The 60,948-nt window shown below is 41.0% G+C and overlaps 3 protein-coding genes across 3 annotated transcripts; 1 reads left to right on the forward strand and 2 right to left on the reverse strand.

Moving 5' to 3' along the window:
- Positions 1 to 43,699: 43,699 nt before the first annotated feature.
- LOC100375864 (sulfotransferase 1A3-like) lies at positions 43,700 to 45,545 on the reverse strand. Its single transcript, XM_002733787.3, has one exon. It carries the CDS (start codon positions 45,459 to 45,461, stop codon positions 44,529 to 44,531), a length of 933 nt encoding a protein of 310 aa, XP_002733833.2. The 5' UTR covers positions 45,462 to 45,545; the 3' UTR covers positions 43,700 to 44,528.
- A 42-nt stretch (positions 45,546 to 45,587) lies between these two features.
- LOC102810330 (uncharacterized) lies at positions 45,588 to 47,661 on the forward strand. The gene is made up of 2 exons (XM_006811789.3): positions 45,588 to 45,664; positions 46,190 to 47,661. The coding sequence occupies exons 1-2, from the start codon at positions 45,633 to 45,635 to the stop codon at positions 47,532 to 47,534; spliced, it is 1,377 nt and encodes a 458-aa protein (XP_006811852.2). The 5' UTR covers positions 45,588 to 45,632; the 3' UTR covers positions 47,535 to 47,661.
- Positions 47,662 to 51,693: 4,032 nt separating this feature from the next.
- LOC146738095 (uncharacterized) lies at positions 51,694 to 53,688 on the reverse strand. Its single transcript, XM_085503559.1, has 3 exons — positions 53,584 to 53,688; positions 52,518 to 52,799; positions 51,694 to 51,906 (listed from the first exon to the last, which is right to left on the reverse strand). The coding sequence occupies exons 1-3, from the start codon at positions 53,686 to 53,688 to the stop codon at positions 51,694 to 51,696; spliced, it is 600 nt and encodes a 199-aa protein (XP_085359685.1).
- Between the last annotated feature and the right edge of the window lie 7,260 nt (positions 53,689 to 60,948).

The following is a 60,948-nucleotide window of genomic DNA, read 5'->3' on the forward strand; positions in this document are numbered from 1 at the left end:
TGCAAAGTACGGCAAAGTAATAGCAAAGTACATCAAAGTAGTGGCAAAGTATGGCAAGGTTGTGGCAAAGTTCAGCAAAGTAGTGGCAAAGTACGGGAAAGTACGGGACAGTCGTGGCAAAGTAAGCAAAGTAGTGGCAAAGTACGGGAAAGTACGGGAAAGTCGTGGCAAAGTAAGCAAAGTAGTGGAAAAGTACGGCAAAGTAGAGGCAAAGTACGGCAAAGTAGTGGCAAAGTACGGCAAAGTAGATGCATAGTATGGCAAAGCAGTGGCAAAGTACGGCAAAGTACGGAAAAGTAGTAGCAAATAGTGTAAAGTAGTGGCAAACTCCGGCAAAGTTTTGGTAAAGTACGGCAAAATAGTGGAACAGTTCGGCAAAGTCGTGGCAATGTACTGCAAAGTAGTGGCAAAGTACTGCAAAGTAGTGGCAATGTACGGCAAAGTAGTAGCAAAGTACGGCCAATTAGTGGCAAAGTACTGCAAAGTAGTGGCAAAGTACGGCAAAGTAGTGGCAAAGTATGGTAAAGTGGTGATTAAGTACGGCAAAGTAGTGGCAAAGTACGGCAAAGTGCTGGCAATGTACGGCAATGTAGTGGCAAAGTACGGCAAAGTAGTGGCAAAGTACGCAAAGTAGTAGCAAATACTGTAAAGTAGTGGCAAACTACGGCAAAGTAGTGACAAAGTACGGCAAAGTAGTGGCAAATTAGTGGCAAAGTGCGGCAAAGTAGTAGCAAATACTGTAAAGTAGTGGCAAACTACGGCAAAGTTGTTGCAAAGTACGGCAAAGTAATAGCAAAGTACATCAAAGTAGTGGCAAAGTATGGCAAGGTTGTGGCAAAGTTCAGCAAAGTAGTGGCAAAGTACGGGAAAGTACGGGAAAGTCGTGGCAAAGTAAGCAAAGTAGTGGCAAAGTACGGGAAAGTACGGGAAAGTCGTGGCAAAGTAAGCAAAGTAGTGGCAAAGTACGGCAAAGTAGAGGCAAAGTACGGCAAAGTAGTGGAAAAGTACGGCAAAGTAGATGCATAGTATGGCAAAGCAGTGGCAAAGTACGGCAAAGTACGGAAAAGTAGTAGCAAATAGTGTAAAGTAGTGGCAAACTCCGGCAAAGTTTTGGTAAAGTACGGCAAAATAGTGGAACAGTTCGGCAAAGTCGTGGCAATGTACTGCAAAGTAGTGCCAAAGTACTGCAAAGTAGTGGCAATGTACGGCAAAGTAGTAGCAAAGTACGGCCAATTAGTGGCAAAGTACTGCAAAGTAGTGGCAAAGTACGGCAAAGTAGTGGCAAAGTATGGTAAAGTGGTGATTAAGTACGGCAAAGTAGTGGCAAAGTACGGCAAAGTGCTGGCAATGTACGGCAATGTAGTGGCAAAGTACGGCAAAGTAGTGGCAAAGTACGCAAAGTAGTAGCAAATACTGTAAAGTAGTGGCAAACTACGGCAAAGTAGTGACAAAGTATGGTAAAGTAGTGACAAAGTACGGCAAAGTAGTGGCAAATTAGTGGCAAAGTGCGGCAAAGTAGTAGCAAATACTGTAAAGTAGTGGCAAACTACGGCAAAGTTGTTGCAAAGTACGGCAAAGTAATAGCAAAGTACATCAAAGTAGTGGCAAAGTATGGCAAGGTTGTGGCAAAGTTCAGCAAAGTAGTGGCAAAGTACGGGAAAGTACGGGAAAGTCGTGGCAAAGTAAGCAAAGTAGTGGCAAAGTACGGGAAAGTACGGGAAAGTACGGGAAAGTCGTGGCAAAGTAAGCAAAGTAGTGGCAAAGTACGGCAAAGTAGAGGCAAAGTACGGCAAAGTAGTGGCAAAGTACAGCAAAGTAGATGCATAGTATGGCAAAGCAGTGGCAAAGTACGGCAAAGTACAGAAAAGTAGTAGCAAATAGTGTAAAGTAGTGGCAAACTACGGCAAAGTTGTGGTAAAGTACGGCAAAATAGTGGAAAAGTTCGGCAAAGTCGTGGCAATGTACTGCAAAGTAGTGGCAAAGTACTGCAAAGTAGTGGCAATGTACGGCAAAGTAGTAGCAAAGTACGGCAAATTAGTGGCAAAGTACTGCAAAGTAGTGGCAAAGTACGGCAAAGTAGTGGCAAAGTACGGCAAAGTGCTGGCAATGTACGGCAATGTAGTGGCAAAGTACGGCAAAGTAGTGGCAAAGTACGCAAAGTAGTAGCAAATACTGTAAAGTAGTGGCAAACTGCGGCAAAGTAGTGACAAAGTATGGTAAAGTAGTGACAAAGTACGGCAAAGTAGTGGCAAATTAGTGGCAAAGTGCGGCAAAGTAGTAGCAAATACTGTAAAGTAGTGGCAAACTACGGCAAAGTTGTTGCAAAGTACGGCAAAGTAATAGCAAAGTACATCAAAGTAGTGGCAAAGTATGGCAAGGTTGTGGCAAGTTCAGCAAAGTGGTGGCAAAGTACGGGAAAGTACGGGAAAGTCGTGGCAAAGTAAGCAAAGTAGTGGCAAAGTACGGGAAAGTACGGGAAAGTACGGAAAGTACGGAAAGTCGTGGCAAAGTAAGCAAAGTAGTGGCAAAGTACGGCAAAGTAGAGGCAAAGTACGGCAAAGTAGTGGCAAAGTACGGCAAAGTAGATGCATAGTATGGCCAAAGCAGTGGCAAAGTACGGCAAAGTACGGAAAAGTAGTAGCAAATAGTGTAAAGTAGTGGCAAACTACGGCAAAGTTGTGGTAAAGTACGGCAAAATAGTGGAAAAGTTCGGCAAAGTCGTGGCAATGTACTGCAAAGTAGTGGCAAAGTACTGCAAAGTAGTGGCAATGTACGGCAAAGTAGTAGCAAAGTACGGCAAATTAGTGGCAAAGTACTGCAAAGTAGTGGCAAAGTACAGCAAAGTAGTGGCAAAGTATGGTAAAGTAGTGATTAAGTACGGCAAAGTAGTGGCAAAGTACGGCAAAGTGCTGGCAATGTACGGCAATGTAGTGGCAAAGTACGCAAAGTAGTAGCAAATACTGTAAAGTAGTGGCAAACTACGGCAAAGTAGTGACAAAGTATGGTAAAGTAGTGACAAAGTACGGCAAAGTAGTGGCAAATTAGTGGCAAAGTGCGGCAAAGTAGTAGCAAATACTGTAAAGTAGTGGCAAACTTCGGCAAAGTTGTGGCAAAGTACGGCAAAGTAATAGCAAAGTACATCAAAGTAGTGGCAAAGTATGGCAAGGTTGTGGCAAAGTTCAGCAAAGTAGTGGCAAAGTACGGGAAAGTACGGGAAAGTCGTGGCAAAGTAAGCAAAGTAGTGGCAAAGTACGGCAAAGTAGTGGCAAAGTACAGCAAAGTAGTGGCAAAGTACGGCAAAGCAGTGGCAAAGTACGGAAAAGTAGTAGCAAATACTGTAAAGTAGTGGCAAACTACGGCAAAGTTGTGGTAAAAATAAAGCAAAGTAGTGGCAAAGTATAGCAAAGTTGTGGCAAAGTACGGCAAAGTAGTAGCAAAGTACAGCAAAGTAGTGGCAAAGTACGGCAAAGTAGTGGCTGAGTACGGCAAAGTAGTGGCGAAGTACAGCAAAGTAGTGGCAAAGTATAGCAAAGTTGTGGCAAAGTACGGCAAAGTAGTGGCAAAGTACGGCAAAGTAGTGGCAAAGTACGACAAAGTAGTGGCAAAGTACGGCAAAATAGTGGAAGAGTTCGGCAAAGTCGTGGCAATGTACTGCAAAGTAGTGGCAAAGTACTGCAAAGTAGTGGCAATGTACGGCAAAGTAGTAGCAAAGTACGGCCAATTAGTGGCAAAGTACTGCAAAGTAGTGGCAAAGTACGGCAAAGTAGTGGCAAAGTATGGTAAAGTGGTGATTAAGTATGGCAAAGTAGTGGCAAAGTACGGCAAAGTGCTGGCAATGTACGGCAATGTAGTGGCAAAGTACGGCAAAGTAGTGGCAAAGTACGCAAAGTAGTAGCAAATACTGTAAAGTAGTGGCAAACTACGGCAAAGTAGTGACAAAGTATGGTAAAGTAGTGACAAAGTACGGCAAAGTAGTGGCAAATTAGTGGCAAAGTACGGCAAAGTAATAGCAAAGTACATCAAAGTAGTGGCAAAGTATGGCAAGGTTGTGGCAAAGTTCAGCAAAGTAGTGGCAAAGTACGGGAAAGTACGGGAAAGTCGTGCCAAAGTAAGCAAAGTAGTGGCAAAGTACGGGAAAGTACGGGAAAGTACGGGAAAGTCGTGGCAAAGTAAGCAAAGTAGTGGCAAAGTACGGCAAAGTAGTGGCAAAGTACAGCAAAACAGCAAAGTAGTGGCAAAGAACAGCAAAGTAGAGGCAAAGTACAGCAAAGTAGTGGCAAAGTATAGCAAAGTTGTGGCAAAGTACGGCAAAGAAGTGGCAAAGTACAGCAAAGTAGTGGCAACGTACGGCAAAATAGTGGAAAAGTTTGGTAAAGTCGTGGCAAAGTACTGCAAAGTAGTGGCAAATACTGTAAAGTAGTGGCAAACTACGGCAAAGTAGTGGCAAAGTATGGTAAAGTAGTGACAAAGTCCGGCAAAGTAGTGGCAAATTAGTGGCAAAGTGCGGCCAAGTAGTGGCAAAGTAGAGGCAAAGTAGTGGCAAAGTAGTGGCAAAGTAGTTTCAAAGTAGTGACAAAATAGTGGCAAAGTAGTGGCAAAGTAGTGACAAAATAGTGGCAAAGTACGGCAAAGTAGTAGCAAATTATGCCAAAATAGTAACAAAGTACAGCAAAGAAGTGGCAAAGTACAGCAAAGTAGTGGCAAAGTACGGCAAAGTACGGGAAAGTACGGCAAAGTAGTGGCAAAGTACAGCAAAGTAGTGGCAAAGTAGTAGCAAAGTAGTGGCAAAGAAGTGGCAAAGTATGGCAAAGTGTGGCAAAGTAGTGGCAAAGTAGCGGCAAAGTAGTGGCAAAGTAGTGACAAAATAGTGGCAAAGTACGGCAAAGGGGTGGCAAAAGAGTGGCAAAGTACGGCAAAGTAGTAGCAAAGTATGCCAAAGTAGTGACAAAGTACGGCAAAGTAGTGGCAAAGTACGGCAAAGTAGATGCAAAGTACGGCAAAGCAGTGGCAAAGTACGGCAAAGTACGGAAAAGTAGTAGCAAATACTGTAAAGTAGTGGCAAACTACGGCAAAGTTGTGGTAAAGTACAGCAAAGTAGTGGCAAAGTATAGCAAAGTTGTGGCAAAGTACGGCAAAGTAGTAGCAAAGTACTGCAAAGTAGTGGCAAAGTACGGCAAAGTAGAGGCTGAGTACGGCAAAGTAGTGGCGAAGTACAGCAAAGTAGTGGCAAAGTATAGCAAAGTTGTGGCAAAGTAGTGGCAAAGTAGTGACAAAATAGTGGGAAAGTACGGCAAGGGAGTGGCAAAAGAGTGGCAAAGTACGGCAAAGTAGTAGCAAAGTATGGCAAAGTAGTGACAAAGTGCGGCAAAGTAGTGGAAAAGTACGGTAAAGTAGTAGCAAAGTATGGCAAAGTAGAGGCAAAGTACTTCAAAGCAGTGGCAAAGTACGGCAGAGGACGGCAAATTACGGAAAAGTAGTAGCAAATACTGTAAAGTAGTGGCAAACTATGGCAAACTTGTGGCAAAGTACAGCAAAGTAGTGGCAAAGTACATCAAAGTGGTGGCAACGTATGGCAAAGTAGTGGCAAAGTACTGCAAAGTAGTGGCAAAGTACGGGAAAGTACGGGAAAGTAGTGGCAAAGTACAGCAAATTAGTGGCAAAGTACGGCAAAGTAGTGGCACAGTACAGCAAAGTAGTGGCAAAGTACAGCAAAGTAGTGGCAAAGTAGTGGCAAAGTAGAGGCAAAGTATGGCAAAGTACGGCAAAGTAGTGGCAAAGTACGGCAAAGTAGTCGCAAAGTACAGCAAAGTAGTGGCAAAGTACGGCAAAGTAGTGGCAAAGTACTGCAAAGTAGTGGCAAAGTACTGCAAAGTAGTGGCAATGTACTTCAAAGTAGTAGCAAAGTACGGCAAATTAGTGGCAAAGTACTGCAAAGTAGTGGCAAAGTACGGCAAAGTATTGGCAAAGTATGGTAAAGTAGTGAATAAGTACGGCAAAGTAGTGCCAAAGTACGGCAAAGTGCTGGCAATGTACGGCAATGTAGTGGCAAAGTACGGCAAAGTAATAGCAAAGTACATCAAAGTAGTGGCAAAGTATGGCAAGGTTGTGGCAAAGTTCAGCAAAGTAGTGGCAAAGTACGGGAAAGTACGGGAAAGTCGTGGCAAAGTAAGCAAAGTAGTGGCAAAGTACGGCAAAGTAGTGGTAAAGTACAGCAAAGTAGTGGCAAAGTATAGCAAAGCAGTGGCAAAGTACAGCAAAGTACGGAAAAGTAGTAGCAAATACTGTAAAGTAGTGGCAAACTACGGCAAAGTTGTGGTAAAGTACAGCAAAGTAGTGGCAAAGTATAGCAAAGTTGTGGCAAAGTACGGCCAATTAGTGGCAAAGTACTGCAAAGTAGTGGCAAAGTACGGCAAAGTAGTGGCAAAGTATGGTAAAGTGGTGATTAAGTACGGCAAAGTAGTGGCAAAGTACGGCAAAGTGCTGGCAATGTACGGCAATGTAGTGGCAAAGTACGGCAAAGTAGTGGCAAAGTACGCAAAGTAGTAGCAAATACTGTAAAGTAGTGGCAAACTACGGCAAAGTAGTGACAAAGTATGGTAAAGTAGTGACAAAGTACGGCAAAGTAGTGGCAAATTAGTGGCAAAGTACGGCAAAGTAATAGCAAAGTACATCAAAGTAGTGGCAAAGTATGGCAAGGTTGTGGCAAAGTTCAGCAAAGTAGTGGCAAAGTACGGGAAAGTACGGGAAAGTCGTGCCAAAGTAAGCAAAGTAGTGGCAAAGTACGGGAAAGTACGGGAAAGTACGGGAAAGTCGTGGCAAAGTAAGCAAAGTAGAGGCAAAGTACGGCAAAGTAGTGGCAAAGTACAGCAAAACAGCAAAGTAGTGGCAAAGAACAGCAAAGTAGAGGCAAAGTACAGCAAAGTAGTGGCAAAGTATAGCAAAGTTGTGGCAAAGTACGGCAAAGTAGTGGCAAAGTACAGCAAAGTAGTGGCAAAGTACGCAAAGTAGTAGCAAATACTGTAAAGTAGTGGCAAACTACGGCAAAGTAGTGACAAAGTATGGTAAAGTAGTGACAAAGTATGGCTAAGTAGTGGCAAATTAGTGGCAAAGTGCGGAAAAGTAGTAGCTAATACTGTAAAGTAGTGGCAAACTACGGCAAAGTTGTGGCAAAGTACGGCAAAGTAATAGCAAAGTACATCAAAGTAGTGGCAAAGTATGGCAAGGTTGTGGCAAAGTTCAGCAAAGTAGTGGCAAAGTACGGGAAAGTACGGGAAAGTCGTGGCAAAGTAAGCAAAGTAGTGGCAAAGTAAGGCAAAGTAGTGGTAAAGTACAGAAAAGTAGTGGCAAAGTATAGCAAAGCAGTGGCAAAGTACAGCAAAGTACGGAAAAGTAGTAGCAAATACTGTAAAGTAGTGGCAAACTACGGCAAAGTTGTGGTAAAGTACAGCAAAGTAGTGGCAAAGTATAGCAAATTTGTGGCAAAGTACGGCAAAGTAGTAGCAAAGTACAGCAAAGTAGTGGCAAAGTAGTGGCTGAGTACGGCAAAGTAGTGGCGAAGTACAGCAAAGTAGTGGCAAAGTATAGCAAAGTTGTGGCAAAGTACGGCAAAGTAGTGGCAAAGTACGACAAAGTAGTGGCAAAGTACGGCAAAATAGTGGAAAAGTTCGGCAAAGTCGTGGCAATGTACTGCAAAGTAGTGGCAAAGTACTGCAAAGTAGTGGCAATGTACGGCAAAGTAGTGGCAAAGTACGGCAAATTAGTGGCAAAGTATGGTAAAGTAGTGATTAAGTACGGCAAAGTAGTGGCAAAGTACGGCAAAGTGCTGGCAATGTACGGCAATGTAGTGGCAAAGTACGGCATAGTAGTGGCAAAGTACGCAAAGTAGTAGCAAATACTGTAAAGTAGTGGCAAACTATGGCAAAGTAGTGACAAAGTATGGTAAAGTAGTGACAAAGTACGGCAAAGTAGTGGCAAATTAGTGGCAAAGTGTGGCAAAGTAGTAGCATATACTGTAAAGTAGTGGCAAACTACGGCAAAGTTGTGGCAAAGTACGGCAAAGTAATAGCAAAGTACATCAAAATAGTGGCAAAGTATGGCAAGGTTGTGGCAAAGTTCAGCAAAGTAGTGGCAAAGTACGGGAAAGTACGGGAAAGTCGTGGCAAAGTAAGCAAAGTAGTGGCAAAGTACGGCAAAGTACGGCAAAGTACAGCAAAGTAGTGGCAAAGTACAGCAAAGCAGCAAAGTAGTGGCAAAGTACAGCAAATTAGAGGCAAAGTACAGCAAAGTAGTGGCAAAGTATAGCAAAGTTGTGGCAAAGTACGGCAAAGTAGTGGCAAAGTACAGCAAAGTAGTGGCAACGTACGGCAAAGTCGTGGCAAAGTACTGCAAAGTAGTGGCAAAGTACTGCAAAGTAGTGGCAATGTACGGCAAAGTAGTAGCAAAGTACGGCAAATTAGTGGCAAACTACTGCAAAGTAGTGGCAAAGTACGGCAAAGTAGTGGCAAATACTGTAAAGTAGTGGCAAACTACGGCAAAGTAGTGGCATAGTATGGTAAAGTAGTGACAAAGTCCGGCAAAGTAGTGGCAAATTAGTGGCAAAGTGCGGCCAAGTAGTGGCAAAGTAGAGGCAAAGTAGTGGCAAAGTAGTGGCAAAGTAGTGACAAAATAGTGGCAAAGTACGGCAAAGGAGTGGCAAAAGAGTGGCAAAGTACGGCAAAGTAGTGGCAAAGTATGCCAAAGTAGTGACATAGTGCGGCAAAGTAGTGGAAAAGTACGGCAAAGTAGTGGCAAAGTACGGCAAAGTAGAGGCAAAGTACGGCAGAGCAGTGGCAAAGTACGGCAGAGGACGGCAAGTTACGGAAAAGTAGTAGCAAATACTGTAAAGTAGTGGCAAACTACGGCAAAGTTTTGGCAAAGTACGGCAAAGTAGTGGCAAAGTACATCAAAGTAGTGGCAAAGTATGGCAAAGTAGTGGCAAAGTACTGCAAAGTAGTGGCAAAGTACGGGAAAGTAGTGGCAAAGTACAGCAAAGTAGTGGCAAAGTACGGCAAAGTAGTGGCAAAGTACAGCAAAGTAGTGGCAAAGTACAGCAAATTAGTGGCAAAGTACAGCAAAGTAGAGGCAAAGTACGGCAAAGTAGTGGCAAAGTACGGCAAAGTAGTGGAAAAGTACGGGAAAGTAGTCGCAAAGTACAGCAAAGAAGTGGCAAAGTACAGCAAAGTAGTGGCAAAGTACGGGAAAGTACGGCAAAGTAGTGGCAAAGTACAGCAAAATAGTGGCAAAGTAGTAGCAAAGTAGTGGCAAAGAAGTGGCAAAGTATGGCAAAGTGTGGCAAAGTAGTGGTAAAGTAGCGGCAAAGTAGTGGCAAACTAGTGACAAAATAGTGGCAAAGGACGGCAAAGGAGTGGCAAAAGAGTGGCAAAGTACGGCAAAGTAGTAGCAAAGTATGCCAAAGTAGTGACAAAATACGGCAAAGTAGTGGCAAAGTACGGCAAAGTAGTGGCAAAGTACGGCGAAGTAGATGCAAAGTACGGCAAAGCAGTGGCAAAGTACGGCAAAGTACGGAAAAGCAGTAGCAAATACTGTAAAGTAGTGGCAAACTACGGCAAAGTTGTGGTAAAGTACAGCAAAGTAGTGGCAAAGTATAGCAAAGTTGTGGCAAAGTACGGCAAAGTAGTGGCAAAGTACGGCAAAGTATTGGCTGAGTACGGCAAAGTAGTAGCGAAGTACAGCAAAGTGGTGGTAAAGTATAGCAAAGTTGTGGCAAAGTACGGCAAAGTAGTGGCAAAGTACGGCAAAGTAGTGGCAAAGTACGACAAAGTAGTGGCAAAGTACGGCAAAATAGTGGAAAAGTTCGGCAAAGTCGTGGCAATGTACTGCAAAGTAGTGCCAAAATACGGCAAATTAGTGGCAAAGTACGGGAAAGTACGGGAAAGTACGGGAAAGTCGTGGCAAAGTAAGCAAAGTAGAGGCAAAGTACGGCAAAGTAGTGGCAAAGTACAGCAAAACAGCAAAGTAGTGGCAAAGAACAGCAAAGTAGAGGCAAAGTACAGCAAAGTAGTGGCAAAGTATAGCAAAGTTGTGGCAAAGTACGGCAAAGTAGTGGCAAAGTACAGCAAAGTAGTGGCAAAGTACGCAAAGTAGTAGCAAATACTGTAAAGTAGTGGCAAACTACGGCAAAGTAGTGACAAAGTATGGTAAAGTAGTGACAAAGTATGGCTAAGTAGTGGCAAATTAGTGGCAAAGTGCGGAAAAGTAGTAGCTAATACTGTAAAGTAGTGGCAAACTACGGCAAAGTTGTGGCAAAGTACGGCAAAGTAATAGCAAAGTACATCAAAGTAGTGGCAAAGTATGGCAAGGTTGTGGCAAAGTTCAGCAAAGTAGTGGCAAAGTACGGGAAAGTACGGGAAAGTCGTGGCAAAGTAAGCAAAGTAGTGGCAAAGTAAGGCAAAGTAGTGGTAAAGTACAGAAAAGTAGTGGCAAAGTATAGCAAAGCAGTGGCAAAGTACAGCAAAGTACGGAAAAGTAGTAGCAAATACTGTAAAGTAGTGGCAAACTACGGCAAAGTTGTGGTAAAGTACAGCAAAGTAGTGGCAAAGTATAGCAAATTTGTGGCAAAGTACGGCAAAGTAGTAGCAAAGTACAGCAAAGTAGTGGCAAAGTAGTGGCTGAGTACGGCAAAGTAGTGGCGAAGTACAGCAAAGTAGTGGCAAAGTATAGCAAAGTTGTGGCAAAGTACGGCAAAGTAGTGGCAAAGTACGACAAAGTAGTGGCAAAGTACGGCAAAATAGTGGAAAAGTTCGGCAAAGTCGTGGCAATGTACTGCAAAGTAGTGGCAAAGTACTGCAAAGTAGTGGCAATGTACGGCAAAGTAGTGGCAAAGTACGGCAAATTAGTGGCAAAGTATGGTAAAGTAGTGATTAAGTACGGCAAAGTAGTGGCAAAGTACGGCAAAGTGCTGGCAATGTACGGCAATGTAGTGGCAAAGTACGGCATAGTAGTGGCAAAGTACGCAAAGTAGTAGCAAATACTGTAAAGTAGTGGCAAACTATGGCAAAGTAGTGACAAAGTATGGTAAAGTAGTGACAAAGTACGGCAAAGTAGTGGCAAATTAGTGGCAAAGTGTGGCAAAGTAGTAGCATATACTGTAAAGTAGTGGCAAACTACGGCAAAGTTGTGGCAAAGTACGGCAAAGTAATAGCAAAGTACATCAAAATAGTGGCAAAGTATGGCAAGGTTGTGGCAAAGTTCAGCAAAGTAGTGGCAAAGTACGGGAAAGTACGGGAAAGTCGTGGCAAAGTAAGCAAAGTAGTGGCAAAGTACGGCAAAGTACGGCAAAGTACAGCAAAGTAGTGGCAAAGTACAGCAAAGCAGCAAAGTAGTGGCAAAGTACAGCAAATTAGAGGCAAAGTACAGCAAAGTAGTGGCAAAGTATAGCAAAGTTGTGGCAAAGTACGGCAAAGTAGTGGCAAAGTACAGCAAAGTAGTGGCAACGTACGGCAAAGTCGTGGCAAAGTACTGCAAAGTAGTGGCAAAGTACTGCAAAGTAGTGGCAATGTACGGCAAAGTAGTAGCAAAGTACGGCAAATTAGTGGCAAACTACTGCAAAGTAGTGGCAAAGTACGGCAAAGTAGTGGCAAATACTGTAAAGTAGTGGCAAACTACGGCAAAGTAGTGGCATAGTATGGTAAAGTAGTGACAAAGTCCGGCAAAGTAGTGGCAAATTAGTGGCAAAGTGCGGCCAAGTAGTGGCAAAGTAGAGGCAAAGTAGTGGCAAAGTAGTGGCAAAGTAGTGACAAAATAGTGGCAAAGTACGGCAAAGGAGTGGCAAAAGAGTGGCAAAGTACGGCAAAGTAGTGGCAAAGTATGCCAAAGTAGTGACATAGTGCGGCAAAGTAGTGGAAAAGTACGGCAAAGTAGTGGCAAAGTACGGCAAAGTAGAGGCAAAGTACGGCAGAGCAGTGGCAAAGTACGGCAGAGGACGGCAAGTTACGGAAAAGTAGTAGCAAATACTGTAAAGTAGTGGCAAACTACGGCAAAGTTTTGGCAAAGTACGGCAAAGTAGTGGCAAAGTACATCAAAGTAGTGGCAAAGTATGGCAAAGTAGTGGCAAAGTACTGCAAAGTAGTGGCAAAGTACGGGAAAGTACGGGAAAGTAGTGGCAAAGTACAGCAAAGTAGTGGCAAAGTACGGCAAAGTAGTGGCAAAGTACAGCAAAGTAGTGGCAAAGTACAGCAAATTAGTGGCAAAGTACAGCAAAGTAGAGGCAAAGTACGGCAAAGTAGTGGCAAAGTACGGCAAAGTAGTGGAAAAGTACGGGAAAGTAGTCGCAAAGTACAGCAAAGAAGTGGCAAAGTACAGCAAAGTAGTGGCAAAGTACGGGAAAGTACGGCAAAGTAGTGGCAAAGTACAGCAAAATAGTGGCAAAGTAGTAGCAAAGTAGTGGCAAAGAAGTGGCAAAGTATGGCAAAGTGTGGCAAAGTAGTGGTAAAGTAGCGGCAAAGTAGTGGCAAACTAGTGACAAAATAGTGGCAAAGGACGGCAAAGGAGTGGCAAAAGAGTGGCAAAGTACGGCAAAGTAGTAGCAAAGTATGCCAAAGTAGTGACAAAATACGGCAAAGTAGTGGCAAAGTACGGCAAAGTAGTGGCAAAGTACGGCGAAGTAGATGCAAAGTACGGCAAAGCAGTGGCAAAGTACGGCAAAGTACGGAAAAGCAGTAGCAAATACTGTAAAGTAGTGGCAAACTACGGCAAAGTTGTGGTAAAGTACAGCAAAGTAGTGGCAAAGTATAGCAAAGTTGTGGCAAAGTACGGCAAAGTAGTGGCAAAGTACGGCAAAGTATTGGCTGAGTACGGCAAAGTAGTAGCGAAGTACAGCAAAGTGGTGGTAAAGTATAGCAAAGTTGTGGCAAAGTACGGCAAAGTAGTGGCAAAGTACGGCAAAGTAGTGGCAAAGTACGACAAAGTAGTGGCAAAGTACGGCAAAATAGTGGAAAAGTTCGGCAAAGTCGTGGCAATGTACTGCAAAGTAGTGCCAAAATACGGCAAATTAGTGGCAAAGTACTGTAAAGTATTGGCAAAGTACGGCAATGTTGTGGCAAATTAGTGGCAAAGTGCGGCAAAGTAGTAGCAAATACTGTAAAGTAGTGGCAAACTACGGCAAAGTAGTAGCAAAGTACGGCAAATTAGTGGCAAAGTACTGCAAAGTAGTGGCAATGTATGGCAAAGTAGTGGCAAAGTATGGTAAAGTAGTGATTAAATACGGCAAAGTAATGGCAAAGTACGGCAAAGTGCTGGCAATGTACGGCAATGTAGTGGCAAAGTAGTGGCAAAGTAGTGGCAAAGTACGCAAAGTAGTAGCAAATACTGTAAAGTAGTGGCAACCTACGGCAAAGTTGTGGAAAAGTACAGCAAAGTAGTGGCAAAGTATAGCAAAGTTGTGGCAAAGTACGGCAAAGTAGTGGCAAAGTACAGCAAAGTAGTGGCAAAGTATAGCAAAGTTGTGGCAAAGTACGGCAAAGTAGTGGCAAAGTACAGCAAAGTAGTGGCAAAGTATGGCAAAGTAGTGGCTGAGTATGGCAAAGTAGTGGCAAAGTACGGCAAAGTAGTGGCAAAGTACGACAAAGTAGTGGCAAAGTACGGCAAAATAGTGGAAAAGTTCGGCAAAGTCGTGGCAATGTACTGCAAAGTAGTGGCAAAGTACTGCAAAGTAGTGGCAATGTACAGCAAAGTAGTAGCAAAGTACGGCAAATTAGTGGCAAAGTACTGCAAAGTAGTGGCAATGTACGGCAAAGTAGTAGCAAAGTACGGCAAATTAGTGGCAAAGTACTGCAAAGCATTGGCAAAGTACGGCAAAGTAGTGGCAAAGTATGGTAAAGTAGTGATAAAGTACGGCAAAGTAGTGGCAAAGTACGGCAAAGTGCTGGCAATGTACGGCAATGTAGTGGCAAAGTACGGCAAAGTAGTGGCAAAGTACGCAAACTAGTAGCAAATACTGTAAAGTAGTGGCAAACTACGGCAAAGTAGTGACAAAGTATGGTAAAGTAGTGACAAAGTACGGCAATGTTGTGGCAAATTAGTGGCAAAGTGCGGCAAAGTAGTAGCAAATACTGTAAAGTAGTGGCAAACTACGGCAAAGTTGTGGCAAAGTACGGCAAAGTAATAGCAAAGTACATCAAAGTAGTGGCAAAGTATGGCAAGGTTGTGGCAAAGTTCAGCAAAGTAGTGGCAAAGTACGGGAAAGTACGGGACAGTCGTGGCAAAGTAAGCAAAGTAGTGGCAAAGTATGGCAAAGTAGTGGCAAAGTACAGCAAAGTAGTGGCAAAGTACTGCAAAGCAGCAAAGTAGTGGCAAAGTACAGCAAAGTAGAGGCAAAGTACGGCAAAGTAGTGGCAAAGTACGGCAAAGTAGTGGCAAAGTAGTGGCAAAGTACAGCAAAAAAGTGGCAAAGTACTGCAAAGTAGTGGCAAAGAGTTGACAAAATAGTGGCAAAGTACGGCAAAGGAGTGGCAAAAGAGTGGCAAAGTACGGCAAAGTAGTAGCAAAGTATGCCAAAGTAGTGACATAGTACGGCAAAATAGTGGCAAAGTACGGCAAAGTAGTGGCAAAGTACGGCAAAGTAGATGCAAAGTACGGCAAAGCAGTGGCAAAGTACGGCAGAGTACGGCAAAGTACGAAAAAGTAGTAGCAAATACTGTAAAGTAGTGGCAAACTACGGCAAAGTTGTGGTAAAGTACAGCAAAGTAGTGGCAAAGTATAGCAAAGTTGTGGCAAAGTACGGCAAAGTATTGGCAAAGTACAGCAAAGTAGTGGCAATGTACGGCAAAGTAGTGGCTGAGTACGGCAAAGTGGTGGCGAAGTACAGCAAATTACTGGCAAAGTACGGCAAAGTAGTGGCAAAGTACGACAAAGTAGTGGCAAAGTACGGCAAAATAGTGGAAAAGTTCGGCAAAGTAGTGGCAAAGTACTGCAAAGTAGTGGCAAAGTACTGCAAAGTAGTGGCAATGTACGGCATAGTAGTAGCAAAGTACGGCAAATTAGTGGCAAAGTACTGCAAAGTAGAGGCAAAGTACGGCAAAGTAGTGGCAAAGTACGGCGAAGTAGTGGCAAAGTACGGCAAAGTAGTCACAAAGTACAGCAAAGTAGGGGCAAAGTACAGCAAAGTATTGGCAAAGTTCGGCAAAATAGTGGCAAAAGAGTGGCAAAGTACGGCAAAGCAGTGGCAAAGTAGTGACAAAGTAGTGGCAAAGTAGTGACAAAATAGTGGCAAAGTATGGCAAAGTAGTAGCAAATTATGCCAAAGTAGTAACAAAGTACAGCAAAGAAGTGGAAAAGTACTGCAAAGTAGTGGTAATGTACAGCAAAGTAGTAGCAAAGTACGGCAAATTAGTGGCAAAGTACTGAAAAGTAGTGGCAATGTACGGCAAAGTAGTAGCAAAGTACGGCAAATTAGTGGCAAAGTACTGCAAAGTATTGGCAAAGTACGGCAAAGTAGTGGCAAAGTATGGTAAAGTAGTGATAAAGTACGGCAAAGTAGTGGCAAAGTACGGCAAAGTGCTGGCAATGCACGGCAATGTAGTGGCAAAGTACGGCAAAGTAGTGGCAAAGTAGGCAAACTAGTAGCAAATACTGTAAAGTAGTGGCTAACTACTGCAAAGTAGTGACAAAGTATGGTAAAGTAGTGACAAAGTACGGCAATGTTGTGGCAAATTAGTGGCAAAGTGCGGCAAAGTAGTAGCAAATACTGTAAAGTAGTGGCAAACTACGGCAAAGTTGTGGCAAAGTACGGCAAAGTAATAGCAAAGTACATCAAAGTAGTGGCAAAGTATGGCAAGGTTGTGGCAAAGTTCAGCAAAGTAGTGGCAAAGTACGGGAAAGTACGGGACAGTCGTGGCAAAGTAAGCAAAGTAGTGGCAAAGTACGGCAAAGTAGTGGCAAAGTACAGCAAAGTAGTGGCAAAGTACTGCAAAGCAGCAAAGTAGTGGCAAAGTACAGCAAAGTAGAGGCAAAGTACGGCAAAGTAGTGGCAAAGTACGGCAAAGTAGTGGCAAAGTAGTGGCAAAGTACAGCAAAAAAGTGGCAAAGTACTGCAAAGTAGTGGCAAAGAGTTGACAAAATAGTGGCAAAGTACGGCAAAGGAGTGCTAAAAGAGTGGCAAAGTACGGCAAAGTAGTAGCAAAGTATGCCAAAGTAGTGACATAGTACGGCAAAATAGTGGCAAAGTACGGCAAAGTAGTGGCAAAGTACGGCAAAGTAGATGCAAAGTACGGCAAAGCAGTGGCAAAGTACGGCAGAGTACGGCAAAGTACGAAAAAGTAGTAGCAAATACTGTAAAGTAGTGGCAAACTACGGCAAAGTTGTGGTAAAGTACAGCAAAGTAGTGGCAAAGTATAGCAAAGTTGTGGCAAAGTACGGCAAAGTATTGGCAAAGTACAGCAAAGTAGTGGCAATGTACGGCAAAGTAGTGGCTGAGTACGGCAAAGTGGTGGCGAAGTACAGCAAATTACTGGCAAAGTACGGCAAAGTAGTGGCAAAGTACGACAAAGTAGTGGCAAAGTACGGCAAAATAGTGGAAAAGTTCGGCAAAGTAGTGGCAAAGTACTGCAAAGTAGTGGCAAAGTACTGCAAAGTAGTGGCAATGTACGGCAAAGTAGTAGCAAAGTACGGCAAATTAGTGGCAAAGTACTGCAAAGTAGAGGCAAAGTACGGCAAAGTAGTGGCAAAGTACGGCGAAGTAGTGGCAAAGTACGGCAAAGTAGTCACAAAGTACAGCAAAGTAGGGGCAAAGTACAGCAAAGTATTGGCAAAGTTCGGCAAAATAGTGGCAAAAGAGTGGCAAAGTACGGCAAAGCAGTGGCAAAGTAGTGACAAAGTAGTGGCAAAGTAGTGACAAAATAGTGGCAAAGTATGGCAAAGTAGTAGCAAATTATGCCAAAGTAGTAACAAAGTACAGCAAAGAAGTGGAAAAGTACTGCAAAGTAGTGGTAATGTACAGCAAAGTAGTAGCAAAGTACGGCAAATTAGTGGCAAAGTACTGAAAAGTAGTGGCAATGTACGGCAAAGTAGTAGCAAAGTACGGCAAATTAGTGGCAAAGTACTGCAAAGTATTGGCAAAGTATGGCAAAGTAGTGGCAAAGTATGGTAAAGTAGTGATAAAGTACGGCAAAGTAGTGGCAAAGTACGGCAAAGTGCTGGCAATGCACGGCAATGTAGTGGCAAAGTACGGCAAAGTAGTGGCAAAGTAGGCAAACTAGTAGCAAATACTGTAAAGTAGTGGCTAACTACTGCAAAGTAGTGACAAAGTATGGTAAAGTAGTGACAAAGTACGGCAATGTTGTGGCAAATTAGTGGCAAAGTGCGGCAAAGTAGTAGCAAATACTGTAAAGTAGTGGCAAACTACGGCAAAGTTGTGGCAAAGTACGGCAAAGTAATAGCAAAGTACATCAAAGTAGTGGCAAAGTATGGCAAGGTTGTGGCAAAGTTCAGCAAAGTAGTGGCAAAGTACGGGAAAGTACGGGACAGTCGTGGCAAAGTAAGCAAAGTAGTGGCAAAGTACGGCAAAGTAGTGGCAAAGTACAGCAAAGTAGTGGCAAAGTACTGCAAAGCAGCAAAGTAGTGGCAAAGTACAGCAAAGTAGAGGCAAAGTACGGCAAAGTAGTGGCAAAGTACGGCAAAGTAGTGGCAAAGTAGTGGCAAAGTACAGCAAAAAAGTGGCAAAGTACTGCAAAGTAGTGGCAAAGAGTTGACAAAATAGTGGCAAAGTACGGCAAAGGAGTGGCAAAAGAGTGGCAAAGTACGGCAAAGTAGTAGCAAAGTATGCCAAAGTAGTGACATAGTACGGCAAAATAGTGGCAAAGTACGGCAAAGTAGTGGCAAAGTACGGCAAAGTAGATGCAAAGTACGGCAAAGCAGTGGCAAAGTACGGCAGAGTACGGCAAAGTACGAAAAAGTAGTAGCAAATACTGTAAAGTAGTGGCAAACTACGGCAAAGTTGTGGTAAAGTACAGCAAAGTAGTGGCAAAGTATAGCAAAGTTGTGGCAAAGTACGGCAAAGTATTGGCAAAGTACAGCAAAGTAGTGGCAATGTACGGCAAAGTAGTGGCTGAGTACGGCAAAGTGGTGGCGAAGTACAGCAAATTACTGGCAAAGTACGGCAAAGTAGTGGCAAAGTACGACAAAGTAGTGGCAAAGTACGGCAAAATAGTGGAAAAGTTCGGCAAAGTAGTGGCAAAGTACTGCAAAGTAGTGGCAAAGTACTGCAAAGTAGTGGCAATGTACGGCAAAGTAGTAGCAAAGTACGGCAAATTAGTGGCAAAGTACTGCAAAGTAGAGGCAAAGTACGGCAAAGTAGTGGCAAAGTACGGCGAAGTAGTGGCAAAGTACGGCAAAGTAGTCACAAAGTACAGCAAAGTAGGGGCAAAGTACAGCAAAGTAGGGGCAAAGTTCGGCAAAATAGTGGCAAAAGAGTGGCAAAGTACGGCAAAGCAGTGGCAAAGTAGTGACAAAGTAGTGGCAAAGTAGTGACAAAATAGTGGCAAAGTATGGCAAAGTAGTAGCAAATTATGCCAAAGTAGTAACAAAGTACAGCAAAGAAGTGGAAAAGTACTGCAAAGTAGTGGTAATGTACAGCAAAGTAGTAGCAAAGTACGGCAAATTAGTGGCAAAGTACTGCAAAGTAGTGGCAATGTACGGCAAAGTAGTAGCAAAGTACGGCAAATTAGTGGCAAAGTACTGCAAAGTATTGGCAAAGTACGGCAAAGTAGTGGCAAAGTATGGTAAAGTAGTGATAAAGTACGGCAAAGTAGTGGCAAAGTACGGCAAAGTGCTGGCAATGCACGGCAATGTAGTGGCAAAGTACGGCAAAGTAGTGGCAAAGTAGGCAAACTAGTAGCAAATACTGTAAAGTAGTGGCTAACTACTGCAAAGTAGTGACAAAGTATGGTAAAGTAGTGACAAAGTACGGCAATGTTGTGGCAAATTAGTGGCAAAGTGCGGCAAAGTAGTAGCAAATACTGTAAAGTAGTGGCAAACTACGGCAAAGTTGTGGCAAAGTACGGCAAAGTAATAGCAAAGTACATCAAAGTAGTGGCAAAGTATGGCAAGGTTGTGGCAAAGTTCAGCAAAGTAGTGGCAAAGTACGGGAAAGTACGGGACAGTCGTGGCAAAGTAAGCAAAGTAGTGGCAAAGTACGGCAAAGTAGTGGCAAAGTACAGCAAAGTAGTGGCAAAGTACTGCAAAGCAGCAAAGTAGTGGCAAAGTACAGCAAAGTAGAGGCAAAGTACGGCAAAGTAGTGGGAAAGTACGGCAAAGTAGTGGCAAAGTAGTGGCAAAGTACAGCAAAAAAGTGGCAAAGTACTGCAAAGTAGTGGCAAAGAGTTGACAAAATAGTGGCAAAGTACGGTAAAGGAGTGGCAAAAGAGTGGCAAAGTACGGCAAAGTAGTAGCAAAGTATGCCAAAGTAGTGACAAAGTGCGGCAAAGTAGTGGAAAAGTACGGTAAAGTAGTAGCAAAGTATGGCAAAGTAGAGGCAAAGTACTTCAAAGCAGTGGCAAAGTACGGCAGAGGACGGCAAATTACGGAAAAGTAGTAGCAAATACTGTAAAGTAGTGGCAAACTATGGCAAACTTGTGGCAAAGTACAGCAAAGTAGTGGCAAAGTACATCAAAGTGGTGGCAACGTATGGCAAAGTAGTGGCAAAGTACTGCAAAGTAGTGGCAAAGTACGGGAAAGTACGGGAAAGTAGTGGCAAAGTACAGCAAATTAGTGGCAAAGTACGGCAAAGTAGTGGCACAGTACAGCAAAGTAGTGGCAAAGTACAGCAAAGTAGTGGCAAAGTAGTGGCAAAGTAGAGGCAAAGTATGGCAAAGTACGGCAAAGTAGTGGCAAAGTACGGCAAAGTAGTCGCAAAGTACAGCAAAGTAGTGGCAAAGTACGGCAAAGTAGTGGCAAAGTACTGCAAAGTAGTGGCAAAGTACTGCAAAGTAGTGGCAATGTACTTCAAAGTAGTAGCAAAGTACGGCAAATTAGTGGCAAAGTACTGCAAAGTAGTGGCAAAGTACGGCAAAGTATTGGCAAAGTATGGTAAAGTAGTGAATAAGTACGGCAAAGTAGTGCCAAAGTACGGCAAAGTGCTGGCAATGTACGGCAATGTAGTGGCAAAGTACGGCAAAGTAGTGGCAAAGTACGCAAAGTAGTAGCAAATACTGTAAAGTAGTGGCAAACTACGGCAAAGTAGTGACAAAGTATGGTAAAGTAGTGACAAAGTATGGCTAAGTAGTGGCAAATTAGTGGCAAAGTGCGGAAAAGTAGTAGCTAATACTGTAAAGTAGTGGCAAACTACGGCAAAGTTGTGGCAAAGTACGGCAAAGTAATAGCAAAGTACATCAAAGTAGTGGCAAAGTATGGCAAGGTTGTGGCAAAGTTCAGCAAAGTAGTGGCAAAGTACGGGAAAGTACGGGAAAGTCGTGGCAAAGTAAGCAAAGTAGTGGCAAAGTACGGCAAAGTAGTGGTAAAGTACAGCAAAGTAGTGGCAAAGTATAGCAAAGCAGTGGCAAAGTACAGCAAAGTACGGAAAAGTAGTAGCAAATACTGTAAAGTAGTGGCAAACTACGGCAAAGTTGTGGTAAAGTACAGCAAAGTAGTGGCAAAGTATAGCAAAGTTGTGGCAAAGTACGGCCAATTAGTGGCAAAGTACTGCAAAGTAGTGGCAAAGTACGGCAAAGTAGTGGCAAAGTATGGTAAAGTGGTGATTAAGTACGGCAAAGTAGTGGCAAAGTACGGCAAAGTGCTGGCAATGTACGGCAATGTAGTGGCAAAGTACGGCAAAGTAGTGGCAAAGTACGCAAAGTAGTAGCAAATACTGTAAAGTAGTGGCAAACTACGGCAAAGTAGTGACAAAGTATGGTAAAGTAGTGACAAAGTACGGCAAAGTAGTGGCAAATTAGTGGCAAAGTACGGCAAAGTAATAGCAAAGTACATCAAAGTAGTGGCAAAGTATGGCAAGGTTGTGGCAAAGTTCAGCAAAGTAGTGGCAAAGTACGGGAAAGTACGGGAAAGTCGTGCCAAAGTAAGCAAAGTAGTGGCAAAGTACGGGAAAGTACGGGAAAGTACGGGAAAGTCGTGGCAAAGTAAGCAAAGTAGTGGCAAAGTACGGCAAAGTAGTGGCAAAGTACAGCAAAACAGCAAAGTAGTGGCAAAGAACAGCAAAGTAGAGGCAAAGTACAGCAAAGTAGTGGCAAAGTATAGCAAAGTTGTGGCAAAGTACGGCAAAGTAGTGGCAAAGTACAGCAAAGTAGTGGCAACGTACGGCAAAATAGTGGAAAAGTTCGGTAAAGTCGTGGCAAAGTACTGCAAAGTAGTGGCAAATACTGTAAAGTAGTGGCAAACTACGGCAAAGTAGTGGCAAAGTATGGTAAAGTAGTGACAAAGTCCGGCTAAGTAGTGGCAAATTAGTGGCAAAGTGCGGCCAAGTAGTGGCAAAGTAGAGGCAAAGTAGTGGCAAAGTAGTGGCAAAGTAGTTTCAAAGTAGTGACAAAATAGTGGCAAAGTAGTGGCAAAGTAGTGACAAAGTAGTGGCAAAGTAGTGACAAAATAGTGGCAAAGTATGGCAAAGTAGTAGCAAATTATGCCAAAGTAGTAACAAAGTACAGCAAAGAAGTGGAAAAGTACTGCAAAGTAGTGGTAATGTACAGCAAAGTAGTAGCAAAGTACGGCAAATTAGTGGCAAAGTACTGAAAAGTAGTGGCAATGTACGGCAAAGTAGTAGCAAAGTACGGCAAATTAGTGGCAAAGTACTGCAAAGTATTGGCAAAGTACGGCAAAGTAGTGGCAAAGTATGGTAAAGTAGTGATAAAGTACGGCAAAGTAGTGGCAAAGTACGGCAAAGTGCTGGCAATGCACGGCAATGTAGTGGCAAAGTACGGCAAAGTAGTGGCAAAGTAGGCAAACTAGTAGCAAATACTGTAAAGTAGTGGCTAACTACTGCAAAGTAGTGACAAAGTATGGTAAAGTAGTGACAAAGTACGGCAATGTTGTGGCAAATTAGTGGCAAAGTGCGGCAAAGTAGTAGCAAATACTGTAAAGTAGTGGCAAACTACGGCAAAGTTGTGGCAAAGTACGGCAAAGTAATAGCAAAGTACATCAAAGTAGTGGCAAAGTATGGCAAGGTTGTGGCAAAGTTCAGCAAAGTAGTGGCAAAGTACGGGAAAGTACGGGACAGTCGTGGCAAAGTAAGCAAAGTAGTGGCAAAGTACGGCAAAGTAGTGGCAAAGTACAGCAAAGTAGTGGCAAAGTACTGCAAAGCAGCAAAGTAGTGGCAAAGTACAGCAAAGTAGAGGCAAAGTACGGCAAAGTAGTGGGAAAGTACGGCAAAGTAGTGGCAAAGTAGTGGCAAAGTACAGCAAAAAAGTGGCAAAGTACTGCAAAGTAGTGGCAAAGAGTTGACAAAATAGTGGCAAAGTACGGTAAAGGAGTGGCAAAAGAGTGGCAAAGTACGGCAAAGTAGTAGCAAAGTATGCCAAAGTAGTGACAAAGTGCGGCAAAGTAGTGGAAAAGTACGGCAAAGTAGTAGCAAAGTATGGCAAAGTAGAGGCAAAGTACTTCAAAGCAGTGGCAAAGTACGGCAGAGGACGGCAAATTACGGAAAAGTAGTAGCAAATACTGTAAAGTAGTGGCAAACTATGGCAAACTTGTGGCAAAGTACAGCAAAGTAGTGGCAAAGTACATCAAAGTGGTGGCAACGTATGGCAAAGTAGTGGCAAAGTACTGCAAAGTAGTGGCAAAGTACGGGAAAGTACGGGAAAGTAGTGGCAAAGTACAGCAAATTAGTGGCAAAGTACGGCAAAGTAGTGGCACAGTACAGCAAAGTAGTGGCAAAGTACAGCAAAGTAGTGGCAAAGTAGTGGCAAAGTAGAGGCAAAGTATGGCAAAGTACGGCAAAGTAGTGGCAAAGTATGGCAAAGTAGTCGCAAAGTACAGCAAAGTAGTGGCAAAGTACGGCAAAGTAGTGGCAAAGTACTGCAAAGTAGTGGCAAAGTACTGCAAAGTAGTGGCAATGTACTTCAAAGTAGTAGCAAAGTACGGCAAATTAGTGGCAAAGTACTGCAAAGTAGTGGCAAAGTACGGCAAAGTATTGGCAAAGTATGGTAAAGTAGTGAATAAGTACGGCAAAGTAGTGCCAAAGTACGGCAAAGTGCTGGCAATGTACGGCAATGTAGTGGCAAAGTACGGCAAAGTAGTGGCAAAGTACGCAAAGTAGTAGCAAATACTGTAAAGTAGTGGCAAACTACGGCAAAGTAGTGACAAAGTATGGTAAAGTAGTGACAAAGTATGGCTAAGTAGTGGCAAATTAGTGGCAAAGTGCGGAAAAGTAGTAGCTAATACTGTAAAGTAGTGGCAAACTACGGCAAAGTTGTGGCAAAGTACGGCAAAGTAATAGCAAAGTACATCAAAGTAGTGGCAAAGTATGGCAAGGTTGTGGCAAAGTTCAGCAAAGTAGTGGCAAAGTACGGGAAAGTACGGGAAAGTCGTGGCAAAGTAAGCAAAGTAGTGGCAAAGTACGGCAAAGTAGTGGTAAAGTACAGCAAAGTAGTGGCAAAGTATAGCAAAGCAGTGGCAAAGTACAGCAAAGTACGGAAAAGTAGTAGCAAATACTGTAAAGTAGTGGCAAACTACGGCAAAGTTGTGGTAAAGTACAGCAAAGTAGTGGCAAAGTATAGCAAAGTTGTGGCAAAGTACGGCCAATTAGTGGCAAAGTACTGCAAAGTAGTGGCAAAGTACGGCAAAGTAGTGGCAAAGTATGGTAAAGTGGTGATTAAGTACGGCAAAGTAGTGGCAAAGTACGGCAAAGTGCTGGCAATGTACGGCAATGTAGTGGCAAAGTACGGCAAAGTAGTGGCAAAGTACGCAAAGTAGTAGCAAATACTGTAAAGTAGTGGCAAACTACGGCAAAGTAGTGACAAAGTATGGTAAAGTAGTGACAAAGTACGGCAAAGTAGTGGCAAATTAGTGGCAAAGTACGGCAAAGTAATAGCAAAGTACATCAAAGTAGTGGCAAAGTATGGCAAGGTTGTGGCAAAGTTCAGCAAAGTAGTGGCAAAGTACGGGAAAGTACGGGAAAGTCGTGCCAAAGTAAGCAAAGTAGTGGCAAAGTACGGGAAAGTACGGGAAAGTACGGGAAAGTCGTGGCAAAGTAAGCAAAGTAGTGGCAAAGTACGGCAAAGTAGTGGCAAAGTACAGCAAAACAGCAAAGTAGTGGCAAAGAACAGCAAAGTAGAGGCAAAGTACAGCAAAGTAGTGGCAAAGTATAGCAAAGTTGTGGCAAAGTACGGCAAAGTAGTGGCAAAGTACAGCAAAGTAGTGGCAACGTACGGCAAAATAGTGGAAAAGTTCGGTAAAGTCGTGGCAAAGTACTGCAAAGTAGTGGCAAATACTGTAAAGTAGTGGCAAACTACGGCAAAGTAGTGGCAAAGTATGGTAAAGTAGTGACAAAGTCCGGCTAAGTAGTGGCAAATTAGTGGCAAAGTGCGGCCAAGTAGTGGCAAAGTAGAGGCAAAGTAGTGGCAAAGTAGTGGCAAAGTAGTTTCAAAGTAGTGACAAAATAGTGGCAAAGTAGTGGCAAAGTAGTGACAAAATAGTGGCAAAGTACGGCAAAGTAGTAGCAAATTATGCCAAAGTAGTAACAAAGTACAGCAAAGAAGTGGCAAAGTACAGCAAAGTAGTGGCAAAGTACGGCAAAGTACGGGAAAGTACGGCAAAGTAGTGGCAAAGTACAGCAAAGTAGTGGCAAAGTAGTAGCAAAGTAGTGGCAAAGAAGTGGCAAAGTATGGCAAAGTGTGGCAAAGTAGTGGCAAAGTAGTGGAAAAGTAGTGGCAAAGTAGTGACAAAATAGTGGCAAAGTACGGCAAAGGGGTGGCAAAAGAGTGGCAAAGTACGGCAAAGTAGTAGCAAAGTATGCCAAAGTAGTGACAAAGTACGGCAAAGTAGTGGCAAAGTACGGCAAAGTAGATGCAAAGTACGGCAAAGCAGTGGCAAAGTACGGCAAAGTACGGAAAAGTAGTAGCAAATACTGTAAAGTAGTGGCAAACTACGGCAAAGTTGTGGTAAAGTACAGCAAAGTAGTGGCAAAGTATAGCAAAGTTGTGGCAAAGTACGGCAAAGTAGTAGCAAAGTACAGCAAAGTAGTGGCAAAGTACGGCAAAGTAGAGGCTGAGTACGGCAAAGTAGTGGCGAAGTACAGCAAAGTAGTGGCAAAGTATAGCAAAGTTGTGGCAAAGTAGTGGCAAAGTAGTGACAAAATAGTGGGAAAGTACGGCAAGGGAGTGGCAAAAGAGTGGCAAAGTACGGCAAAGTAGTAGCAAAGTATGGCAAAGTAGTGACAAAGTGCGGCAAAGTAGTGGAAAAGTACGGCAAAGTAGTAGCAAAGTATGGCAAAGTAGAGGCAAAGTACTTCAAAGCAGTGGCAAAGTACGGCAGAGGACGGCAAATTACGGAAAAGTAGTAGCAAATACTGTAAAGTAGTGGCAAACTATGGCAAACTTGTGGCAAAGTACGGCAAAGTAGTGGCAAAGTACATCAAAGTGGTGGCAAAGTATGGCAAAGTAGTGGCAAAGTACTGCAAAGTAGTGGCAAAGTACGGGAAAGTACGGGAAAGTAGTGGCAAAGTACAGCAAATTAGTGGCAAAGTACGGCAAAGTAGTGGCACAGTACAGCAAAGTAGTGGCAAAGTACAGCAAAGTAGTGGCAAAGTAGTGGCAAAGTAGAGGCAAAGTATGGCAAAGTACGGCAAAGTAGTGGCAAAGTACGGCAAAGTAGTCGCAAAGTACAGCAAAGTAGTGGCAAAGTACGGCAAAGTAGTGGCAAAGTACTGCAAAGTAGTGGCAAAGTACTGCAAAGTAGTGGCAATGTACTTCAAAGTAGTAGCAAAGTACGGCAAATTAGTGGCAAAGTACTGCAAAGTAGTGGCAAAGTACGGCAAAGTATTGGCAAAGTATGCTAAGTAGTGAATAAGTACGGCAAAGTAGTGCCAAAGTACGGCAAAGTGCTGGCAATGTACGGCAATGTAGTGGCAAAGTACGGCAAAGTAGTGGCAAAGTACGCAAAGTAGTAGCAAATACTGTAAAGTAGTGGCAAACTACGGCAAAGTAGTGACAAAGTATGGTAAAGTAGTGACAAAGTATGGCTAAGTAGTGGCAAATTAGTGGCAAAGTGCGGAAAAGTAGTAGCTAATACTGTAAAGTAGTGGCAAACTACGGCAAAGTTGTGGCAAAGTACGGCAAAGTAATAGCAAAGTACATCAAAGTAGTGGCAAAGTATGGCAAGGTTGTGGCAAAGTTCAGCAAAGTAGTGGCAAAGTACGGGAAAGTACGGGAAAGTCGTGGCAAAGTAAGCAAAGTAGTGGCAAAGTAAGGCAAAGTAGTGGTAAAGTACAGAAAAGTAGTGGCAAAGTATAGCAAAGCAGTGGCAAAGTACAGCAAAGTACGGAAAAGTAGTAGCAAATACTGTAAAGTAGTGGCAAACTACGGCAAAGTTGTGGTAAAGTACAGCAAAGTAGTGGCAAAGTATAGCAAATTTGTGGCAAAGTACGGCAAAGTAGTAGCAAAGTACAGCAAAGTAGTGGCAAAGTAGTGGCTGAGTACGGCAAAGTAGTGGCGAAGTACAGCAAAGTAGTGGCAAAGTATAGCAAAGTTGTGGCAAAGTACGGCAAAGTAGTGGCAAAGTACGACAAAGTAGTGGCAAAGTACGGCAAAATAGTGGAAAAGTTCGGCAAAGTCGTGGCAATGTACTGCAAAGTAGTGGCAAAGTACTGCAAAGTAGTGGCAATGTACGGCAAAGTAGTGGCAAAGTACGGCAAATTAGTGGCAAAGTATGGTAAAGTAGTGATTAAGTACGGCAAAGTAGTGGCAAAGTACGGCAAAGTCCTGGCAATGTACGGCAATGTAGTGGCAAAGTACGGCAAAGTAGTGGCAAAGTACGCAAAGTAGTAGCAAATACTGTAAAGTAGTGGCAAACTATGGCAAAGTAGTGACAAAGTATGGTAAAGTAGTGACAAAGTACGGCAAAGTAGTGGCAAATTAGTGGCAAAGTGCGGCAAAGTAGTAGCATATACTGTAAAGTAGTGGCAAACTACGGCAAAGTTGTGGCAAAGTACGGCAAAGTAATAGCAAAGTACATCAAAATAGTGGCAAAGTATGGCAAGGTTGTGGCAAAGTTCAGCAAAGTAGTGGCAAAGTACGGGAAAGTACGGGAAAGTCGTGGCAAAGTAAGCAAAGTAGTGGCAAAGTACGGCAAAGTACGGCAAAGTACAGCAAAGTAGTGGCAAAGTACAGCAAAGCAGCAAAGTAGTGGCAAAGTACAGCAAATTAGAGGCAAAGTACAGCAAAGTAGTGGCAAAGTATAGCAAAGTTGTGGCAAAGTACGGCAAAGTAGTGGCAAAGTACAGCAAAGTAGTGGCAACGTACGGCAAAGTCGTGGCAAAGTACTGCAAAGTAGTGGCAAAGTACTGCAAAGTAGTGGCAATGTACGGCAAAGTAGTAGCAAAGTACGGCAAATTAGTGGCAAACTACTGCAAAGTAGTGGCAAAGTACGGCAAAGTAGTGGCAAATACTGTAAAGTAGTGGCAAACTACGGCAAAGTAGTGGCATAGTATGGTAAAGTAGTGACAAAGTCCGGCAAAGTAGTGGCAAATTAGTGGCAAAGTGCGGCCAAGTAGTGGCAAAGTAGAGGCAAAGTAGTGGCAAAGTAGTGACAAAATAGTGGCAAAGTACGGCAAAGGAGTGGCAAAAGAGTGGCAAAGTACGGCAAAGTAGTGGCAAAGTATGCCAAAGTAGTGACATAGTGCGGCAAAGTAGTGGAAAAGTACGGCAAAGTAGTGGCAAAGTACGGCAAAGTAGAGGCAAAGTACGGCAGAGCAGTGGCAAAGTACGGCAGAGGACGGCAAGTTACGGAAAAGTAGTAGCAAATACTGTAAAGTAGTGGCAAACTACGGCAAAGTTGTGGCAAAGTACGGCAAAGTAGTGGCAAAGTACATCAAAGTAGTGGCAAAGTATGGCAAAGTAGTGGCAAAGTACTGCAAAGTAGTGGCAAAGTACGGGAAAGTACGGGAAAGTAGTGGCAAAGTACAGCAAAGTAGTGGCAAAGTACGGCAAAGTACTGGCAAAGTACAGCAAAGTAGTGGCAAAGTACAGCAAATTAGTGGCAAAGTACAGCAAAGTAGAGGCAAAGTACGGCAAAGTAGTGGCAAAGTACGGCAAAGTAGTGGAAAAGTACGGGAAAGTAGTCGCAAAGTACAGCAAAGAAGTGGCAAAGTACAGCAAAGTAGTGGCAAAGTACGGGAAAGTACGGCAAAGTAGTGGCAAAGTACAGCAAAATAGTGGCAAAGTAGTAGCAAAGTAGTGGCAAAGAAGTGGCAAAGTATGGCAAAGTGTGGCAAAGTAGTGGTAAAGTAGCGGCAAAGTAGTGGCAAACTAGTGACAAAATAGTGGCAAAGGACGGCAAAGGAGTGGCAAAAGAGTGGCAAAGTACGGCAAAGTAGTAGCAAAGTATGCCAAAGTAGTGACAAAATACGGCAAAGTAGTGGCAAAGTACGGCAAAGTAGTGGCAAAGTACGGCGAAGTAGATGCAAAGTACGGCAAAGCAGTGGCAAAGTACGGCAAAGTACGGAAAAGCAGTAGCAAATACTGTAAAGTAGTGGCAAACTACGGCAAAGTTGTGGTAAAGTACAGCAAAGTAGTGGCAAAGTATAGCAAAGTTGTGGCAAAGTACGGCAAAGTAGTGGCAAAGTACTGCAAAGTAGTGGCAATGTACGGCAAAGTAGTAGCAAAGTACGGCAAATTAGTGGCAAAGTACTGCAAAGCATTGGCAAAGTACGGCAAAGTAGTGGCAAAGTATGGTAAAGTAGTGATAAAGTACGGCAAAGTAGTGGCAAAGTACGGCAAAGTGCTGGCAATGTACGGCAATGTAGTGGCAAAGTACGGCAAAGTAGTGGCAAAGTACGCAAACTAGTAGCAAATACTGTAAAGTAGTGGCAAACTACGGCAAAGTAGTGACAAAGTATGGTAAAGTAGTGACAAAGTACGGCAATGTTGTGGCAAATTAGTGGCAAAGTGCGGCAAAGTAGTAGCAAATACTGTAAAGTAGTGGCAAACTACGGCAAAGTTGTGGCAAAGTACGGCAAAGTAATAGCAAAGTACATCAAAGTAGTGGCAAAGTATGGCAAGGTTGTGGCAAAGTTCAGCAAAGTAGTGGCAAAGTACGGGAAAGTACGGGACAGTCGTGGCAAAGTAAGCAAAGTAGTGGCAAAGTATGGCAAAGTAGTGGCAAAGTACAGCAAAGTAGTGGCAAAGTACTGCAAAGCAGCAAAGTAGTGGCAAAGTACAGCAAAGTAGAGGCAAAGTACGGCAAAGTAGTGGCAAAGTACGGCAAAGTAGTGGCAAAGTAGTGGCAAAGTACAGCAAAAAAGTGGCAAAGTACTGCAAAGTAGTGGCAAAGAGTTGACAAAATAGTGGCAAAGTACGGCAAAGGAGTGGCAAAAGAGTGGCAAAGTACGGCAAAGTAGTAGCAAAGTATGCCAAAGTAGTGACATAGTACGGCAAAATAGTGGCAAAGTACGGCAAAGTAGTGGCAAAGTACGGCAAAGTAGATGCAAAGTACGGCAAAGCAGTGGCAAAGTACGGCAGAGTACGGCAAAGTACGAAAAAGTAGTAGCAAATACTGTAAAGTAGTGGCAAACTACGGCAAAGTTGTGGTAAAGTACAGCAAAGTAGTGGCAAAGTATAGCAAAGTTGTGGCAAAGTACGGCAAAGTATTGGCAAAGTACAGCAAAGTAGTGGCAATGTACGGCAAAGTAGTGGCTGAGTACGGCAAAGTGGTGGCGAAGTACAGCAAATTACTGGCAAAGTACGGCAAAGTAGTGGCAAAGTACGACAAAGTAGTGGCAAAGTACGGCAAAATAGTGGAAAAGTTCGGCAAAGTAGTGGCAAAGTACTGCAAAGTAGTGGCAAAGTACTGCAAAGTAGTGGCAATGTACGGCAAAGTAGTAGCAAAGTACGGCAAATTAGTGGCAAAGTACTGCAAAGTAGAGGCAAAGTACGGCAAAGTAGTGGCAAAGTACGGCGAAGTAGTGGCAAAGTACGGCAAAGTAGTCACAAAGTACAGCAAAGTAGGGGCAAAGTACAGCAAAGTATTGGCAAAGTTCGGCAAAATAGTGGCAAAAGAGTGGCAAAGTACGGCAAAGCAGTGGCAAAGTAGTGACAAAGTAGTGGCAAAGTAGTGACAAAATAGTGGCAAAGTATGGCAAAGTAGTAGCAAATTATGCCAAAGTAGTAACAAAGTACAGCAAAGAAGTGGAAAAGTACAGCAAAGTAGTGGTAATGTACAGCAAAGTAGTAGCAAAGTACGGCAAATTAGTGGCAAAGTACTGCAAAGTAGTGGCAATGTACGGCAAAGTAGTAGCAAAGTACGGCAAATTAGTGGCAAAGTACTGCAAAGTATTGGCAAAGTACGGCAAAGTAGTGGCAAAGTATGGTAAAGTAGTGATAAAGTACGGCAAAGTAGTGGCAAAGTACGGCAAAGTGCTGGCAATGCACGGCAATGTAGTGGCAAAGTACGGCAAAGTAGTGGCAAAGTAGGCAAACTAGTAGCAAATACTGTAAAGTAGTGGCTAACTACTGCAAAGTAGTGACAAAGTATGGTAAAGTAGTGACAAAGTACGGCAATGTTGTGGCAAATTAGTGGCAAAGTGCGGCAAAGTAGTAGCAAATACTGTAAAGTAGTGGCAAACTACGGCAAAGTTGTGGCAAAGTACGGCAAAGTAATAGCAAAGTACATCAAAGTAGTGGCAAAGTATGGCAAGGTTGTGGCAAAGTTCAGCAAAGTAGTGGCAAAGTACGGGAAAGTACGGGACAGTCGTGGCAAAGTAAGCAAAGTAGTGGCAAAGTACGGCAAAGTAGTGGCAAAGTACAGCAAAGTAGTGGCAAAGTACTGCAAAGCAGCAAAGTAGTGGCAAAGTACAGCAAAGTAGAGGCAAAGTGCGGCAAAGTAGTGGCAAAGTACGGCAAAGTAGTGGCAAAGTAGTGGCAAAGTACAGCAAAAAAGTGGCAAAGTACTGCAAAGTAGTGGCAAAGAGTTGACAAAATAGTGGCAAAGTACGGTAAAGGAGTGGCAAAAGAGTGGCAAAGTACGGCAAAGTAGTAGCAAAGTATGCCAAAGTAGTGACATAGTACGGCAAAGTAGTGGCAAAGTACGGCAAAGTAGTGGCAAAGTACGGCAAAGTAGATGCAAAGTACGGCAAAGCAGTGGCAAAGTACGGCAGAGTACGGCAAAGTACGAAAAAGTAGTAGCAAATACTGTAAAGTAGTGGCAAACTACGGCAAAGTTGTGGTAAAGTACAGCAAAGTAGTGGCAAAGTAGTGGCAAAGTATAGCAAAGTTGTGGCAAAGTGCGGCAAAGTAGTGGCTGAGTACGGCAAAGTGGTGGCGAAGTACAGCAAATTACTGGCAAAGTACGGCAAAGTAGTGGCAAAGTACGACAAAGTAGTGGCAAAGTACGGCAAAATAGTGGAAAAGTTCGGCAAAGTCGTGGCAAAGTACTGCAAAGTAGTGGCAAAGTACTGCAAAGTAGTGGCAATGTACGGCAAAGTAGTAGCAAAGTACGGCAAATTAGTGGCAAAGTACTGCAAAGTAGAGGCAAAGTACGGCAAAGTAGTGGCAAAGTACGGCGAAGTAGTGGCAAAGTACGGCAAAGTAGTCACAAAGTACAGCAAAGTAGTGGCAAAGTACAGCAAAGTATTGGCAAAGTTCGGCAAAATAGTGGCAAAAGAGTGGCAAAGTACGGCAAAGCAGTGGCAAAGTAGTGGCAAAGTAGTGGCAAAGTAGTGACAAAATAGTGGCAAAGTACGGCAAAGTAGTAGCAAATTATGCCAAAGTAGTAACAAAGTACAGCAAAGAAGTGGTAAAGTACAGCAAAGTAGTGGCAAAGTATAGCAAAGTTGTGGCAAAGTACGGCAAAGTAGTCGCAAAGTACAGCAAAGTAGTGGCAAAATACGGCAAAGTAGTGGCTGAGTACGGCAAATTAGTGGCGAAGTACAGCAAAGTAGTGGCAAAGTATAGCAAAGTTGGGGCAAAGTACGGCAAAGTAGTGGCAAAGTACGGCAAAGTAGTGGCAAAGTACGACAAAGTAGTGGCTAAGTACGGCAAAATAGTGGAAAAGTTCGACAAAGTCGTGGCAATGTACTGCAAAGTAATGGCAAAATACTGCAAAGTAGTGGCAATGTACGGCAAAGTAGTAGCAAAGTACGGCAAATTAGTGGCAAAGTACTGCAAAGTAGTGGCAAAGTACGGCAAAGTAGTAGCAAAGTGTGGTAAAGTAGTGATTAAGTACGGCAAAGTAGTGGCAAAGTACGGCAAAGTGCTGGCAATGTAGTGGCAAAGTTCGGCAAAGTAGTGGCAAAGTACGCAAAGTAGTAGCAAATACTGTGAAGTAGTGGCAGCCTACGGCAAAGTTGTGGTAAAGTACAGCAAAGTAGTGGCAAAGTATAGCAAAGTTGTGGCAAAGTACGGCAAAGTAGTGGCAAAGTACAGCAAAGTAGTGGCAAAGTACGGCAAAGTAGTGGCTGATTACGGTAAAGTAGTGGCGAAGTACAGTAAAGTAGTGGCAAAGTATAGCAAAGTTGTGGCAAAGTACGGCAAAGTAGTGGCAAAGTACGGCAAAGTAGTGGCAAAGTACGACAAAGTAGTGGCAAAGTACGGCAAAATAGTGGAAAAGTTCGGCAAAGTCATGGCAATGTACTGCAAAGTAATGGCAAAGTACTGCAAAGTAGTGGCAATGTACGGCAAAGTAGTAGCAACGTACGGCAAATTAGTGGCAAAGTACTGCAAAGTAGTGGCAAAGTACGGCAAAGTAGTGGCAAAGTATGGTAAAGTAGTGATAAAGTATGGCAAAGTAGTGGCAAAGTACGGCAAAGTGCTGGCAATGTACGGCAATGTAGTGGCAAAGTACGGCAAAGTAGTGCAAAGTACGCAAAGTAGTAGCAAATACTGTAAAGTAGTGGCAAACTACGGCAAAATAGTGGAAAAGTTCGGCAAAGTCGTGGCAATGTAGTGCAAAGTAATGGCAAAACACTGCAAAGTAGTGGCAATGTACGGCAAAGTAGTAGCAAAGTACGGCAAATTAGTGGCAAAGTACTGCAAAGTAGTGGCAAAGTACGGCAAAGTAGTGGCAAAGTGGGGTAAAGTAGTGATTAAGTACGGCAAAGTAGTGGCAAAGTACGGCAAAGTGCTGGCAAGGTAGTGGCAAAGTTCGGCAAAGTAGTGGCAAAGTACGCAAAGTAGTAGCAAATACTGTGAAGTAGTGGCAACCTACGGCAAAGTTGTGGTAAAGTACAGCAAAGTAGTGGCAAAGTACGGGAAAGTACGGGATAGTCGTGGCAAAGTAAGCAAAGTAGTGGCAAAGTACAGCAAAGTAGTGGCAAAGTACAGCAAAGTAGTGGCAAAGTACAGCAAAGCAGCAAAGTAGTGGCAAAGTACGGCAAAGTAGTGGCAAAGTAGTGGCAAAGTACACCAAAAAAGTGGCAAAGTACGGCAAAGTAGAGGCAAAGTAGTGGCAAAGTACGACAAAGTAGTGGCTAAGTACGGCAAAATAGTGGAAAAGTTCGGCAAAGTCGTTGCAATGTACTGCAAAGTAATGGCAAAATACTACAAAGTAGTGGCAATGTACGGCAAAGTAGTAGCAAAGTACGGCAAATTAGTGGCAAAGTACTCCAAAGTAGTGGCAAAGTACGGCAAAGTAGTGGCAAAGTACGGCAAAGTAGATGCAAAGTAGGGCAAAGCAGTGACAAAGTACGGCAAAGTAGTGGCAAAGTACGGCAAAGTAGTGGCAAAGCACGGCAAAGTAGATGCAAAGTAGGGCAAAGCAGTGGCAAAGTACGGCAGAGTACGGCAAAGTACGGAAAAGTAGTAGCAAATACTGTAAAGTAGTGGCAAACTACGGCAAAGTTGTGGTAAAGTACAGCAAAATAGTGGCAAAGTATAGCAAAGTTGTGGCAAAGTACGGCAAAGTAGTGGCTGAGTACGGCAAAGTGGTGGCGAAGTACAGCAAATTAGTGGCAAAGTACGGCAAAGTAGTGGCAAAGTACGACAAAGTAGTGGCAAAGTACGGCAAAATAGTGGAAAAGTTCGGCAAAGTCGTGGCAATGTACGGCAAAGTAGTAGCAAAGTACGGCAAATTAGTGGCAAAGTATGGTAAAGTAGTGACAAAGTACGGCAAAGTAGTGGCAAAGTACGGCAAAGTGGTGGCAATGTACAGCAATGTAGTGGCAAAGTACGGCAAAGTAGTGGCAAAGTACGGCAAAGTAGTAGCAAATACCGTAAAGTAGTGGCAAACTACGGCAAAGTAGTGACGAAGTATGGTAAAGTAGTGACAAAGTACGGCAAAGTAGTGGCAAATTAGTGGCAAAGTGCGGCAAAGTAGTAGCAAATACTGTAAAGTAGTGGCAAACTACGGCAAAGCTGTGGCAAAGTACGGCAAAGTAATAGCAAAGTACATCAAAGTAGTGGCAAAGTACAGCAAAGCAGCAAAGTAGTGGCAAAGTACAGCAAAGTAGAGGCAAAGTACGGCAAAGTAGTGGCAAAGTATGGCAAAGTAGTGGCAAAGTACAGAGAAGTAGTGGCAAAGTTCGGCAAAGTAGTGGCAAAGTACAGCAAAGTAGTGGCAAAGTACGGCAAAGTACGGGAAAGTACGGCAAAGTAGTGGCAAAGTACAGCAAAGTAGTGGCAAAGTACGGCAAAGTAGTGGCAAAGTGCTGCAAAATAGTTGCAAAGTACGTCAAGGTAGAGGCATATTATATAGGCAGTGTCATAAAACAAGAAACTACCAATTGATCAGGTAGTGGATACTTTTCCTCAGAACCAACTTTTCAGAACCTCAGAACCAGCTACTCAGAACCCAATTTCAAAATAGCTTACTTATCGTTGGAAGTCATCTTTTAGATTAATATGACCACACCCAACCCAAAAATATGCAAATTAGCTAAATCCAGTTATCTCTACCACCACCGTGTCGATTGTATTCATATTTGGTATGATTACACCTTGGCACCAGTAGATGTGCTTTTGGCAGTAATGACCACGCACTCCCAAAAATATGCAAATTAAAACAATGCAGTTATTTGCTCTTTTCGCAGCCACCAATGGGATGACTTTATTCATATTTGGCATCAAAATTGGCATCATGAAAATTTGCGTGCATATAGCTATGTAAATCTTGTTTTTTTTTGTTATTTCCAGGCCAATTCGCATATACCAACGAGCTAAAGTTGCATAATGATGTTTAGCTAAATCATGTTCTAACAACAGTTTGTGCCCAAATTCGTAAAAAAACTTGACTGGAATGTAGCATACAAAATATACTTGAATTGTTAACAAATAACTTCTCGATATAATTGATCACAGAAAACTGTTTACTAAACTCCCTAACATACAAACATTTAACATATAGAAAATCCCGGGTAACCCTGGGAGTTATACTCACTAGCCTCGATTTCGATCGCAAAATAGCACGTGACTGCATTTGCGCCCTCTTTATGAAGACGGTGTATTGTTCGTGGGCACTGGATCCATGACCACCGCTTCTATGCAGGAAAGTTTTCACGCACCTAATTATAAATGAGAAATATTTACAGTGCCATAGCACACAATACTACCCGATAGACCATGGAAGAAGATGGCTAATATTTCACAACACCAAACCATGTAACCACGTGCCAAATCTCAGCATACGCTGTTCTATCTACGAATCAAAAAAATAAACACACTCAATATACAGGAAACCATAATTTCCATCATTTAGAACGATATGCAAAGCTAAGAGAGACTGCTATGGGGATATACGAATCCTGCGATCCGTTGACCGAAATGAACGACTATGGAATGACATAAAAAAACGGACACAAACTAAATAAATGGACAGACAAACTCAGAAAATCGAACACATAGTAGGCCATCAACAAAAAGTTGAATTTCTCGTTGCTATATTTTATAATGATAAAATTAATATTTCAAATAGATGGGAAAACGAATAGATAAATATTAGCAAAATACTGAAATATTCTCTCTGTTTACTTGCAGAACAATTAATAAGAACAAAGATGATAAGATTAAAGCTGCGATCAACCACATCAGAAACAATCCACTACTTATACATATGTAGCATTTTGTCAACAATGCAGTTTACTCATGTTACTGTATTTTCTTATTTCATATCGTTGGTTTTTTTCAAACCATTTATATTAACATGTTATGACACATTTTTAGATGAATTAAATTACAGTTAACTTTATACAACGTTTCTTTATTTACACACTAGGTAGGTAAAACAAAATTTAAATTTACTTTCCCTAGATACCAATATTGTGGCTCTGGAACTGATCTTAATGAATACAAAAAGGCCCAAAACAAAGTGTATGAAATATGCAAAGAACACAATATCAAATACGCGAACCGACGTAATACTAAAAATACCGAACTGGAAATCGTATAAATGGGGTTCTCAATACAAAAGAAACAATTAATAGATACATATATAATAGATGCTGATAAAATAATGAGAGATCCAAATTTCGATAAAGTACAAATAGGTAAAAAAATATAGTATAATGAAACAAGCAACGACATATGAAAATCCACAATATGATTATGCAACAAAACAATATCACGAATGGCGGGCAGAATAATGAAAATAATAAAAACAACCAAAAATATCAAAGATATTTTGGAACAGGAGTAGAATAAAAACATGCAAAATTGATACAAAATTGCACTAAAACTAAGTAGAAAAAAGAGAATATTATCCAAACAGGAAATACACAAGGATACAAACAATTCAAATCAGGAAAACATATAAATATGGAAATTACTAAATAACAGAAAATGAATATCCAAGAGGAGAGAAAATAAATATATAGAAATAACGAATTTGGTGTAATGGGTGAAATAAAACATTCGAAATTTAAAAACAAATACAATACACGAATACAACAGACAAATGCTGAAACAACTAACGAAGAAACTGGAGCAGAAGAAGAAGCAACAATGTCACCAAGTAAAAGACAAAGAAGACGATGAGAGAGACGAAGAAAATGTCGAATGCAGCACCTCAAGTTGAAAACGGCTCTGCAGTTGGCTTTACGGGAATTGGGAAATATGAAATGCCTGTTCTGTTCAAACAAACAAACAAACCTGGAAACAGACCAGGGAGTATAAGATTTGCAACAACATTTCCAATATATATAGATCGTCAAGAGGCAGTTCTACCACAATATGAAAATCATGCTGGAGTTGCATACGGAGATCCAGAAGTAACAGATCATAAGTTGAAACGACAAAACACACCATCTTGGTCTATGGTCTTATGTAGGACATACAGTTAGATTCACAAACGTAACACCGCGAGCTGAAACGGACATGACAACTCAGATATCTATATTACATATTCCTAGTCCAGTACTATTCCCAAACAAAGACAAATAAGGACTAACACAACAATTTCAATGGCATACCATGAAAAATAAAAAAAAACGATCTAATAGACGTCCAAAAAACATAATCCAGTATTTGACAATTTACATGAATGGAGAGATTATGGAGACAGACTGGCAATGAACCCACTAAAACTAAACTTGTCAGCGGAATATTCAGACGGATTCTCAGTCACTGAGAGGGACTTTGATTAATAAAGCATGATACGTTGAAACAGGTATCGCAGCACATAAAACAGACAATACCTGTATACAAAGAGACTTAAGAATACCATCAGAACAAACATCACAAAACGTGAACAAAACATGAAGAACGGAATCCATTTGCTACTGGAAACGTGGTACCAGAAAAAGCGGGAGATACATTCACATTCACATTCGATAAAGGATCACCATTGTACGCTGTGAACGTTATGTCACATTGGTGGAGAGAAAGACAAGTACAACCATGTATGAAAGGGAAAGAAAGGGAAAAATACAAAAATACAAATTACCAAGAAGATAAAATAAACGGTTTAATTGTAGAACCAGTACTTGATATGACATTGCCATGGCACACACATTGTCCAATAATTGATTGACCTGGGCACGATTTCGCAAGAGATCAAGTAGACGGAGGAAATCTAGTAACATATGGAATGACACATCCAGACGGAACATGTGATAAAACACCAGATATAAGGATATATATATCAAAAACGTATGCCAACACAGACGGAAATTTATTAAATATAAGTTGGCAAATGGACATGTAAATATCATTTGACACATTTGGTGGTGCTAATCAATTAAGTGCGCCATTACGACATAATAACATCTTTTACAGTAACCCAACACTAGAGACTCAAACACACAGAGGAATTGGGATTACAAGAGAACCAATAGCCTCACATGATATCGCAAGACTTGCTTTTGGTGATATCAATAGAAAAAACTACTAAGATCTAAATTATTAAAGACAAGTAGGAAGTAATTAATGTTAAATTTTTCAAAGTTCATTGTTTATCGTGTTATTTTTGAAAGTTATGTTATAACAATTTTGTAGAATTGTGAGTTAAGTTTAACAAAATGGCTGATTTCTGCCACAAAGAATTATGGGTAAACATTGCCGCAATGCGTTGTTGTTTGTTAACAAAATACCTAATAAAAAGCCTTTAATAATGGTCCTGTTGTTAATATCCACCATCATTTTTTTCATATACAAGAAACAGCATGAACTTTTTCTATGTGTTTCGCACATTGCATCATGGGAAAAGATCGGTATTTGCATAACACAATCAAAGAACTGACGTTCTTCCGAGTGTGTTTTATCAGATATCAAAAAGGTTATATATGTTATGCAAATGTTAATCTTATTATAACTCGGTTTAGTCGCTGGAAAACATGAACTAAAATTAAGCTCACCATAGTATTAAAACATAATAAAAGTCGCATCTTAAGATAACGTATTTTAAGTGGACAGAAAAATAAGTGGGAATAACCTTAACATGGTACCATAACTGAACCAACGCAGGAAAAAAGAATGCTGAATAAAATATATTTATTGTTCTGGAAAAATAACAGTTTATAGGAGCAAATAGTTCCTATTTCGGATACTCGGCCGAACGAGGGTAGTAAGAGTTGTATTTCTAACATTAGTGCTATGTTTTGAGGTTTAATATATTGGCCAGCTAGTATTCCATAAGTTTTGATGAGTTGATGTGTAAAAGTTTGAATAGAGATAAAAAAAAAAGTTAACGTCAAAATTGCGTTGAATACTGTATTTCTATCATTCTATTCGGTGAAAATATACAACACAGATGGCAGATATGTGTCTACTTCTATGATGGCTGATATGACGTTCATTGCATTTTATTTTGCCATTCTGCGCAAAACATCGTGCACTATGTGTAGTTTGTACTGTAAACAAAAAACGCATCGATCCCGAGAGTCTAAAAGTTACGTGGTTACTGCCGAATACACAACGCGTACGTCTTTGGAACGTTTTCTCCGTGTTTCGGCATTGCATCGCGGGAAAAGGTCGACATAGTCCACATTTGTATAACTCAAGCGAAGAACTGATCGACGTTCCTCTGAGTGTATTTTATCAGATAGCAATTTGTAAGAGGTTGTCGAAAATATGTTGAAATATTTGAGTAAGTGCAAATGTTAAAGCGCGGTAGTCGTCGCGCTGCGCATGTGCGAGATATATGGGTCTCTAATAAATAAAGATGGCGACTTTGACTGTTGTGCAGATTAATGAGTATGAATTGAGACAATTCCAAGCTTTAATTAAGTAATTTTCATGTTATTGGAAGGTATCGAAGGAGTCACCGGCGGTAATCATTGCAAGTCGCGCCCAGGTCAAACCTCATACTTGTGATTTCCATTTGAAGAGCGCATTGGATTGTGAGAAGATCAATGTTTATCAACACACATGTGGCACATGCGCAGCGGGACGACTACCGCGCTTTAAACTTATTATAACTTAGATACAGTTTCACTCGGTTTAGTCGCTGAAAAAGTGAAATAAAAATAATCTCACCATAGTATCAAGACATAATGAAAGTCGCATATTATGTTAACGAATTTTAACAGTTATTCTGTAAAACAAATGGGAATGATCTGAACTGATCTGAAGTTAGAATGAGGGCTATACGAATTGTATTTCTAACATTACTGCTATGTCTTGAGGTTTAATATATTGGCCAACCAGTATTCCATACATTTTGATGAGTTGATGTATTGCAGTGACGTGTAAAAATGGACATACGTTCAAATGGAGATGGCAAATTACACCAACAATACGCAGAAAACTGCAATTGTATAATTTTATTCGGTGAACATGCACAACACACTAACTGGCAGATATGACTCCGTGTATATGTTGGCTGAACAAATGGTACATTTACTTTTGACATTCTGTGCAAAACAGCAATCGTGCACAACATGTGGGTTGTACTGTACAACGCAAAACGTGTCAACCCCGGAAGCTCAAAAGTCACGTGATTAGTGTCAAATTTCGCAGGCACACTGCATTGGAGGTAATGAGCAATAATGATCCACATGTAATGTCAACCTTGGGAAACGACAATGACGTACGACAAAAGCATCTTACAGAATGGCAAAAACAAGATACCGACACATTTTGTTGCAGACATTCAAAAGATGAACTATGGATATGGATGTGGAAAGGAAATAAAACCGCACTGGAAGAATTAATAACAGTTACAAGAGCAAAAGATGTCGAAGACATGAAAGAAAAACGAAAAAAAGGACTTGAAAATAACAACTAATGAAATCAAATCACCGATGGTGTAACTACCAATCCCTAACATGTGGAATATGATGAGGTCAACGGAAAGATGGTATAACAAGACAGAACCAAAACAAAATGTTATGTATTTAAAAAGATAAAGATAATATAATGGTGGTAATGGTCTTGGGTAATGAGACTATTACACGATAGAGCACTATTTTGACGGGGGGGGGGGGCAACATTCAGTGTTCTAATGAGCCAGCTTCAAACTTTATGTTTGACAATTTTCTGAATGCTCGAATAGCCGTGGCGAATGAATTCCAACTATTGACGTTCCTCTGAGTGTATTTTATCAGATAGTTTTTAAAGTGACTTGACTTGTAGTAACGTGACACCTAATTGTGAAAATACGTGGTATATGAATACTAATTAGGACAGTTTGCACGCCTAGAAACAGTTCAAAACGAGAGACGCAATATGGTGCAATCACACTGTATTAAATAAGCAGTATCTATCTACATTCATTGTGATTTTCAGAATTACAACTAGCTGCACATAACGCAGAACAAGCAAATTTTGTATTTGATGAAATGCAAACTATGATTAAACAGATGTTCAATATATATATATATATATATATATATATATATATATATATATATATATATATATATATATATATATATATATATATATATATATATATATATATATATCAACAAACAACTCTCTAATGTATAATTACTCAAGCCAAGAAGAGCCGTTTAGAAATCGAAAGATATTCATTGAAGATATCATAATAGCCATGTCCACTAAGCTTCCTTATTATCTTGTTGAGTCACGTAGCGAAATGCGATCACCAAATACTTATATGCAAATACGTATATCTAGAAATGAGAACACTTCACGGTATTGTCAAGAATAATCACGAAGAACCAGACTACCCAACGTTAAGTCGAAAATTTTTAAAGTGCAATTGTTTCAAAGTTTAATGTTCATTGAGTTTTTTTTTTAAATTATGTTAAAACAATTTTGCAGAATTGTAAATTAAGTTTTAAAAAATGGCAAAACGTTGCCGCAAATGCATTGCGGGTAACATTTTACAGATGGGTGATGGAAACCAAATAAAAGGCTTCATTAATGGTCACTGTCCATTAATAGATTATTACGTAATGATAATGATCCAATGATCATTAATTTACTAAGCCCTATACTAGGCTTATCAGCTGTAACATTTTGCCTACTAGGCACCACCAACCTTGGAAATATTAAGGTATCTATACTCTCAAAGAAATTAATTATGCGTAACGCTTCGTCTTGTAGCTCTGGTACTCTACATTCGAAATCCTCACCACATTCTGGTTATCTGTGCGCCATTGCACGTTAAAGCCTTCAATGTTTTTGCTGTTGCATACGGTGATCTGCAAAGAGTTCCCTCCAGGTTGAGCTCTTCACATAGTCAGATACAGACCACTTACCCACACACTCATTACTTTATTGGTTAACAATATAACCGTCATAGCCGATTGAGTACATGTCGGATTAAACGCACACGGTGCAAGATCCATTATGTACTAAATGACTCCCATTCAAACACGTCAAATTGTCTACCCAAAATACCAATTTTCACAAGGAAATTCAAAATAGTTTGCTTGACCAAACAAGCATACATGTACCTAGTGCAGAAGCGCACAGTTATGCCGATCCCTCATACATACAATCTGGCCAATAAGTCCAGTCAATGTTCCAGATTTACAACGAACGTCACCAGCCTTAACGGAATCGATACATTGCTGCAAGCCACCCAATAACATGGTCACACGTAACTGACTTACAAAGATTTTACTCAAACTCGTGCATTCTGCATGACGGTCTGGCACCCAATTGCACTTATCGGGCGCCAGTAAAAAAACAAAGTCTTTTTTTCTTCTTCTAAATTATCTTTGATTATACTTATTTCCCTCTATCACACGTAGAAAAACAAAACATAGTAATATCACTGCACTAAAAATACTTCAAACTATAATTGTTACTACTCAATTCGAGGCTATGAGACGACCAACTCCTGTCATTTCCGTCAAATATTTTGTCATATATCTCACTGGGTAACTCTGTCTCGCTGTGAGCTAAATGGGTCATATTTCTGGTGCAGTATTAGATCTGTGGGTTGTAATAATAGAGAACACATTCTTTCACAAACAAACACGTTTTTGTGTCGTTAATTTATACAGACGTGCACGCATTCCTATTATTGTTCAGGTTATTGCATCGACTACTCTGCACGAACAACCGTTTAAAAAGAGGTACTGGCAATGAACCATAAAGAAGACAATGAGAATAGTTACTACTCTGCAGAAAGTACTATGTGATGCCCTGCATCCATCGAATTCTGTATAAACTAAGAAAAAGTAAAAACACGGGAACGCTGATAGCAACCCAAACTACAACTTGATATTTCGTATTGTAAAAAAAAATGTTCATTCTTTGAAATTGAAATTGTACATATGAAAGGGCAGTGTTCATTGCCTTCTTATAGTTTGATTTTCCCACATTCCAATACGCTCTTCTAATGGAAATCACGAGTACGAGTTTCAATCTGGGCGCGACGTGCATCTCGGTTTGTAGTCATTGGTGCAAACAACAGATGGGATTTGCTCGAAAAGATTTGTGTATGCTTTGTATATGAACTATTTGTTCGTGTATTCGTATGCAAATTAGTAAACCTACACGGTTAATTTGATATTCAAATTAGCAAATCTTCCAATTGTATTCATCTGTTAAGGTTTACTAATTTGCATGCGAACAATAGGTGATTAATAAACAGTGGACACTTAGAACAATGGTATAAGTGTCAAAACACGTAAACAGTCGCTTCTCAGCAACACTTTGAAAAGCTACGTATTTTCGCATTGTGTTAAATTTAATATTGTAGAACCTTCAACTTACGATCTTTATTGACAAAATTCTCTTATATATATTTAAAGAAAAGTATTTTGTACAAAATACGGACAAGTGAAATAGCTGGTAACGTTTTACATGCACGGTTCATGCAGACGAATTTTCGTCTTCTATTTATTGAAATTACGGAATCACGCAAAAAAGAAAAAAAAGAAGTACGCTAATACTCCTTGCCCAAAAACATCTAGCCTGCCTCTAGTTTAGCTACCCCAACAGAATGAATAGCTTATCAACCAACTCCTGTATTAGCCTTCGCCACCTTTTTACAAAATGGAATGCTCCGGTTATAAATTACTTTTATCAATAATGATAATAATGATTACCTAGTAAATATTCATCGTCAATGTATGAATACACTGGAAATAACACCAATGTAAAAATAATGGAACCTATTCTCACAAATGATTAAAATCAGATTGATCTGGGTTTAAACGCGTTTTTAAAAACGCTATTCTGGATTTAAAGTTCAGTTTTATCTCTGTCGATTTTTTAACTCGGTTATGTGTTCATCTATTTTTGCTATATATAAACCTATTTATAAACTCGTTATCATCCTTCCTTTGATTAATTATCTATTCATTTATCACTTGATTTATGTATTTATCTGTGTTTTTTTTAATTTATAAACTGATTTATAAATCATCTTTTCTTTGATTAATTATCTATTTATTTGCCACTTATTTATTTATTTATTTATTTATTTATTTATTTATTTATTTATTTATTGTTTTTTGTGTTCCTGATGACAAATAAAAATCATGCTATTACTTTCGAAACGTTATTGATTAAAAACTAAAATGTTAACAGCTAAATACAACTCGATGTGTTATACATTTTATACACACATGCTACGCCCTTCTCTCTTATCTTCTTATCTATGCTAACTTCAAACATCTCATTCTCAGCCACAGTGAACTGATTCTTCCAGTCACCAACTACTCCTTTCCTAAAAATGGCAGCCGCAAATCCAGACATTATCTCTTCGTCCATGTCAATTTTTGAAGCAGACTCTGGATTGTTGCGTAAATTATCAATTGAGGTCTTCAAAATTACGCTTTCTATTCGTGATTCCGGGAGAGACCGACCAAGGAACTCTGTTATTGCGTACACAGTCTTCTTGGTGTATTTTATCATGTCTTCGTAAGTGACGTGAAACACGTTCTCGTCTTGGCCATGTTCCCTCCAACCAGCTACGTGATCCACCCACGGTGTGAATGGGAGTTTGTCATTTACGAATTCGCTGAGATGGTCTTCCCAGGTAAGCTTGCCCCGAAGACTGTTGGTCTTCGCATGCCAATGGTAACTAGAAACCGCGACATATTTAGGATTACGAGTGATGTATATCACTTTCGCTCCGACCTGGAATGCTTGTTTAGGAAATACTTCATATGGTAGATGCGATTTTATAAGTCGCGGTGAGGGCGTCGCGTCCGGGTCATGCTTAAAAGAAATAACCGTCTTCTGCAGAGGCGTCGGTTCATTAAATGACCGTTGCAGCAGCCACATTATCATGGGGGGTATTCTCTTCTCGCTGTGTTCAAACACATTTAAATCGGGGTACAGTTCTTGCAGAAGAAATAACATCCATGTGTTACCTGACTTGGGGAATCCTGTAACTATAACGTCATCTTGACGAAATTTGAAAGTATTCAGCAGTCCGTCCTCCAGTTTTGTTTTATCAATATATAGAGGCCATGCGTAACCCTTGTATGTGTAGTTCTTATGTACAAACTCAGCCATACCTTCGAACGCAAGAACCAGTTCGAGCAACTGCTTGATCGGGAAACACGATAATCCACTTCCCGATTGGGAATTGTTTCAAAATGAGGCTGCAACCCCTTTGACCTTTAAATGCATTGTGGGTGATTATGAATCGGAACGAGTCTGTGACCCTTAGTATGACCTTCACACATGGCTGAGATGGACACGGAAGTAACAGAAAGGTGAGGCTTTTTTTTACATCTTCTTCCTATGTGTAATTAATGATTTGGAAAATTATAATTACAGAGTCAAGCGATATTATAGTGTCTGTTACTACATACTAATAAATGCTTCATTTTGCTTGCTGATTTGAACATTCGTCCCATACACACTATTGATGGTTAGGAAGTCAGTGATTTTTGTATCAAACACCCGTCTAATCAAACATGAAACAATGATGATAACAGTAAAGAGACGAGAAATTCATTAGCATCAAATAAATGAGTGAAGCAAGCAACCAAAACGTTTCTTGTATAACAGCTGACGCAAATAAACAGGGTGTCTGAATAAAGTTGGGATGTAACAAAATACATGAAGTTATGTTGACCTTGGTGCTATGAATAATGATGAATTATGGCACAAATAAAAATAAACTGTGAAAAAAGGGTTTTCGTACCAGCCCACGTGCTAATAATTTTATCAATAGTGCCTTGTAACCGTTCTAATGGAGTAACTAATTCCTTGTTATTATTATTTATAATTTTCAGTGAACATAATAATCTTGGTAGGAAGAAAACCCATTTTAGAGGACATTTCAAAGATCTTTCCTACATTGAAGATAAAAAATTACGCCAAACCAGTGTATGCAAACGAAGGAAAACTTTATTGAGTGCTGCACATGATCTTCATAGGTTGACTGGTGCAAGTGTGTTTGTTAAAGTAAAGTATGGTGGAATGTCACGATACTATGGATCTAATGATCTGGTATCTGATTTTGAAGGACATGGATTAAAAATAACTAAAGGCGACAGCAGATGTGTTGATGGCACAGTTCCAGTAGTTAAACCTTCCCCTCAGAAAGAGTTTAGGCAATTCATGGAATCATTTTTACCATGCAATACACACATATTAGGAAACGAGGAAGAAGTTACCACTGACCAGTCATTACCTTGCACATCCACCAGTGAACCCCAATCAATGTCATCTCAACTATCCATCAGTGAACCCCTACCTGCATCTCAACTATCCATCAGTGAACCCATACCTACATCTCAACCATTCATCAGTGAACCCAAACCTGTATCTCAGCCATCTACAAGTGAAACCATACCTGCACCCCTCCTATCCGTCAGTGAACCCATACCTGCATCTCAACTGTCCATCAGTGAACCCATACCTGCATCTCAACTATCCATCAGTGAACCTATACCTACATCTCAACTATCCATCAGTGAACCCATACCTACATCTCAACCATTCATCAGTGAACCCAAACCTGTATCTCAGCCATCTACAAGTGAAACCATACCTGCATCCCTCATATCCATCAGTGAACCCATACCTGCATCTCAACCGTCCATCAGTGAACCCATACCTGCATCTCAACCATTCATCAGTGAACCCATACCTACATCTCAACCGTCCATCAGTGAACCCATACCTGCATCTCAACCGTCCATCAGTGAACCCATACCTGCATCTCAACCATTTATCAGTGAACCCATACCTGCATCTCAACCATTCATCAGTGAACCCAAACCGGTATCTCTGCCATCCACAAGTAAACCCATACCTGCATCCCTCCTATCCGTCAGTGAAACCATACCTACATATCAAGTGTCCACAAGTGAACCCATACCTACATCTCTACCGTCCACCAGTGAACCTACCTCTTGTCCGTCCGCCACTGAACCCACACAGGTATCTCAGTCAGCCAATGAACCTATACCTGTATTAATCTGTCCTATATGCAACAAAGAGAAGGCCCCACGCCAGAGGAAAACAAAGACTGACTGGATTTCTTGCATGCACTGTGATGTGAAGCATCACCAGAAGTGTGCCAAAATAAAAGGAAAGAAAAAAAGTTCTTGTGTCATAATTGTTCACTGTTGACTGTTTTGTTCACTTGCTGATATATTAAAATATTACTAACATTCTCACATACTTTACCTCAGTCATAAAATAAAACAAGTTGCAACTTTCTAAACTTTTATTTTATGCAATAAACAAGAAAATGAAACATGCTGTTCTCTGTGTACATTTGTAAAACACAAGTCACAGTTCATCAGATTGTAGTACAGTGAAACCTGTCTAACCCAAACTAAGGGATTGAGAAAACTGTTCACTTTACACTTTGTTAAACATGAAAACCTATTTAGAAGGCAATTTTAAATTGTTTGGTTTTATTCTACAGTACAAACCCAATTTATCTGATATGCCCTGGATATCAAAGTGGCATAACTCCATGACTGATTCATGTTATATCAATCCAGTCCATCTACCATATATTTTTTTATTAGAATGGACCTCCAATACCTCCAATAGGCATACATGAAAATTGTGCCTTCTTCTATTGTAATAACAATGTATTTCACATTTACCAAAAACACTTGTTAAATGCACATACACTTCTAATATAAAAAATATGGTACAGCATTTCTTGTATTTGAATACAGAGGTGATACAAGCTCAAAATATTTTTGCAAAGCTGTTTATTGGAAGTGTACCTTATTTCCGCTATAAGTAGTGCCAGTGCTTACATGAATACACCAAGTTCAAGGAATCAAAACCAAGAAACACATAGCTGCTATTCTAATGGTGTTTGTGCGACATTCCCTTGTAATTTATAAGGAATTTTTCTGCCAGTGGTCATACTTATTGCACTGTGGGAAATGTATACAATCTTAGAATGGGACAAACATGTAGAATGTCATGACTGTCACACTCTAAAATATACAAAAACAACTATTTTGGGGGGCTTGTATGCACATCTTGTATTTCATCTTTTCCAAAAATTTCTAATTAGAATAGGGAAATACAGTAACTGTAGCTCAATCATTTTCTTCACAGAGTTCCAAATTACACTCTTCCTGCTCAAGCAGGGTACATATTTCATTATAGAAATTGATCTCGTTACTCCATTCAGAACTGTATATTTCTTTCAGAGAGGTATCTGATATACAATCTAATTTTGCCAACACAAGTTGTTCAATGACACTCTTAGTCTGATTGTTGATATCATGATATTTACTAGACTCAGCTGGAGTGACAAATACAGGGTAATTGTCACTTCGGTCATCTGAAACTGGCTTTCCAAGAAATTTCAATTCTATGAATTTGTTTCTTTTTTGCATTGCCAAAGAGGTAAACTTTACAAGATTGCTATCCAGTGGATTACCATCCACACTTACATGCGGTCTGTTTACAAATGGGTCCAGACAGTATTTTGCTTCGCCAGGCATTTATTTCATTAATTTGACTGGGACGTTTACCACTCTTTCCACTGGAAGGGTCAGAGATACCCATATTTTGAAATGTGGCCATTCTGAGCTTGTACAATTTGCTTAAATTTCGAAAAATGTTTATCCACATCTGTGTGTCTGGCATACCAGTGATCCATGATTTACTCAATTTGTTAAAATTCTCTAGTACAAAATCTAAACCTTCACCTTTACTGGGATCACCGGAGACAGATACAGACTCACACCTATTGAAAAAGTTACCAAGTTCACTTTGATACAGTAATCTGTCTGCCATATCAGCAATGTCAATAAATCTGTATTTGGGGTGCACCCTAGCATGAAAGACTGGGGAATATTTACATCTGGCTGCATTCATTAAATCCACATTATTGCGTCTCACACCAGCACGGTAATTTACCACTGCTTGACAATATGTGAAGCATTGTTCTGCTAAATACATATAATTTGGATCTTTTACTTCATTTAAAAATCTGAAGAACCCCTTTACAGATGCATCAAAACCCTTTTCCATACACTTTCTTACATAGGGTATCAAAAGCTCATCTGTGGTTCCATCAAAAAAAATTCTAATAATGCCCATGATTTGTGGTTGTCTGAACATTTCTTTGCATATTTCTGGGCCCTTTCTGATTTAAACCCCATCATCTCAACTAGTGAACACATGAAAACCTCCCAATTTAGCTCAAAAAATGATTTTGTCATGTTCATTTCCATGTGCCCAGGGCCAATTCGCAGCAAAACCCAGTCAAATTCTAACACAAAGTCTCTATGTTCACTATTGTGAGCTACAATACAGTGCTTCACAAATTCATCATTGCCAAAAAAGGACTCTGAACACAGAACACATTTGTGTACACTGCGAATAACTTTATGTGCAAGCATGTACGGAAGCCCATCCATATATACAGCTAGCCAATATCTAGAACCTGTTCCATAAGTTTTAATTCCAGCAGTGGTACCAATTTGTCTGAGAACTGTTACAATGGTTTTATGAGAATTTGGATTTACAAATACTGGATCCAAAACACCAACAGGTGGTGGTGAGGCAGGGTGGTTAGTGTTAACATGGTCATATCTGAATGAGCTACCACTCATGCTAGTGGGATTCATCAAAGTAAACTGTGGTTGAAAACAATCTTTACCTTCAACAGGCATAAAGTCTAGTCTGATTTCAGTTACTGTCTCTACCGAAACACTACTAGTATTCTGAACAGGGTGGCCACACGTCTCTAATAATCTCTCAGCAGCCTCCTTCATATTAACACTACAGTTTGGACATTTTCTTTTTGTTTTTTCCACCAAGGAATGACAAGATGGGCAAGATTTGTGAGTGAGGGCAGTACGTTTTTCATTAACAATTTCATCTATTTTATCGGTATAAACTCCTGAATTACTTATTTGTTCACTTACTACTTTTTCCAATCTTTTGCTTAGATGTATAAACAATTCATTGTAATGCGTTTCCGATATCTTTTTCAAAAACTCATCACAGTCATTACTACACATAACATAGATTAGTTTTTTAATTTCATTTGGAAAATTTTCATAGTTGAACCATGTCCCTGGTTTCAAATCTGAGTTTTGTTGCAAAGTGCCTTCAGCATCAATCTGTGCATAACATATGCTTGTGAGTACACTGACTTCAACTTTGTTATTTTCTCGAACACGATAAGTTTTACCTACAACCTGATCATTATCAAAAGCTACCACCACATCACCAGGTGGTAAGACTAGTTGCTCAGATGCCTGGGCCTGAAGCCATGACCGCACTTTTGGGTATGTACATGTGGGCTGAGAAGCACTTTGTAACTGAACAACAGTTCTACTGTGAGAAATAGCATAACTCACCAGACTTCAGAAAATGCAATGGTGAAATAGCCCTAGTCAAATTTACATGATAAATTGATTCCACTGCTTTTACTTTAGAATACACTTTTTTGGATGTCAATGATTCATTTTCCGTGTCATTTGAAACACCATCAATGAAAGCACAAACAATGGGATTACGGTTACTGTACCAAATTGCAGGGTCAATATTAATCAATTAGTTTAGATTAACATATGTTTGATCAAAAGACAGGATGTCTCCAGAAACAGCATTTGCTTGAGATTTACCAAGAGTGAATGCTAAATCAATTAGCTGTGTTAAAGACATATTACCATATTGAATACACTGTACTACATTCTTGACACATGTGTCTAATGTGTGTTCAGACATGACATTTTCAATATTAGAATCTACCAGTAACTCATTGTCATTGCCCTCATTGATGGGACGTTTAAAATTTGGTGGTGTGGTCGTACATAGAGCTGGACGTCCCCGCTTCCTGCTGAAGCATACAGCACAGTTCAGGCTAGTGTGAGGTACAAAAACATGAACATTTACATTAGGTTGGTATAATATTCCCTGTTTAGACTTCAGTCTACAGCGACTAATAACAACAACACATGATTGACAAACAAAATTTGGGTGAACATTACTTTTATCATCTGCAATGTTAATAGAGAAAAACTCTTCAAGTCCATCCTTGTATTTCTGGCATTCAGTTTTCCGTCTGCTTGTTATTCTTTTCCCACATACTCTACAAATGTTCTTCAAATTCTCATAATGACAATATGGTGTTGCATATTGATGATCACATGGATCAGTCATGGTTAGACCTGCAGAAGATAAGCCAATTTAGGCAATGACATTTGCAGTTGGAATAATCATAATGACCCATTACAAAAAGAATTTCAGCTAAAAACCCTTTAATTCATACATTAAAAACAAAATGCAAATTTACCTTTTACAAGGCAATACCCTCCAGTTCTTCATCAGTCAGAAATTGTCTACATATGTTAAATACCTCCATTACCATGTTTCTTCTAGGTATTTCATGGTACTTCAAGTAATATAAGCATGTAAGTTCTGCCCCACCACCAGGTCGGTCACATACTTGTCCACGTTGAAATCTCTGGTTTAATGGTGGTCTGATTGACAGCCCTGTCTGACCAGTATACTTGCTACAAGCCAGTTAAAAGAAAAAATAGAATCATGTTTTCATTTAAAGACAAACATCACAAAGGGAAATTATGAGATTCACATCAGGTGTCTATTGTACAAACAATCAGTTATAATACTGAAATGAAGTATAACTTGGAACAAGATTAGTCAACTGCAGTGATTCATACAACTTTATGCAGTCACTTACCATACAATTACAGATTCTACAAGATTAGTCAACTGCAGTGATTCATACAACTTTATGCAGTCACTTACCATACAATTACAGATTCTACAAGATTAGTCAACTGCAGTGATTCATACAACTTTATGCAGTCACTTACCATACAATTACAGATTCTACAAGATTAGTCAACTGCAGTGATTCATACAACTTTATGCAGTCACTTACCATACAATTACAGATTCTACAAGATTAGTCAACTGCAGTGATTCATACAACTTTATGCAGTCACTTACCATACAATTACAGATTCTACAAGATTAGTCAACTGCAGTGATTCATACAACTTTATGCAGTCACTTACCATACAATTACAGATTCTACAAGATTAGTCAACTGCAGTGATTCATACAACTTTATGCAGTCACTTACCATACAATTACAGATTCTACAAGATTCAATTCTAACAATCTTCTAAATACTTTGCAAAGATTAGCCGGTACTCTCCCTACTTGTTTGTCAGCAATACTTCTCACTGTTTGGTTTGGTTGGTTGCCTCGTCCCTCTCTGGTAACTTCGTCATGAACTTCATTAGGTATTCTACATAAAGGAGGCATTTTTACCAACATTGAACTTGGATCATATCGATTATTATGTTCAATTTCAACATCCAGTAGAACATCTGGATGTGGCCTGCGATGAAAGTGGTGGTATCCTTTTATAGACTAATCAAAACTCATGTTCTTGTTATGTATGGCATCCAAGGCATTCATTATGAATGTTTCCTACAGTAACAAATGCACCAATGTAAAATACATGTACTTTGTCACTGTTACAGTTTATGAAGCTCCTATGCCAATATTCACCAATGGCAACATTGCATCAGACCACAGCCCAATGTCAGCATCAGTAAATACTGGTCTATGAAGGAGCTGCATAAATTGCATCATATTTTGTGATTGATAATGAAAAACACACAAAGCACACAAAAAATAATAAAATTTCATTTAATAACATTTCTGCAAAATTGTACCCAACCAATAATGTGGAAGAAGATACAAGGGAAAGAAATACTTTTGTATCCCCTTCCCAAAAGCAGTATTAATTTTTCTATTTTATTTATATTATAATAGTATATACTAAGATTGAATTTAGAATTGGGAAGGGTATAACAAGTTTTGTAAAATGTTTCTGAAGGGGAGATACAAAAGGAAGTTTTTCTTACAAGTGAAAAAAGCAACTGATGTTTTTTTTTATTGATACACCCCTTAGAATGTTTCCTTTGGTATGAACAAAAAAAATGAAAATGACCATTTCTTTGACTATAAATTAACAGGTACATACAGCAATTCATGCAGTATACACACAATAGTGAATATGCAGCAATAGAATATGCAGAAAAGTATTATATTCAAGCAATGGTGTACATCCAAAATAGTGACAGTACACACGGAACCTATATACCAAAATGTTGGGCAAGGCATCGGCTATATTCGTGAGTGGGTTTACCTCTTCATAACTTCCTTTTTCAATACTTGTCTGTGTCGGAGGAATAGTAAAGAGATCGAGTTCCGTCTTTGCACATTCGCAGGAGTGTTCGTGTACAAAAGCCATGATGTTCAGTCGAATATATCCTGAGATCTTCTCCTCTTCTTAGCCTTGGAAGAAATGACACGTCTCGTTGTTGTCTTCTTCCTTTTGATGCTGCGTCCTCGTCCTGTTTGAGAGGGTCTTCCAAATAAATTGCTCAATACCGAAGAAGTAATTTGACGACCTGCAGTCTTTGCTCTACTCGAAGCCGCTTTTTTAAAGTTTTTCCCTTGTACAACGTCACCTAGAATACCCAAACCGGCATCGAGCGCTGGTTTTGCCACTGCTTTCAGACCCTGTGTTAACAGAGGTGCGGCCGATCTCGCCAATCCAGAAAACATACTTCCGATTCCATATCCGCGTTGCAGTCTTGCGCCAGAAAATACAGATCCCCGTCCAATCTGATTCATGTAGTAATTTCTATAAACCCCCACGTGGGGAGTGTAAGGTCGATGTCTGTTCATTTTCTTTTCTTCACACTAGCGAAGGACGAGCTTTGCGAAAACTCAGCGTCACGATCACACGCCCACGTTGAAATGGCACCTTCTCCCCCGTATCAGACCTTATATCAATCTCCACAGTCTCGAATGTTGACATTCGAATTGGGAGAAAGTATGGTTTGTTGTAAGTGTGATTGACGCTATCACCGTGGGTTCCTTCAATGTTGACTATTCTCAAGAGAGGTACGGAAACATCACCGACCATTTGGTGTTCGACTATATTGCAATACACGTAGAGAGAATACAAACTTCTAACATCAGAAAGGTAGGGACTAGTGCGTCTTTCGTTTGTAATTGTTGTATTTGTGGGAAATCCTAACAGTTCGGCCAATCCGCCCATCAAGATTACACGAGCTCCTTCTTCGACCGCAATGGTCACTCTCCTAGACCTCGAATTATATGTCATCAGTATTTCATCTGGCAGACCTTTTTCTCGAATCGCGTCTAAAATCATTTCGATCGAGTTGTAGTAGCCCGGATTCAATTTCACTTCTCCGTGATCTCTCAGACTGGGTGAGGCATCGTAAAAGATCCTATTTTCACCATGTACAACATTGTACCATGAATTTGGGTAGTGGATGTCGGCCAACGCTACTTCCCAATTGCCATCTAACGAAACCGTTCTCGGTAGTTTGACAGTGTATTTTGTCAACGTGTTGTTCGGGAACACATCAAGCGAGGCATTACTAGGGAGCGTCAAAAAGAAATCCTGCCCCGACATGATGATCTTTGAAATGAATCAGGTCATCGTGTGAAAAGGTATTTATAAACGTTCCAAGTCTCTGATCCAAGAATTAAACGAATCGTCATACCCACGCCACTTAACGAAATATTCCACATGGCCTTTACGTTTTCTCTTGCGCAGTACTTTCTCCACAATGTACAATGCATCATCGTCCTTTACTATTTTCTGAAGTTCTTCTTCGTAGAAAGTACCTTCCAACATTTCACCGTTGTAATCTGAAATTTTGTAAACAGGTGGTTGCGTATTGAGGCGTCCAACAATCGTGAATACCTCTTCGGTCCAATTGGGCAGGTATCCTTTCTTGAAAACGTGTTTGGTTTTACTGATTCTGACTCTGTCACCGAGTTTATAAATCTTCTTCCACCCCTTTTTCTCTGTGCTTAAATCACCATACAATATGTCTCTGACCTTTTTCTGGTTTGCATAGGTAACAAGTGAGGGTTTGGTATTTATACTTCTGTGATGAGTATTGTTGTAAGAACGTACCATGTCGTCTAATACAGGCAGATAAGTCAACGTGTTGTTCTTCGTGAAATATCTGAAAAATTTTCGCTTGATGGTTCTGTTATATCTCTCCACAACGCTGGCTTTAGTCTCATTGCCTGTAGTGAAGAACTTAATGTCTTCGCTCTTGAGGTAGTTCTGAAAAAGTCTGTTGGTGAATTCAGTTCCTCTGTCCGTGTGCAAAACGTCGGGGCGACGCCCCTTCTTAAGTATTTTCCGAAATGCCTTGACTAAACTCCCCCCTCTCTTGTCTTTCAGAGGTACGACGAAAGCATATTTCGAAAAAACGTCGATACACGTCAATAAGAACTTGTATCCTCTGTTGTATCTGGATATCGAGGAGAGATCGCATAGATCGGCCTCCAACTGCTCGTCCACTTGGAAAACCACTACCCTCCTTCTTTTAAAGGACCGTCTGGAGGGTTTGTGCAGAGTGTATGTATCCTGTTTACTCAACCACTTCTTCACGTCCGACTTGGTTATCTTTTTTCCTCTCTTTGTTTTTTTTACGGCAGCGTAAAGGGAATTCAAACCCCCATAACTTCCAGGACTTTGGACATCGTAAAACAGTTCGTCTAGGACGGTGTCCATCTTCTTCGTCATTGTTTACGGGTGTGGTTATTTCACACGCGCAGAGGCAGTGGATACGTTCGATAAACGAAAGCAAAGCAGGACAGCGTGGATCCATCACGACTGACTGAACCAAAGTGAGATCTAGCGGTTGCGAAGAGGTTCTATTTAATACGTCACCCACGTGTGTCGAGAATGAATGGGAGTGGAAACCACATGGGGTCCACGTCTCTTCGGAACTCTCCCCTTGAGTGTGTTGGTATGCATGTAAGACCACCGATCAGTATTGCCAACTAGGTCTTGAGGTGCATTTGACATTTTCATAACTTCGGCAAATTCTCTCCAACCTGTGGGGGTGAAATTCTTCCTTCTACGCAAGAAATCATTGACTAAATCGATGATGTGCGTGCCTGGCACGGATTGTCCATCAATGATTAATTCACCATTTTCACCCCAGTCGACCCATTGGTTCTGTTTAACTTTCTGTAGTAGAAGCTTCGCTTTTCTCTGCATGCTCTTGGGAACACTCTGTAAGACTTCAGATGTAATTTTATCCGGTACACCGTCTTTGTCGGGTTGATATTCCCGTTCGGCTACAGGGACAGCACTGGGTAATTGCTGCGTAACGGAGATTGGAATCGGTTCGTTTTTCTTCTCCCGCAACAACAAGTACTTGCGCAGAACATGTTGGTACAGTTTGACTTTTTCATCTTCAGGCAATTCTTCCATTTGCGTTATGTCATTCATGTCTCTATCCAGCGAAGTCAATGATTTCACCACAGGTCTCGTCATTTGAGCATTCTGGCTTTGAATGGTAGATAATAGCTCAGCAGGGACTAAAGCCATCTTCTTCACAGATTCCATCTATTTAAGACCGAGTAAAGGTGGGAGTATGCTCGAAATTAAGGGAGCGATTAAGGCGGTTAGGAAACCCCTTTTCTGAACCAGAATTTTTTTCTTTTTCTTGACTGAAGTTTTCTTATTGGACAGTGCTCGGAGATGTTTCACGTACAACGCCAATTTTCGTTTCTGACTAGGTGATAGCTGGACGTTCCCTTTCAACACATTGAGCGAGCATTCGCACAGACACTGTATCAAGTCACTAGAGGCTCCATCAATTATCCCCTTTTGTTGTTACGAGTTGGTCTTGTGCAATACAGAGAGAAAATCAGCGTTCTTTCGCATGCGGGATGACATGGTGAAATGACTGACGATGAAAGACTGTCTTTTTTTATACCTTTCTCACGTACACTATCGGTACTTGAGATGAAAGTATGTTCGTTCGAATGCGTATTTCCTCAGGGGTGTCTGGCATCAGATCCACGAGGAGGTTCTTGGGTGGCATCGGTGAATGCCTCCTGAAGGAACTTAATGTTTCCGGGGTACATTTGCCTAGCCAGAACGTTGACTTGTGATGCGTCCCTTGGATTTTTAAACAGGAAAATGTAGTGCGTGTTGAGACTGATGGTTCTCGATTGTCTGCCCTGATGAAAGAGATTTTGCAAAATCAGTATCACGGATAAATTTCGATGGTGAGATCCCTTCGTGAAGAACTGGGCGATTTGTTTATCGTTACCCGTTTCTGTCATCAGATCATCTATCACCAACAAGTTTCTTTTAGACGGCTCAATTATTCTACCAATATCTGGAGGTATCCCTTCGATAAAGCGAATTTGAGGCACTGTCTTCATCATTTCCAAATAGGCTGGCTGAAACTCGCCGTAGCACCAATAGATAACGTCTGGTGGTGGAGATATGACGCTGTCACATTGTTCTAATATCTGTTTGACTAAAAACGTTTTCCCAGACTGTGTAGGACCGCACACAAGAGAGGTAAATGGGTGTTTCAATCTTGCATCCATGACGATATAATAGAACCTCACTCGTTATCGCGTCTCTTTTTACGTTCTTCAATGTACTTTTTCAACATCCAGTTCAAAACAAAATAAGGTAGTGTGCATAAGCCAGAATAGATGAGTGATAGAACCATGTCCGATTTGGTAGAATCCATGTCAATGTGATTGTTCAAAGTTCAAATGGATGAATGGAGTAAACGATGATCTCGCTTTTATTTATATATTTTTTGTTTTGTTTTTAGAAACCGTATGGGAGGGTACAGTAATCGTCTTGTATCACCCGTTTGTCATACACTAAACTGTATGTTTTAACTTCTTCTCTATTGAATATTCTATCTCCCTTGCGCATTATTTTTCGGGGGTCTTTGACATGTAGAGGGCCGCTTGTTCTCCGAACGAGTTGATTCATGGAGTCAAAATTAATTTCCAGTTGATTTCTGTAATTGAGGGTGAACCCTCTCACTTTACACACTGTTTGGTTCCCACTTTTGTCCGGTTTGTGTAGTCGGTATGCATAATTCTTCGGTCCTCCCGATACGAAATGTGTGATGTAATTATCCACTGGAGTTATTTCTCTCGTCAAATCTCCGAGATAATCACCTGTTGGTGGATCCCATTCTCCAGCTCGCTGGATGTAAATGACAGAATCTGTGTCAAAGTACAAGACTCTACTACCTAATTTCTCCAGAACACTGTAGAGTTTAAGTCGAGCATAGCTTGTCGTCATGGCAGCCAGTACAACGTTCGTATTGGGTGCTTTGGTAATGTAGTCTTCTTTATCGCAGTGCTGGACAAGAACCATTTCGTCAGAGACAAAAGAAAGATCTGTGACATTCTTTGTACTATCCATCAACATTTCCAACAGTTTGGCGGACGTTTCTACATATGTGCTCTGTCCAAAGTTTGATCTCTGTCCCAGCTTTCCCCAGAATGAGTTGAGGTTTAGCTTGGCAAGAGCTCTGAGGCCTGGATTTGGGATTATCTTGCTTCTATCCAAGACGATACCTTCTCTTTCGTGGTATCTTTGGATGTACATGGTTCGGTCTTCAACGGTGTGACACCACTCTGGATAACCAGAAGACTCTTGTTTAATTTTCAGAAACATGTTGATGTACTCTGTGAACAACCCTCCTTCTCCAGTCTCGGGGTTGTAGGTTGCCGACTCATCGTAATGCCAAACTTCATATACCTTGGTGATGTGATACCCTACTTCTTCAGCCTTTTTCAATTCCGGAGTGCACCAAACACCCGTCAGTTGACGTTCATTGACACTGTGGTGACATTTGTCTTGATTCATGGTTTCCGCGCATTTGGAACAGAGTGGGAACATCAGTTTGTTGTTCACCCTGAAAGGTAGAACTGGTATATACAATTTCCTCGGAGGTAAAACATCGCACTTGATAATACCGAAATAGTCCGTGGGTTTGACGATAAAGTCTTTAGTTACGACTGTTGGGTGGCCAACTGGATATCGCGAGGTCTTATTGATGTATGGGTAGAGGCTGCAAAAGTCAACATATTCTATCTTTTCGCCTTCCTTGATCTCGTAATACAGACGCAGAGCATTAGTACGACCACCGAGAAAAGCCACTCTGCCTCTGATAGGATTTGAGATATCTAAGTTTCCGACAAACCTCTCGACTTTGTGATTGTTCTTCATCAGGTTTTTGAAATCACATTCCCACATGGTGACTAGCGAGTATCCTTTCGATTTCAACCACTCTTCCCTCGCCAGTAGCCTTTCATAGAGGGATGTCATACTGAGTTCATTCTTGCGATTTGTTTCATTTCTTCTGGGAAAACACTTTGGGCACCCGTGGAAGTAACAACCGTAGTACTCATACAAGGTTTCGGTAGAAGCATCATATCCGTCTATGTGATAAGGTCCGATTTTCATCTCTCTTCTGGAATTACGAACATGTTGAATACGCGTATTATTGACGTGTGCCTCGTATTCCATCCACCTTATAGCATCTGCGGATTGATTCTGGGCGCTGAGATAACCTTTCTCAGGCACAACACCGATTGTATCAGGAGTCAGGAAATTCTTTCGAAATATGATGTTGCACACGGAGGCGATCGTGATGCAACAGCTGAAAGGGTCAACTTCGGTGAGATCCATCATCATTGATCTAAATGCCAAACAACACTCTTCGAGTATGCGTACGTCACTCCGACAGTACTTGAGCAGTTCTTTACGTAAATCATAAACAGAGTTCTTTTCTACTTCTCCATTGTACCATGTGTAGAATTTCTTTCTAACCTCCTCCTTCATACCATCTGGGTCAAAATAACGATCCTCGGGTATCGGTCCTCTGTAACTGTCTCCAGCGGTTCTCGGAAACAGGTGGGGAAAAAAGCCTTTGTGTAACTCGTCTATGCCAAAGGTCTTAGGAAGTTTAGATAGAGCCATGGGCAGGAAACTCAAGCTATCAATGAATTTGATATCTGCACGACGGATGTATAGTTGCATGACTTTTGAACCATTCATGATGACTTCGGGTAGTATATTGTGATCATGACAGTATTTCAGAATCATAATTCCATCATATCCCTTTGAATTATGTGCGATGAAAATCATTCCATTATGCTCTTTTTCTAATGCCCACTCGCAGAAATCTTCCAAGGTATGTGAACCATTGAACACTTTCTCCGTATTCGGTGGAATTCTCGCTACGCACAGATCTGGAATATGAGTGCAATGTTCGTCGGTCGTGCATTCAAAATCGTAAAAGACGTAGTTACCATGGCTGTCTGAGTCATCCTCCTCCTCAAATTCTTCCATCGATTCGTCAGATTCTTGGTTCTTTTTTCTATCGTTGAGTGGTTGAATGTAACACAGGTGGTCGTACGTCTGAAAAGACTTGCAGGTTTTGCAGTAAACTTCGTTACATTTGTGAGACCCATCACGATATTTGAGGAGTTTGTGACATTTTTCGCAACGTTGAACTGACTGGCAGAGAGTTTTTACCCCATTAACCGACTTTTGATGCCGTTCGAAACATTCTTCGTTCTTGAAAAATCTGTGACAATTTCCGCATTTTTGCCATCGTGTAACCACACAGTCCCTTTGATTTCCACAACTCAAACACCCCGTCGGACACATGTG

The sequence above is a fragment of the Saccoglossus kowalevskii genome, chromosome 9 (genome assembly GCF_978046115.1).
Source record: "Saccoglossus kowalevskii chromosome 9, keSacKowa6.1, whole genome shotgun sequence".
NCBI classification, from domain to species: Eukaryota; Metazoa; Hemichordata; class Enteropneusta; family Harrimaniidae; genus Saccoglossus; species Saccoglossus kowalevskii.

What these genes read in the sequence shown, in the direction of transcription:
- LOC146738095 (XM_085503559.1), bottom strand. Translation starts at nt 53,688, where the DNA reads ATGGCTTTTGTACACGAACACTCCTGCGAATGTGCAAAGACGGAACTC. An exon ending in AAAAAGGAAGTTATGAAGAG is followed by an intron (nt 52,800 to 53,583) that starts GTAAACCCACTC and finishes AGTTTTGATTAG; the next exon opens with TCTATAAAAGGATACCACCA. An exon ending in AATTGAATCTTGTAGAATCT is followed by an intron (nt 51,907 to 52,517) that starts GTAATTGTATGG and finishes GCTTGTAGCAAG; the next exon opens with TATACTGGTCAGACAGGGCT.
- LOC102810330 (XM_006811789.3), top strand. Translation starts at nt 45,633, where the DNA reads ATGGCTGAGATGGACACGGAAGTAACAGAAAG. An exon ending in GACACGGAAGTAACAGAAAG is followed by an intron (nt 45,665 to 46,189) that starts GTGAGGCTTTTT and finishes TATAATTTTCAG; the next exon opens with TGAACATAATAATCTTGGTA.
- LOC100375864 (XM_002733787.3), bottom strand. Translation starts at nt 45,461, where the DNA reads ATGGCTGAGTTTGTACATAAGAACTACACATACAAGGGTTACGCATGG.